The sequence below is a fragment of the Scyliorhinus torazame genome, chromosome 7 (assembly GCF_047496885.1).
Source record: "Scyliorhinus torazame isolate Kashiwa2021f chromosome 7, sScyTor2.1, whole genome shotgun sequence".
Classification (NCBI taxonomy): Eukaryota; Metazoa; Chordata; class Chondrichthyes; order Carcharhiniformes; family Scyliorhinidae; genus Scyliorhinus; species Scyliorhinus torazame.
Window position 1 is genome coordinate 175,583,960 of NC_092713.1, and position 64,338 is coordinate 175,648,297.

Below are 64,338 nucleotides of genomic sequence, written 5' to 3' on the forward strand. Positions count from 1 at the left end.
AAGGCAGAGAGTATCAATGGAATGGTGCTTTTCTGATTGGAGGGCTGTGACTAGTGGTGTTCCGCAGGGATCAGCGCTGGGATCTTTGCTGTTCGTAGTATATATAAATGATTTGGAGGAAAATGTAACTGGTCTGATTTGTAAATTTGCAGACGACACAAAGGTTGGTGGAATTGCGGATAGCGATGAGGACTGTCAGAGGATACAGCAGGATTTAGATCGTTTGGAGTGTTGGGCGGAGAGATGGCAGATGGAGTTTAATCCGGACAAATGTGAGGTAATGAATTTTGGAAGGTCTAATGCAGGTAGGGAATATACAGTGAATGGTAGAATCCTCAAGAGTATTGAACGTCAGAGAGATCTAGGTGTACAGGTCCACAGGTCACTGAAAGGGGCAACACAGGTGGAGAAGGTAGTCAAGAAGGCATATGGCATGCTTCTCTTCATTGGTCGGGGCATTGAGTATAAAAATTGGCCAGTCATATTGCAGCTGTATAGAACCTCAGTTAGGCCACACTTGGAGTATAATGTTCAATTCTGGTCGCCACACCACCAGAAGGATTTGGAGTCTTTAGAGAGGGTGCAGAAGAGATTTACCAGGATGTTGCCTGGTATGGAGGGCATTAGCTATGAGGAGAGGTTGAATAAACTTGGTTTGTTCTTACTGGAATGACAGAGGTTGAGTGGCGACCTGATGGAGATCTCCAAAATTATGAGACGCATAGACAGAGTGGATAGTCAGAGGCTTTTTCCCAGGGTAGAGGGGTCAATTACTAGGGGGCATAGGTTTAAGGTGCGAGGGGCAAGGTTTAGAAGAGGTGTACGAGGCAAGTTTTTTTACACAGAGGGTAGTTGGTGCCTGGAATTCGCTGTTGAAGGGGATGGTGGAAGCAGGTTGATAGCGACGTTCAAGGGGCATCTCGACAAATACATGAATAGGATGGGAATAGAGGGATACGGACCCCGGAAGTGCAGAAGATTTTAGTTTAGGCGGGCAGCTTGGTTGCCACAGGCTTGGAGGGCCGAAGGGGCTGTTCCTCTGCTGTGCTTTTCTTTGTTCTTTGTTCAATTGTTCTACACTCTTGGTACCATGTTATGTTCTTTGTTGTGGCCATCGTACTGATGCACACAGAACATCTAGTTCTTTGACTAATAAGATAGTTTTATTAACAAGCTGAATGAACTATGATACAAATGGGAACAATATAAATTAATTCAGTGAATTCTCCTGGAGCTACTTCTGGTGCGATTGTCCTCTAGTACGACTTACTACCAACTGTTGGATATCTCGAGTCACATGGTAGATATCTATCAACACCAGCTGGTTGGAGGTCGCATCAATCTCTATTTACATTGATAGATAACCATATACAAAACTGTGCACAGGCATTTAACTACAGTTCCAACTCACTGAAACAATCAGGAGCCTGTACACAATATATTGATCAAAATCACTGTGGGCTGGTACACTTTCTCCATCAATAGGTTTATAATTTCCAGTTCACAGGAAGTAGAACATTTTCCTAATGAAGAAAGACTTGCATTTGTATATCCACTTTCTCAAACTCAAGGCATCTGTAAGTACTTTACAGCCAATGACGAGATTTTTGATGTGTCAGTCAGTGTTGTCATGTGTGACTGGATCCTAAAACTTTCTGACTCAGAGTCGAAAGTGCGAACTAATCCATGGCTGACAAATAACTTGCAATATTTCTGTTGTCAGAGGCTTTTCCCCAGGGTAGAGGGGTCAATTACTAGGGGGCATAGGTTTAAGGTGAGAGGGGCAAGGTTTAGAGTAGCTGTACGAGGCAAGTTTTTTACACAGAGGGTAGTGGGTGTCTGGAACTCGCTACCGGAGGAGGTGGTGGAAGCAGGGACGATAGTGACATTTAAGGGGCATCTTGACAAATACATGAATAGGATGGGAATAGAGGGATACGGACCCAGGAAGTGTAGAAGATTGTAGTTTAGTCGGGCAGCATGGTCGGCATGGGCTTGGAGGGCCAAAAGGCCTGTTCCTGTGCTGTACATTTCTTTGTTCTTTGTGTTAGATTCAGTTTATAAGGGGTTAAGTCCCAAGGCTGTGTATAGAATGCTTTTCCGTCTGTAAACTGGCAGCCTGAAAGTTTGATTTGATTTAAAGTGCGGACTAGTTTGAGCTGCAGGTGTTAGTGTTGTCTTTGTGTCTGGGTTCCTGAGGTTTATTGAGGTTTATTGATGCCCGTTTCCCTTTGAGGCAGCTCAGAGAGAAGCTAGTGGGATGTTGAAGAACTGTTTCAGGCACTGGTTACCATTAGTCTATAAGACATAGGATCAGACTTAGGCCACTCGGCCCATCGAATCTGCTCTGCCATTCAATCATGGCTGATATTTTTCTCATCCCCATTCTCCTGCCTTCTCCCCATAATTCCTTATTAATCAAGAACCTATCTATCTCTGTCTTAAAGACACTGAGTTATTTGGCCTCCACAGCCTTCTGCGTCAAAGAGTTCCACATATTCAACAGACTCTGACTGAAGAAATTCCTCCTCATCTCTGTTTTAAAGGATCGTCCCTTTAGTCTGAGATTGTGTCCTCTGGTTTTAGTTTTTCTCCATTTGGAAAATAGCTTATGCCTCCATTCCTCCATCCAAAGTGCATAACCTCACATTTTTCCACTTTGTATTCCATCTGCCACTTCTTTGCCCACTCTCCTAGCCTGTCCAAGTCCTTCTGCAGCCCGCCTGCTTCCTCAATACCACCTGTCCCTCTACAGATCTTTGTATCATCTGCAAACTTAGCAACAGGGCCTTCAGTTCCTTCCTCTGATCATTAATGCATGCTGTGAACAGTTGTGGCCCCAGCACCGACCCCTGAGGTACACCACTAATCACTGGCTGCCCGCCTGAAAAAGACCCCTTTATCCACACTCTCTGCCTTCTGCCAGTCAGCCAATCCTCTATCCATGCCAGGATCTTACCCTAAACAACATGGGCTCTTAACCTATTCAACAGTCTCCTATGCAGCACCTTGTCAATGGGTTAGGGTGTTTCTCACCGAGTATGCTGGGTCTCTGTTGATCTATCTGCTCTTTTATTTCCAGCTACCAATTATCTACGGGCCTAAATATGCTTTCACCTCGAGTCCCCACTCAGTTGTGCAGTAAGTTGAATGTTGTCTGGCTCTTGGAGATAAAATTATTTGTCCAGAATTTCATAGAGAATTTACAGTGCAGAAGGACGCTATTCGGCCCATCAAGTCTGCACCAGCCCTTGGAAAGAGCACACTAGGCAAGCCCATACCCCCACCCTCCCCATAACCCAGTACCCCACCCAACCTTTTTGAACACTAAGGGCAATTTAGCATGCCAATCCACCTAACCTGCACATCCTTGGACTGTAGGAGGAAACCGGAGCACCCGGAGGAAACCTATGCAGACACGGAGAGAACGTGCAGACTCCGCACAGCTAGTGACCCATGCCGGGAATCGAACCTCGGAAACTGGAGCTGTGAAGCAACTGTGCTAACCACTATGCTACCATGCTGCCCTAATGTGGGAAACCCACATTGACTGCGTGATTTGAGAACAAGGTCCACCACCTCAAAAACGAGAGTAACCAGAGATGGGCAGTAAATAAGTACCTTGCCAGTGACACAAACATTTAAAGTGTTTAAATGGCAGAGAAATGAGAAGTGTTCCCTCTGTCCTCTGGGGCCAATCCCAGACCCGCTTTATATTTTTGCTTTTACTTGTGTCATTTTTACATGATTTTGCTCATCCTGTCCCTATCATTTCTCTTCCAAAAGCACACACTTCCTTGTCGAGGAATTCTCCCTCAGGGGACCCGAATAGGTGTCTTAGTGTGACGACTATGGGATTTTCACAGTAACTTCATTGCAGTGTTAATGTAAGCCTACTTGTGGCACTAATAAAGATCATTATTATTGTTATTGTCAAAGGCCTTTGGGAAATCTAAATAAATCACGTCCACTGGTTTTCCTTTGTCTAACTTCATTGTTACCTCCTCAAAGAACTCCAACAGATTTGTCAGACATGACATTCTCTTGAATGAGCCGTGCTTACTCAGTCCTATTTTATCATGCGCTTCCAAGTATTCCGCAATCTCATCTTTAACAATGGACTCTAAAATTTTACCAATGACCGAAGTCAGGCTAACCACCCCATAATTTCCCGCCTTTTGCCTCCCTCCCTTCTTTTAAAAAAAATAAATTTAGAGTAGCCAATTATTTTTTTATTTTCCAAGGGGCTAAATTGCATGGCCAATCCACCTAACCAGCACATCTTTGGGTTGTGGGGCGAAACCCACGCAGACATGGGGAGAATGTGCAAACTCCACACGGACAGTGACCCAGAGCCGGGATTTGAACCCGGGTCCTCAGCACCAGATTCCCAGTGCTAACCATTGCGGCACGTGTCGCCCTCTCCCACCCTTCTTAAACAGCGGTGTTACATTAGCCACTTTCCAGTCCTCTGGGACCCTTCCTGCCTTTAATGATTCTTGAAAGATCACCACCAATGCCCCCACAATCTCCTCAGCTATCTCTTTTAGAACCCTGGAGTTAGTCCATTCACTCCAGATGATTTATCCACTTTCAGACCTTTCAGTTTCTCCAGAACCTTCTCCTTGGTGATGGTCACTGCACTCACCTCTGCCCCTTGATTCTCCTGGAGCTCTGGCATCCCACTGGTGTCTTCCACTGTGAAGACTGATGCAAAGTAACTATTCAGTTCGTCTGCCATTTCTGTTTCCTATTATCGCTTCAGCAGCCACATTTTCCAGTGGTCCAATGTCTATTTTTGCCTCTCTTTTACCTTTTATATATATATTTCTATAATTTAAAAAAACTCTTCCTATCTTTTTTTATATTACTCGCTAGCTTGCATTCATATTTCATCTTCTCCCCCCTTATTTCTTTTTTAGTTGTTCTCTGCTCGCTTTTAAAGGCTTCCCAATCCTCTGGCTTCCCACTAATCCTCGCCATTTTGTATGCTTTTTCTTCTGCTTTTATGCTGTCCTTGACCTCCCTCATCAGCCATGGTTGCCTTGTCCTCCCCTTAGCATGTTTCCTATTCCTTGGGATAAATTTCTGTTGTGCCTCCCGAATAACCCCCCAAAACTCCTGCCATTGCTGTCCCACTGTCTTCCCTGCTAAGCTCCTTTTCCAATTAACTCTGGCCAGCTCCTCCCTCATGTCTTTGTAGTTAGCCTTATTTAATTGTAAGACCGTTACATCTGATTCCTGCTTCTCCCTCTCATCTGCAGGGTAAATTCTGTCATATTGTGGTCACTGCCCCCTAAGGATTCCTTCACCTTAAGATCCCTAATCAAGTCTGCCTCGTTACACATCACCAAATCCAGAATTGCCTGTTCCCTAACAGGCTATGTCACAAGCTGCTCCAAACAACCATCTCTTAGACATTCCACAAATTCCTTTTCTTGGGATCCACTACCAACCTGATTTTTCCAGTCCACCTGCATATTAAAATATTGTGATTATTGTAATATTGCCTTTTTCACATGCCTTTTCTTTCTCCTGCTTTATTTTCTGCCCCACATCCTGACTAATGCTCGTGGGCCTGTACATAACTCCCATTAGGGTCTTTTTAACCGTTGCAATTCCTCAACTCTACCCAGAGATTCTATGCCTTCTGATCAAATATCGCTCCTTGCTATCAATTTTTCATTCCTTACTAACAATTCAACCCCGCCCCCTTTGCCCATCTGCCTGTCCTTTTGATAGGACACATATCCTTGTTTATTTAGATCCCAGCCCTGATCCCCTTGCCGCCACATCTCTGTGATGCCCACAACATTGTACCGGCCAATTTCAATGTGTGCAACAAACTCAATTACTTTTTTCCGTATACTGCACGCATTTAGGTACAACACCCTCAGTCCTGCATTGACCATATCCCTTCTCACATTTGTCACCGTTTTTGCTCTGCCAGAGGGTGATGTTCTTTTATTTTTGTTCTCTATTTCCCCTTCAGTGTTACACATTCTAAGCTCACGCTCTGGTTCCCACCCCACTGCCATACTAGTTTAAATCCTCCCGAATGATTCTAGCAAAACTCCCAGCCAGGATATTTGTGCCCCTCCAGTTTAGATGCAACCCGTCCTTCTTGTACAGGTCACACCTGCCCCGGAAGAGATCGGAATGGTCCAGAAATCTGAAAACCACCCTCCTACACCACCAGTTTAGCCACGTGTTTAGCAGCATTATCCTCCTATTTCCACCTCACTGGCATGTGGCATAGGAGTAATCCTGAGATTATAACCCTAGCGGTTCTGCTTTTTAGCTTACTGCCTAACTCCCTGAACTCCTTCAGCAGGACCTCATCACTCTTCCTTCTGATGTCATTACCTTGGAGTCCGAGGAGATAGGAGAGGTGCTAAATGAATATTTTTCGTCAGTATTCACACAGGAAAAAGACAATGTTGTCGAGGAGAATACTGAGATTCAGGCTACTAGACTAGAAGGGCTTGAGGTTCATAAAGAGGTGTTAACAATTCTGGAAAGGGTGAAAATAGATAAGTCCCCTGGGCCGGATGGGATTTATCCTAGGATTCTTTGGGAAGCCAGGGAGGAGATTGCTGAGCCTTTGGCTTTGATCTTTAAGTCATCTTTCTCAACAGGAATAGTGCCAGAAGACTGGAGGATAGCAAATGTTGTCCCCTTGTTCAAGAAGGGGAGTAGAGACAACCCCGGTAACTATGAGCCTTACTTCTGTTGTGGGTTTATAAAAGATAGGGTGTATAATCATCTGGAAAGGAATAATTTGATTAGACATAGTCAACACGGTTTCGTGAAGGGTAGGTCGTGCCTCACAAACCTTATTGAGTTCTTTGAGAAGGTGACCAAACAGGTGGATGAGGGTAAAGCAGTTGATGTGGTGTATATGGATTTCAGTAAAGCGTTTGATAAAGTTCCCCACGGTAGGCTACTGCAGAAAATACGGAAGCATGGGATTCAGGGAGATTTAGCAGTTTGGATCAGAAATTGGCTAGCTGGAAGAAGACAATGTTGTCGAGGAGAATACTGAGATTCAGGCTACTAGACTAGAAGGGCTAGAAGGGTTTTTCGAGGAGGTCACTAAGATGATTGATGCAGGTAGGGCAGTGGATGTTGTCTATATGGACTTCAGTAAGGCCTTTGACAAGGTCCCTCATGGTAGACTAGTACAAAAGGTGAAGTCACACGGGATCAGGCGTGAGCTGGCAAGGTGGATACAGAACTGGCTAGGCCATAGAAGGCAGAGAGTAGCAATGGAAGGATGCTTTTCTCATTGGAGGGCTGTGACCAGTGGTGTTCCACAGGGATCAGTGCTGGGACCTTTGCTCTTTGTAGTATAAATGATTTGGAGGAAAATGTAACTGGTCTGATTAGTAAGTTTGCAGACGACACAAAGGTTGGTGGAATTGCGGATAGCGATGAGGACTGTCGGAGGATACAGCAGGATTTAGATTGTTTGGAGACTTGGGCGGAGAGATGGCAGATGGAGTTTAATCCGGACAAATGTGAGGTGATGCATTTTGGAAGGTCTAATGCAGGTAGGGAATATACAGTGAATGGTAGAACCCTCAAGAGTATTGAAAGTCAAAGAGATCTAGGAGTACAGGTCCACAGGTCATTGAAAGGGGCAACACAGGTGGAGAAGGTAGTCAAGAAGGCATACGGCATGCTTGCCTTCATTGGCCGGGGCATTGAGTATAAGAATTTGCAAGTCATGTTGCAGCTGTATAGAACCTTAGTTAGGCCACACTTGGAGTATAGTGTTCAATTCTGGTCGCCACGCTACCAGAAGGATGTGGAGGCTTTAGAGAGGGTGCAGAAGAGATTTACCAGAATGTTGCCTGGTATGGAGGGCATTAGCTATGAGGAGCGGTTGAATAAACTCGGTTTGTTCTCACTGGAACGAAGGAGGTTGAGGGGAGACCTGATAGAGGTCAACAAAATTATGAGGGGCATAGACAGAGTGGATAGTCAGAGGCTTTTCCCCAGGGAAGAGGGGTCAATTACTAGGGGGCATAGGTTTAAGGTGAGAGGGGCAAGGTTTAGAGTAGATGTACGAGGCAAGTTTTTTACGCAGAGGGTAGTGGGTGCCTGGAACTCGCTACCGGAGGAGGTGGTGGAAGCAGGGACGATAGTGACATTTAAGGGGCGTCTTGACAAATACATGAATAGGATGGGAATAGAGGGATACGGACCCAGGAAGTGTAGAAGATTGTAGTTTAGTCGGGCAGCATGGTCGGCACGGGCTTGGAGGGCCGAAGGGCCTGTTCCTGTGCTGTACATTTCTTTGTTCTTTGTTCATAAAGAGGAGGTGTTAACAATTCTGGAAAGGGTGAAAATAGATAAGTCCCCTGGGCCGGATGGGATTTATCCTAGGATTCTTTGGGAAGCCAGGGAGGAGATTGCTGAGCCTTTGGCTTTGATCTTTAAGTCATCTTTCTCAACAGGAATAGTGCCAGAAGACTGGTGGTGGTGGTTGATGGGAAGTGTTCAGACTGGAGTCCAGTTACCAGTGGTGTACCACAAGGATCTGTTTTGGGGCCACTGCGGTTTGTCATTTTTATAAATGACTTGGAGGAGGGCGTAGAAGGATGTGTGAGTAAATTTGCAGATGACACTAAAGTCGGTGGAGTTGTGGACAGTGCGGAAGGATGGTACAAGTTACAGAGGGATATAGATAAGCTGCAGCGCTGGGCTGAGAGGTGGCAAATGGAGTTTAATGCAGAAAAGTGTGAGGTGATTCATTTTGGAAGGAATAACAGGAAGACAGAGTACTGGGCTAATGGTAAGATTCTTGGCAGTGTGGATGAGCAGAGAGATCTCGGTGTCCATGTACATAGATCCCTGAAAGTTCCACTCAGGTTGAGAGGGCTGTTAAGAAGGCGTACGGTGTGTTAACTTTTATTGGTAGAGGGATTGAGTTTCGGAGCCATGAGGTCATGTTGCATCTGTACAAAACTCTGGTGCGGCCGCATTTAGAGTATTGCGTGCAATTCTGGTCACCGCATTACAGGAAGGATGCGGAAGCATTGGAAAGGGTGCAGAGGAGATTTACCAGAATGTTGCCCGGTATGGAGGGAAGATCTTATGAGGAAAGGCTGAGGGACTTGAGGCTGTTTTCATTAGAGAGGTTAAGAGGTGACTTAATTGAGGCATACAAGATGATCAGAGGATTGGATAGGGTGGACAGTGAGAGCCTTTTTCCTCGGATGGTGATGTCTAGCACAAGGGGACTTAGCTTTAAATTGAGGGGAGATAGATATAAGACAGACGTCAGAGGTAGGTTCTTTACTCAGAGAGTAGTAAGGGTGTGGAATGCCCTGCCTGCAACAGTAGTGGACTCGCCAACACTAAGGGTGTTCAAATGGTCATTGGATAGACATATGGACGATAAGGGAATAGTGTAAATGGGCTTTAGAGTGGTTTCACAGGTCGGCGCAACATCAAGGGCTGAAGGGCCTGTACTGCGCTGTAATGTTCTATGTTCTATTAGTACCTATGTGTACCAAGACCTCTGGCTGTTCACCCTCCCCCTTCACGATTTCCTGCGTTTGTTCCGAGGCATCCTTGACCCTGGCACCAGGGAGGCAACATACCATCCTGAAGTCTCTTTCACGTCCACAGAAGCGCCTATTTATGCCCCTTACTATAGAGTCCCTTATAACTATCGCTCTCCTGCACTTTTCCGTCCTCTGCTGAGCAAGAGTCAGCTTGGTGTTACTGTTCTGGCTGCTGTTGTTTTCCCCTGATAGGCTATCCGCACAACAGAATCAAAACGGTATACCTGTTAGAGAGGGGGACAGCCACAGGGGATTCCTGCACTGACTGCCTGCACCTTGGGTGTGACGTCTCTGTAACTCCTATCTGTGACGCTTTCTGGCGCCTGCATGCTCCTAAGTGCATCCAACTGAACCACGCGGTTATTGAGGAGCTGCCATTGGTTACACCTACTGCAGACGTAGTCGACCGGAACGCTGGAACTGTCACGGATCTGCCACATCTCACAGTTAGAGCACTGCAGCCTGCTGAGTGATATTTATGCACGAGTTAATTAATTCAAATTACTTAAATTGTTACACCTGGGGGAGGGTCACAGTATTCCTCCCATGCACAGTCTCAATCATTCTAGTGTACTGTACGTTGAATAATATCACTCTGAAAGCAGGACAGCCCAGGAGAGGAAGCAGGACAGCGGAAAGCACTGGGGATGTTCTGAGACAGAAACTAGATGAGGTGAATGTTCAGCCTGACATTGGAGCCGACAGGAGGTGGCCTCTGGACAGGGCAGTGCTGTCAGACATCAACTCATGGGACATATGCTCACACAATGAGGCCCAGCTCACACTCGAGTCAAAGTTCAAGCACTGGATCCTTATCTTCTCCACTTGCCCCGCTTACCCACTCTCCTGTGCCCCTCTCTCACCTGTGCATGTGCTGATCCCATCACTGTGTGTCATCGCTGTCTTGGGTGCTGTGGGTCTTCCTCTGGTGTCAAACACATCCGAGGCTACACATCTCACACCAATGTTGTGAGTTTGAAAGCCTTTGAGGATGAAGAATGCTACTCACACACTGAAAATGTCAAACGTTTACCCGGTAAGGAGCAATGTCTTTAAAATGATGTCATCCTATAATATCCACACTCGTTCAGGAATGAATATTCAATGAGTGATGGATGAAGATGCCAGTGAATTACATCCCATAATATCCACACTAATGTTCTATCCTGTGGGGAACCAGGTGTGGAAATGCCATTGTGAGAAGATCCAGCTGAGAGACCTGTTTACTTGGTGCTTTGTGCTGAACTGTTTGATTGGAACAAACCCAATGTGGGAGAAAGGGCCTGGAAGTTGGGATTTTTGATCCAGGGTGATGGAGAGCCCTGGGAGTCGGGCCGGGTGACCCTGGAATGAGTGTGGAAGATGGGTGAGGAGGCGGGATGGGTGAAAGGCCTAACGTAGAGAACCGGCATTGTATCACAATTTTAAAAACAGAGCAACATAAAACCGCCATCACACCTCACACGCTCTCCAATCCCATCCACGCCAACCAATGCTCCCCACTCCCATGGCCACTCATACCCTCTATGTCATCCTATTCATGGCCTCTCGTACACTCCATGCTAACCTATGTATCTAACCACACCCATGGCTTCTCATACTCTCTGCCAACCTCTGTCCCTCACACACTCCTCATGCCTGTTTATAGCCTGTGACAACTTAGGATCAACTCAAACTACCTCATGTCTATTACCTTTACAGCACCCATACCAACTCACCCACTATCCACAATGGGAAGACATCAGGAACCATGCTGAGCTTAAATAAAATGAAATTGCAAGTATAGCAGACTTTATTTCATTAAAACATTCATTCATGAATAAAAACAATTACTGTTTTAAATTGTCTCAATTACATAATCCATTATAACATCTCATTCATTTACATCCCTATAAAAATAAGCACTGAAATTCATAGTCCAACTTCAAAGTATCCACATCTACATGGAGCTGTCAATCAAGTGTAAGGATCCTGCCAAAAACCTTTCTCTGTTCTATGTTTCTTTTTTAATTCCTGTCCTGCTGGCTGCCTTTAATCTTTTTGCTAGCTGCTGCAACATTGAGTCTTTTGCTTAAGCTACAGACTTGAGGCAAACTAAAACACCCCTGGTCTAATGAATCTATAATTTATGCTCTGTGGCAGAGCCTGTGATGTCAGATTGATAGATTTGGCAAGCAGTCAATTGGGAATCTGGAATTCTGAGACATCGCCTGTTCTCACTTGCAATTGGTGGAGCCATTCGGAACATTCCGAAAGAAAGACGAGTCATATGAAGAGCTCAATTCTGTTCTGAGTTCTGTGAGGAAATTCAGCCCGGAAGCAGCTCTCTCTCTCTCTGCCAGGTGATTTAAGAGGCTCCCAGTCAGACCTGTGGAAGGCACTCGTATTTAAAAGACTGCAGTCAGATCTGTGAAGGGAAGGACTGGAGTGATGGGCCGAATGGCCTCCTTCTGCACTGTAAATTCTATGAAAGGCTGCGAGCAGGCTCTCCTCCCAGGTCTGTAACAGTTTAATCCTCTGTCTGAATGGCTGGGGAAAACCTAGTCTGAGGGCACCCTTTAAGATACAGGCAGAATCTCTGCATCATGATCAGACAAACAGAAAAAGGCAGACTGCACATAGGGTCTGCTTAATTTCTCAGGGGTAGAACTCCAGTAATATCTCAAGGAGAGGGAGGCTCCATCTGGTGATCGAAGGATAGAATTGCATCGACTTGAATCTCCTGTATGAGACTTCATCCAGTGGTTGAAGGATGGAACTGCACCAACCTGAAACTCCTGTGTAAATCAATTTTCCAGAGGGTCACAAACCGGCGCCCTCAGAGACCACAACCCCATCAGCGAAGATCCTAAAATCTCTCATATCTCTTAATACCTGCTATTTTTGTAGCTTTCCTACTGCCCCTTACTGTGTGTCGGTCTTGTGTGGTCTGGGTGGAGGGTGGGGCGGGGTTTTAGGATAGGTTAGTCAAGACAATTGTTTCATTATTTCTATTATATGTTCATCGTTGACTCTTGTTATAAATAAAGTTTGTTGATGTGTTGCTTATAAATCTGGTGACTGTAACTCATTGGAGCAGTCAAGGGTTAAAGGTCTCAGGAAAACACACAAATTATTTGTTAATTCACTTATGTTGGGACTCTGAGGTCTGTGGGCCTGGAACTGACCATGCACTCACCCAGGGTGTCGTAATACAAGCCTGATGGCCTGTACCCTAAGGTATTAAGAGAGGTGGCAGCAAGGTGGCGCAGTGAGTTAGCCCTGCTGCCTCATGGCGCCGAGGTCCCAGGTTCGATCCTGGCTCTGGGTCACTGTCCGTGTGGAGTTTGCACATTCTCCCCGTGTTTGCATGGGTTTCGCCCCCACAACCCAAAGATGTGCAGGCTAGGTGGATTGGCCATGCTAAATTGCCCCTTAATTGGAAGAAATTAATTGGGTACTCTAAATTAAAAAAAAGAAGAGAAGTGGCAGCAGAGATAGTGGATGCATTGGTTACGATGTTTTAGAATTCTCTGCACTCTGGAAGGGTCCCGGTGGATTAGAAACACGCTAATGTGGCACCGTATTCAAAAAGGGAGAGAGGCAAAAAGTAGGAAACTATAGACGGGTTAGCATGACCTCTGTGGCTGGGGAGGTTCTGGAATCAATAATTTTTTTTTAAAAATAGCACCAGATGGCGTTGGATCATGGCGGTTCTCTGCAAGCTCTCCCTAACAGATCCCCTTTTTACTTATCTTACAATTGTTCCCTATTATGCATTTTCTTTTATTTCCTTTTCTTTTCATGTACTTAATGATCTGTTGAGCTGCTCGTAGAAAAATCCTTTTCACTGTACTTTGGTACACGTGACAATAAACAAAATCCAATTAAGGAGATGACTGAACATTTGGAAAGACAAAGCTCAATCTACCATTGTCAGCATGATTTTCTGAAGGGTAAATCATGATTGAGAAACTTGCTTGAGTTTGTGAAGATATAACCAGCAAGGTGGATAATGGAAAACTGTGGATATGGTTTATCTAGACTTCCAGCTGGCTTTTAACAGGGTTCCGCATAAAAGACTGATCCAGAAGAGGAGATTGCAGGGGATTAGGAGCGTACTAGATTGGATTTAGGATTGGCCTACTGACAGAAATCAGAGGTTTGGGATAAATGGATCCTCCAGTGGCTGATTAATTGTAACTAACGGGGTGTTGCAGGGGTCAATCCTCAGATTGTTTACAATCTATATAAATGATCTGCAAGCAGGGACAGAGTGTACTGTTTTCATTAGAACGATAGAGGTTGAGGGGTGACTTGATAGAGGTCTACAAGATGATGAGGGGAATGGATTTGTGCTGTACTTTTCTTTGTTCTTTAGTGGGATACGGACCCAGGAAGTGTAGAAGATTTTAGTTTAGACGGGCAGCATGGTCGGCACAGGCTTGGAGGGCCGAAGGGCCTGTTCCTGTGCTGTACTTTTCTTTGTTCTTTGAAAGAGTTGGTGGGCAAGCACTCTTTCCCAGGGTGGAGGGGTCAGTCACCAGGGTGTATAAGTTTAGTCTGTGGGGCAAAGTTTAGAGTAGACGTGCGAGGCAGGTTTTTTTTACACAGAGGGTGGTGAGTGCCTGGAACGCGTTGCCAGGGGAGGTTGTGGAAGCAGATACATTAACGGCGTTCAAAAGGCATCTCGAGAAATACATGGACAGGATGGGTATAGAGATATACGGCACAAGGAAGTGCTGAGGGTTTTGGCCAAGGGTCTAGGGCCTGTTCCCGTGCTGTATTGTTCTTTGTAACATGACAAAATTTGCAGATGATCCTAAAATAGATGGGAAAGCAGGCAGTGAAGAGGGAATAAAGATTTTACAGACGGATATAGATAGGCGAGGGGATTGGACCAAAATTTGGCAGATAGAGGGCGATATTCTCCAACCCCCCGCCGGTTCGGAGAATCGCCCGGGGCTGGCGTGAATCCCGCCCCCGCCGGTTGCCGAAGTCTCCGGCACCGGAGATTCGGCGGGGGCGGGAATCGCGCCGCGCCGGTTGGCGGGCCCCCCCGCGCGATTCTCCGGCTCGGATGGGCCAAAGTCCCGCCGCTAAAATGCCTGTCCCGCCGGCGTAAATTAAACCACCTACCATAACGGCGGGACAAGGTGGCGCGGGCGTGCTCCGGGGTCCTGGGGGGGCGCGCGGAGCGATCTGGCCCCGGGGGGGGGGGGGGTGCCCCCACGGTGGCCTGGCCCGCGATCGGGGCCCACCGATCCGCGGGCGGGCCTGTGTCGTGGGGGCACTCTTTCCCTTCCACCTCCGCCACGGTCTCCACCATGGCGGAGGCAGAAGAGACTCCCTCCACTGCGCATGTGTGGGAAGCTGTCAGCGGCCGCTAACACTCCCGCGCATGCGCCGCCCGGAGATGTCATTTCCGTGCCAGCTGGCGGGGCACCAAAGGCCTTTTCCGCCAGCTGGCGGGGCGGAAATTCGTCCAGCGCCGACCTAGCCCCTCAAGGTTGGGGCTCGGCCCCCAAAGATGCGGAGCATTCCACACCTTTGGGGCGCCATTTTGGGCGCCAGTCGGCGGACATCGCGCCGTTTCCAGAGAATTTCGCCAGAGTTTAATGTGGATAAGTGTGAGGTTATCCACTTTGGCTGAAAAAATAGAAAGGCAAATTATCGAAATGGAAAGCAGATTCAAAATGCATCTGGGCAGAGGGATCTGGGTGTCTCTGCTCATGAATCACAGAAAGTCGGTATGCACGTACACCATGTAATTAGAAAAGCAAATGGAATGTTAGCATTTATTGCAAAAGGACTGGATTATAAAAGTAGAGATATATAGTTGCAATTGTACAGAGTGTTGGTGAGACTACATCTGGAGTATTGTGTCCAGTTTTGGTCTCCTTATTTGAGGATGTGGTGGCTTTAGAGGCAGTTCAGAGGATGTTCACCAGATTGATTCCAGGGATGAAAGGGTTGAAGTATGTGGAATGATTAAAACGTTTGGGCTTATACTCGCTGGAGTTTAAAGGATGAGAGTGGATCTGATTGAGGGAAATAAAATACGAAAAGGGATTGATAAAGTAAATGTAGATCAAATGTCTCCCCTTGTAGGGCAATCTAGGATGAGAAGTCACAGGTATAGGTTGAGAGGCAGTAGATTTAGAACTGAGATGAGGAGGCACTATGTCTCGCAGAGGGTGGTGAATTTGTGGAACTCTCTGCCCCATAGTGCGATGGAGTCGGAGTCATTAAATGGCTTCAAGAAGGAGAAAGATATATTTCTGATAAAAACGGGTTAAAGCTGGGTGGATTTGAGACCAGGAAGAGATCAGCCATGATCTGATTGAATGATGGAGCAGGTTTGAGGGGCTGAATTGCCTACTTCTGCTCCTAATTTCTATGTTCCTAGGCTGTGAAATGTATTTTTGTATTCATTCATGGGATGTGGGCATTGCTGGATAAGCCAGCATTTATCATCCTACCCAAACTGTCCTTGATCTGAGTGGCTTTCAGAGGGCAGTTCAGTGTCAACCACATTGCTGTGGATCTGGAGTCACATGTAGGCAGATTTTGTTCTCTCAATTACATTACACTCCACTGGAGTAGTACCGGATGATTGGAGGGAGGTGAATATTGTTCCCCAGTTCAAGAAAGGGAATAGGGAAATCGCTGGGAATTACAGATCAGTCAGTCTTACGTGTATGATGAGCAAAATACTGGAAAGGATTCTGAGAGATAGCATTTATGATTATTTAGAAAAACATAGTTTGATTAAAGATAGTCAGCATGGCTTTGTGAGGGGAAGGCCATGCCTCACAAGCCTCATTGAATTCTTTGAGGATGTGACGAGACACAATGATGAAGGTTGGGCAGTGGATGTGGTGTATATGGATTTTAGTAAGACATTTGATAAGTTTCCCCATGGTAGGCTCATTCAGAAAGTCAGGGTGCATGGGATAGAGGGAAATTTGGCTGTCTGGATACAGAATTGGCTGGCCGAAAGAAGACAGCGAGTGGCAGTGGATGGGAAGTATTCCGCCTGGAGGTTGGTGACCAGTGGTGTCCTGCAGGGATCTGTTCTGGGACGTCTGCTCTTTGTGGTTTTTATAAATGAATCGGATGAGGAAGTGGAAGGGTGGGTTAGTATGTTTGCTGATCATACGAAGGTTGGTGGAGTTGTAGATAGTTTTTAGGGCTGCTGTAGGTTACAAAGGACATTGACAGGATGCTGAGCTGGGCTGAGAAGCGGCAGATGGAGTTCAACCTCGATAAATGTGATTTTTTGGAAGGTCGAATTTGAATGCTGAAGAGGGTTAAAGGCAGGATTCTTGGAAGTGGAGGAACAGAAGGATCTTGGGGTCGACATGCATAGATCCCTCAAAGTTGCCACCCAGGTTGATAGGGTTGTTAAGGTGTATGGTGTGTTGGCTTTCATTCACAGGGGGATTGAGTTTAAGAGCCGTGAGGTTTTGCTGCAGCTTTATGCCTTGAGCACAACACCCTCCGTGTTCAAGTGAAGGCAAGCATCCAGCAGAGGGCAGCAGAGCGGAGCCGCTGATTGGCTGTTGCGGGGAAAATTTGCATCAGTGCATTGCGGTCACTGTATCCAGAAGGTGGTTTGTGGATGAACTGTTGTCAAGTGACAGTTAAAACCCAAACACGTCTTCAGTGTTTCCCTCCCTACCTCCTCCTCTAACCAAAAAAAACCAATCACTGTAAGGATCCCAGCCGAGTAAAGATCAAGAGGTAGACTCGAGGTCAGGTAGAAGTAGAAAGAAGTTGAACCGTGACGTCACAGCCAGCAGGTAAGTGATTGGCTGGTGACTGGTAAGTAGTTTTTCTTTCCCCCCCGAGGTGTGTTGATAAGGTAAGGTTTTTCTATTTCTATTTTTTTTGTTATCGGGTGATTGGTAACAATGTCTTTTTTTCCCTTTTTCATTTATCTATTATTTGATATTATCGTTGGACTAAGCTTAAGATTATCTCAGACGCGTGTTATGCTCCTCTTGCTCAATGTGGGAGCTCAGGGACGTGGCTGATGTCCCTGGCTCCTTCATGTGCGGGAAGTGTGTCCAGCTGCAGCTCTTGTTAGACCGCATGACGGCTCTGGAGCTGCGGATGGACTCACTTTGGAGCATCCGCGATGCTGAGGAGGTCGTGGATAGCACGTTTAGCGAATTGGTCACACCACAGATTAGGATTGCTGAGGGAGAAAGGGAATGAGTGACCAAAAGGCAGAGAAAAAGCAGGAAGGCAGTGCAGGTGTCCCCTGCGGTCATCTCCCTCCAAAACAGGTATACCGTTTTGGATACTGTTGGGGGAGATGGCTCACCAGGGGAAGGCAGCAGTAGCCAGGTTCATGGCACTGTGGCTGGCTCTGCTGTACAGAAGGGTGGGAAAAAGAGTGGAAGGGGTGTAGTCATAGGGGATTCAATTGCAAGGGGAGTAGATAAGCGGTTCTGTGGTCGGAAACAAGACTCCCGAATGGTATGTTGCCTCCCAGGTGCACAGGTCAGGGATGTCTCAAATCGGCTGCAGAACATTCTGAAGGGGGAGGGTAAACAGCCAGTTGTCGTGGTGCATATAGGCACCAATGATATTAGGTAAAAAATGGGATGAGGTCCTACAATTTGGTGCTTTTTGAGTGCTATAGTAAGAGTTTGGTGACCGAGGGAGTATAAGGCTTCATTTTTACCTAAAGTTTAGTCTTTCTTTTATTTAGTTAATTAACTTAAAAGTTGCTGTTTGGTTTAGAAGAAGGTGAATTTTCAATAAGCTTTAAACAGGCTTCTACTTGTAGGCACTTGCAGCTGGAGCTTGTTAATTAGTTAATTGGATTAGGCCAGTTTTCAGAGGCTAGATTCACAGTATAAAAGTGATCCCCGACAGTGCAGACTTTGTTTGCACTGAGTGCTGAATTTGGTGCATTTGAGTGCTATAGTAAGAGTTTGGTGACTGAGGGAGTGCTGAATTTGGTGCATTTTGAGTGCTATAGTAAGAGTTTGGTGACCGAGGGAGTGCTGAATTTGGTGAATTTTGAGTGCTATAGTAAGAGTTTGGTGACTGAGGGAGTGCTGAATTTGGTGAATTTTGAGTGCTATAGTAAGAGTTTGGTGACTGAGGGAGTGCTGAATTTGGTGCATTTTGAGTGCTATAGTAAGAGTTTGGTGACCGAGGGAGTTAGGTGAGGAGGGAGTAAGGTGCTCCTTTCATTTTGTTTCCGACATTTCCGCAAAGAGTGCGAAGAGAGCCAGGAGTTTACAGAAAGTGTAGCTGACTGGGAGCAGAGTCGGAGGGCGGAGATCTAGTTAGTCCACAGGACAGCTATATTCTGTCAGGTAAGAAGGGATGGAGGCTAGGCCAGTTGCATGCTCCTCCTGTATGATGTGGGTGGTGAGGGATACCACCGGTGTCCCCGCTGACTATACCTGCGGGAAGTGCACCCAACTTCAGCTCCTCAAAGACCGTGTTAGGGAACTGGAGCTGAAGCTGGATGAACTTTGGATCATCCGGGAGGCAGAGGGGATGATTGAGAAGAGTTACAAGGAGGTAACCACACCCAAGGTACAGGACAAGAATAGCTGGGTTACAGTCAGGGGGAAAAAAACAAACAGGCAGACAGTGCAGGGATCACTCGTGGCCGTTCCCCTTCAAAACAAGTATACCGTTTTGGATGCTGTTGGGGGGGATGACCTATCGGGGGAAGGCCCTAGCGGCCAGGTCTCTGGCACTGAGTCTGGCTCTGGGGCTCAGAAGGGAAGGGGGGAGAATAGAAAAGCAATAGTTGTAGGAGATTCAATGGTTAGGGGAATAGATAGAAGATTCTGTGGTCGCGAGCGAGACTCCCGGAATGTATGTTGCCTCCCGGGTGCCAGGGCCAGGGATGTCTCGGATCGTGTCTTCAGGATCCTTAAGGGGGAGGGGGAGCAGCCAGAAGTCGTGGTGCACATTGGTACCAACGACATAGGTAGGAAAAGGGGTGTGGAGGTAATAAACAAGTTTAGGGAGTTAGGCTGGAAGTTAAAAGCCAGGACAGACAGAGTTGTCATCTCTGGTTTGTTGCCGGTGCCACGTGATAGCGAGGCTAGGAATAGGGAGAGAGTGCAGTTGAACACGTGGCTGCAGGAATGGTGTAGGAGGGAGGGCTTCAGGTATTTGGATAATTGGAGCGCATTCTGGGGAAGGTGGGACCTGTACAAGCAGGACGGGTTGCATCTGAACCAGAGGGGCACCAATATCCTGGGAGGGAGGTTTGCTAGTACTCTTCGGGAGGGTTTAAACTAATTTGGCAGGGGAATGGGAACCGGATTTGTAGTCCAGCAACTAAGGTAGCCGATATTCAGGACGCCAAAGCATGTAGTGAGGCAGTGGGGAAGGGAACACTGACAAAGGAGAGTACTTGCAGGCACGGAGATGGGTTGAAGTGTGTATACTTCAACGCAAGAAGCATCAGGAATAAGGTGGGTGAACTTACGGCATGGATCGGTACTTGGGACTACGATGTGGTGGCCATCACGGAAACTTGGATAGAAGAGGGGCAGAAATGGTTGTTGGAGGTCCCTGGTTATAGATGTTTCAATAAGATTAGGGAGGGTGGTAAAAGAGGTGGGGGGGTGGCATTATTAATTAGAGATAGTATAACAGCTGCAGAAAGGCAGTTCGAGGAGTATCACCCTATTGAGGTAGTATGGGTTGAAGTCAGAAATAGGAAAGGAGCAGTCACCTTGTTAGGAGTTTTCTATAGGCCCCCCAATAGTAGCAGAGATGCGGAGGAACAGATTGGGAAACAGATTTTGGAAAGGTGCAGAAGTCATAGGGTAGTAGTCATGGGCGACTTTAACTTCCCAAATATTGAGTGGAAACTCTTTAGATCAAATAGTTTGGATGGGGTGGTGTTTGTGCAGTGTGTCCAGGAAGCTTTTCTAACGCAGTATGTAGATTGTCCGACCAGAGGAGGGGCAATATTGGATTTAGTACTGGGTAATGAGCCAGGGCAAGTGATAGATTTGTTAGTGGGGGAGCATTTTGGAGATAGTGACCACAATTCTGTGACTTTCACTTTAGTAATGGAGAGGGATAGGTACGTGCAACAGGGCAAGGTTTACAATTGGGGGAAGGGTAAATACGATGTTGTCAGACAAGAATTGAAGTGCATAAGTTGGGGACATAGGCTGGCAGGGAAGGACACAAGTGAAATGTGGAACTTGTTCAAGGAACAGGTGCTACGTGTCCTTGATATGTATGTCCCTGTCAGGCAGGGAAGAGATGGTCGAGTGAGGGGACCATGGTTGACAAGAGAGGTTGAATGTCTTGTTAAGAGGAAAAAGGAGACTTATGTAAGGCTGAGGAAACAAGGTTCAGACAGGGCATTGGAGGGATACAAGATAGCCAGGAGGGAACTGAAGAAAGGGATTAGGAGAGCTAAGAGGGCATGAACAATCTTTGGCGGCTAGGATCAAGGAAAACCCCAAGGCCTTTTACACATATGTGAGAAATATGAGAATGACTAGAGCGAGGGTAGGTCCGATCAAGGACAGTAGCGGGAGATTGTGTATTGAGTCTGAAGAGATAGGAGAGGTCTTGAACGAGTACTTTTCTTCTGTATTTACAAATGAGAGGGGCGATATTGTTGGAGAGGACAGTGTGAATCAGATTGGTAAGCTCGAGGAAATACTTGTTAGGAAGGAAGATGTGTTGGGCATTTTGAAAAACTTGAGGATAGACAAGTCCCCCGGGCCTGACGGCATATATCCAAGGATTCTATGGGAAGCAAGAGATGAAATTGCAGAGCTGTTGGCAATGATCTTTTCGTCCTCACTGTCAACAGGGGTGGTACCAGGGGATTGGAGAGTGGCGAATGTCGTGCCCCTGTTCAAAAAAGGGACTAGGGATAACCCTGGGAATTACAGGCCAGTTAGTCTTACTTCGGTGGTAGGCAAAGTAATGGAAAGGGTACTGAAGGATAGGATTTCTGAGCATCTGGAAAGACACTGCTTGATTAGGGATAGTCAGCACGGATTTGTGAGGGGTACGTCTTGCCTTACAAGTCTTATTGAATTCTTTGAGGAGGTGACCAAGCATGTGGATGAAGGTAAAGCAGTGGATGTAGTGTACATGGATTTTAGTAAGGCATTTGATAAGGATCCCCATGGTAGGCTTATGCAGAAAGTAAGGAGGCATGGGATAGTGGGAAATTTGGCCAGTTGGATAACGAACTGGCTAACCGATAGAAGTCAGAGAGTGGTGGTGGATGGTAAATATTCAGCCTGGATCCCAGTTACCAGTGGCGTACCGCAGGGATCAGTTCTGGGTCCTCTGCTGTTTGTGATTTTCATTAATGACTTGGATGAGGGAGTTGAAGGGTGGGTCAGTAAATTTGCAGACGATACGAAGATTGGTGGAGTTGTGGATAGTGAGGAGGGCTGTTGTCGGCTGCAAAGAGACATAGGATGCAGAGCTGGGCTGAGAAGTGGCAGATGGAGTTTAACCCTGAAAAGTGTGAGGTTGTCCATTTTGGAAGGACAAATATGAATGCGGAATACAGGGTTAACGGTAGAGTTCTTGGCAATGTGGAGGAGCAGAGAGATCTTGGGGTCTATGTTCATACATCTTTGAAAGTTGCCACTCAAGTGGATAGAGCTGTGAAGAAGGCCTATGGTGTGCTCGCGTTCATTAACAGAGGGATTGAATTTAAGAGCCGTGAGGTGATGATGCAGCTGTACAAAACTTTGGTAAGGCCACATTTGGAGTACTGTGTACAGTTCTGATCACCTCATTTTAGGAAGGATGTGGAAGCTTTGGAAAAGGTGCAAAGGAGATTTACCAGGATGTTGCCTGGAATGGAGAGTAGGTCTTACGAGGAAAGGTTGAGGGTGCTAGGCCTTTTCTCATTAGAACGGAGAAGGATGAGGGGCGACTTGATAGAGGTTTATAAGATGATCAGGGGAATAGATAGAGTAGACAGTCAGAGACTTTTTCCCCGGGTGGAACAAACCATTACAAGGGGGGTTACCCATTATAAGGTGAAAGGTGGAAGATATAGGAGGGATATCAGAGGTAGGCTCTTTACCCAGAGAGTAGTGGGGGCATGGAATGCACAGCCTGTGGAAGTAGTTGAGTCGGAAACATTAGGGACCTTCAAGCAGCTATTGGATAGGTACATGGATTACGGTAAAATGATATAGTGTAGATTTATTTGTTCTTAAGGGCAGCACGGTAGCATTGTGGATAGCACAATGCTTCACAGCTCCAGGGTCCCAGGTTCGATTCCGGCTTGGGTCACTGTCTGTGCGGAGTCTGCACGTCCTCCCCGTGTCTGCGTGGGTTTCCTCCGGGTGCTCCGGTTTCCTCCCACAGTCCAAAGATGTGCAGGTTAGGTGAATTGACCAATGATAAATTGCCCTTAATGTCCAAAATTGCCCTTGGTGTTGGGTGGAGGTGTTGAGTTTGGGTAGGGTGCTCTTTCCAGGAGCCGGTGCAGACTCAAAGGGCCGAATGGTCTCCTTCTGCACTGTAAATTCAATGATAATCTATGATTAATCTAGGACAAAGGTTCGGCACAACATCGTGGGCCGAAGGGCCTGTTCTGTGCTGTATTTTCTATCTATCTATCTACAAGCAGAATTTAGGGAGTTAGGAGTCAAGTTAAAAAGTCGGACCTCAGAGGTAGTAATCTCAGGATTGCTACCAGTGCCACGTGGTAGTCAGAGTAGAAATGAAAGAATAGGCAGGATGAATGCATGGCTTGAGAGATGGTGCAGGAGGGAGGGGTTCAGATTTTTGGGACATTGGGACCGGTTCTGGGGGAGGTGGGACTACTACAAATTGGACGGTCTACACCTGGGCCGGACTGGAACCAATGGCCTTGGGGGTGCTTTTGCTAACGCTGTTGGGGAGGGTTTAAACTAATGTGGCAGGGGGGTGGGAACCAAATGAGGTTAGTGGACAGTAAAAAGGTAGTAACTAAAGCGTGTAAGGAACCCCGATCATGAAATTAGCGTGAGTAAAGGGGTAGAGTAGGCAGGGAGCAGATGATGAACGCAAAGGGACTGGTGGTCTGAGGTGCCTTTGTTTTAATGCAAGAAGTGTAGTAGGTAAGGCAGATGAACTTAGGGCTTGGATTAATACCTGGGAGTATGATGTTATTGCTATTACAGAGACTTGGTTGAGGGAAGGGCATGATTGGCAACTAAATATCCCAGGATATCAATGCTTCAGGCGGGATAGAGAGGGAGGTAAAAGGGGTGGAGGAGTTGCATTACTGGTCAGAGAGGATATCACAGCTGTGCTGAAGGAGGGCACTATGGAGGACTCGAGCAGTGAGGCGATATGGGCAGAGCTCAGAAATAGGAAGGGTGCGGTAACAATGTTGGGGCTGTACTGCAGACCTCCCAACAGAGAGTGCGAGATAGAGGTACAAATATGTAAACAGATTATGGAAAGATGTAGGAGCAACAGGGTGGTGGTGATAGATTTTAATTTTCCCAACATTTACTGGGATACACTTAGTGTCAGAGGTCTAGATGGAGCAGAATTTGTAAGGAGCATAGAATTTACAGTGCAGAAGGAGGCCATTAGGCCCATCGAGTCTGCACCGGCTCTTGGAAAGAGCACCCTACCCAAGGTCAACACCTCCACCCTGTCCCCATAACCCAGTAACCCCACCCAACACTAAGGACAATTTTGGACACTAAGGGCAATTTATCATGGCCAATCCACCTAACCTGCACATCTTTGGACTGTGGGAGGAAACCGGAGCACCCGGAGGAAACCCACGCACACACGGGGAGGATGTGCAGACCCCGCACAGACAGTGACCCAAGCCGGAATCGAACCTGGGACCCTGGAGCTGTGAAACAATTGTGCTATCCACAAGGCTACCGTGCTGCCCTAACCATCCAGGAGGGTTTTCTAGAGCAGTATGTAAATAGTACAACTCGGGAAGGGGCCATACTGGACCTGGTGTTGGGAATGAGCCCGGCCAGCTGGTTGAAATTTCAGTCGGGGATCACTTTGGGAATAGTGATCACGATTCCATAAGTTTTAGAATACTCATGGACAAAGACAAGAGTGGTCCTAAAGGAAGAGTGCTAAATTGGGGGAAGGCCAACTATACCAAAATTCGGCAGGAGCTGGGGAATGTGGATTGGGAGCAGCTGTTTGAAGGTAAATCCACATTTGATATGTGGGAGGCTTTTAAAAAGAGGTTGATTAGAGTGCAGGACAGACATGTCCCTGTGAAAATGAGGGATAGAAATGGCAAGATTAGGGAACCATGGATGACAGGTGAAATTGTGAGACTAGCTAAGAGGAAAAAGGAAGCATACATCAGGTCTAGGCGACTGAAGACAGATGAAGCTTTGGAAGAATATCGGGAATGTAGGACCAATCTGAAATGAGGAATCAAGAGGGCTAAAAGGGGTCATGAAATATCTTTAGCAAACAGGGTTAATGAAAATCCCAAAGCCTTTTATTCATATATAAGGAGCAGGAGGGAAACTAGAGAAAGGGTTGGCCCACTCAAGGACAAAGGAGGAAAGTTATGCGCGGAGTCAGAGAAAATGGGTGAGATTCATAACGAGTACTTTGCATCGGTATTCACCGAGGAGAGGGACATGACGGATGTTGAGGTTAGGGATAGCTGTTTGATTACTCTAGGTCAAGTCGGCATAAGGAGGGGGGATGTGTTGGGTATTCTAAAAGGCATTAAGGTGGACAAGTCCCCAGGTCCGGATGGGATCTATCCCAGGTTACTGAGGGAAGTGAGAGGGGAAATAGCTGGGGCCTTAACAGATATCTTTGCAGCATCCTTGAACATGGGTGAGGTACTGGAGGACTGGAGAATTGCTCATGTTGTCCCCTTGTTTAAGAAGGGTAGCAGGGATAATCCAGGTAATTATAGACCAGTGAGTCTGACGTCAGTGGTAGGGAAGCTGCTGGAGAAGATACTGAGGGATAGGATCTATTCCCATTTGGAAGAAAATGGGCTTCTCAGTGATAGGCAACATGGTTTTGTGCAGGGAAGGTCACGTCTCGCCAACTTAATAGAATTCTTTGAGGAAGTGACAAAGTTGATTGATGAGGAAAGGACTGTCGATGTCTTATACATGGACTTCAGTAAGGCATTTGATAAAGTATCCCATGGCAGGTTGATGGAAAAAGTGAAGTCCATGTCTCAAAATGGAGAAGGGTGACTAGTGGTGTTCCACAGAGATCCGTGCTCGGACCACTGTTGTTTGTGATATACATAAATGATCTGGAGGAAGGTATAGGTGGTCTGATTAGCAAGTTTGCAGATGACACTAAGATTGGTGGAGTAGCAGATAGTGAAAGGGACTGTCAGAGAATACAGCAGAATATAGATAGATTGGAGAGTTGGGCGGGGAAATGGCAGATGGAGTTAAATCCGGGCAAGTGCGAGGTGATGCATTTTGGAAGATCCAATTCAAGAGCGAACTATACGGTAAATGAAAAAGCCCTGGGAAAAATTGATGTACAGAGATCTGGGTGTTCCGGTCCATTGTACCCTGAAGGTGGCTGCGCAGGTCGATAGAGTGGTCAAGAAGTCATACGGCATGTTTTCCTTCATCGGAAGGGGTATTGAGTACAAGGGATGGCAGGTCATGTTACAGTTGTATAAGACTGGTTCGGCCACATTTGGAATACTGCGTACAGTTTTGGTCGCCACATTACCAAAAGGATGTGGGTGCTTTGGAGAAGGTGCAGAGGAGGTTCACCAGGATGTTGCCTGGTATGGAGGGCGCTTGCAATGAAGAGAGGTTGTGTAGATTAGGATTATTTTCATTAGAAAGACGGAGGTTGAGGGGGGACCTCATTGAGGTCTACAAAATCATGAGAGGTATAGACAGGGTGGCTAGCAAGAAGCTTTTTTCCCCAGAGTGGGGGACTCAATTACTAGGGGTCATGAGTTCAAGGTGAGAGGGGAAAAGTTTAAGGGAGATATGCATGGAAAGTTCTTTTACGCAGAGGGTGGTGGGTGCCTGGAAAGCATTGCCGGCGAAGGTGGTAGAGGCGGGCACGATAGCGTCATTTTAAGATGTATCTAGACAGATACATGAATGGGCAGGGAGCAGAGGGATACAGATCTTTAGAAAACAGGCGACAGTTTTAGATAGAGGATCTGGATCGGCGCAGGCTTGGAGGACAGAAGGGCCTGTTCCTGTGCTGTAATTTTTCTTTGTTCCTTGTTCTTATAAAACCCTGGTTAGACCAACTTGGAATATTGTGTCCTGCTCTGGTCGCCTCATTCTAGGGAGGATGTGGACTTTGGAGCGGGTGCAGAGATTTACCAGGATGCTGTCTGGACTGAAGGGCATGTCCAATGAAGAAAGGTTGACGGAGCTAAGGCTTTTCTCACTGGAGCGAAGAAGGTAGAGAGGTGACATAATAGAGGTGTACAAGGTGATGAGAGGCATGGACAGAGTGGATAGCCAGAGACATTTCCCCGGGCAGAAATGGCTGTCACGAGGGGACATAATTTGAAGGTGATTGGAGGAAGGTATAGGGGAGATGTCAGAGGCAGGTTCTTTACACAGAGAATGGTGAGTGTGTGGAATGCACTGCCACCGGAGGTGGTGGAGTCAGAGTCATTAGGGACATTTAAGCGACTCTTGGACAGGCACATGGGCAGCAGTAAATTGAAGGGGTGCAGGTTAGGTTGATCTTAGATTAGGATAAATGGTCGGCACAACATCATGGGCCGAAGGGCCTGTACTGTTCTGTGTTCTATTAGTGAACAAGCTGGGGTTTTACGACAATTGACAATGGTTTCACGGTCATCATTAGGCTTTTAATTAAAATTTTACCATCTGGCATGGTGGGATTCGAACCTGGATCCACAGTGACAGTACCACCACTTCACCGCCTCCCAATAATGGATGGTGATAATGTGAGATTTGTCATGCAACACTGATCCAGTCTTGTGTCAACAGCATGAAAGGCAATCATTTTAAAACTCCAATCAGTTTCTTCAAAGAGTCAAAGTTCAAGTGTTAAATTTCTTTTGAGCCTAACAACTTTCTGACAGTTTATCTTGACATTTTTGGCAATTTTTGAAGAATAAAGGGATTAAGGGTTATGGTGTTCGGGCCGGAAAGTGGAGCTGAGTCCACAAACGATCAGCCATGATCTCATTGAATGGCGGAGCAGGCTCGAGGGGCCAGATGGCCTACTCCTGCTCCTAGTTCTTATGTTCTTGACAGTTCCAATGAGCTCTCAGTTCCAATGGATTAATGCACTTTATACACACATTCACCCCTACTTTTTGTATTCCTAGAGAACATTTTACTTTTCCCGGAGTGCAACTTACCTGCCGCAAAGATGTGTGGCAACCATATCCAAAGGAGTACCTTTCTACTCCACAAGGGTACCCAATTTATCTATCCAAATGAATCAATGGATTTCAGTCCAGCACCTACTGGGTCAAATCTTTCAGACACCTCTCAGCCAAAACCACATAAGTGGAGGCAGCTGCTGATTTCTCTGGACAGCTGCCTCAGTGACATGCAAACCCTGACCCTGTCCATTCCTGGCCTCATGAAAATGGGCAGTGCTGTTATTGTGGGGGACGGACTTCCACATTCGGGGCTCTTCGGTCATTGGCCTCATGGTGGAGGCTTTCTGTCATGGCAAAAACCCAGACCAAAAAGACAGAAAGGTATTCTTCATGATAGAGGAGGCAGAATAATGTGATAGAGGAGGCAGTGAATCATAGAATTTACAGTGCAGAAGGAGGCCTTTCGGCCCATCGGATTTGCACCGACCCTCGGAAAGAGCACCTCATTTAAGCCCACACCTCCACCCCATCCCCGTAACCCCACCTAACCGTTTGGACACTAAGGGCAATTTAGCACAGCCTATCCACCTAACCTGCACATCTTTGGGCTGTGGGAGGAAACCAAAGCACCCGGAGGAAACCCACGCACACACGGGCAGAAAGTGCAAACTCCACACAGTCACCCGAGGCTGAAATTGAACCTGGGATGTGAGGCAGCAGTGCTAACCACTGTGCCACCGTCCAACACCAGTGTTGGAGGCAGGGACCCTAATTTCTTGTGCACCTTCCCCGTCCCCGTGACAGGATCTCCCCAGTGTTAAAGGCACGTCCAGCAGCCGATGCCTCAGCATTGGGCTGCTGCTGGCCAGAAGGTGCAGGCGCTTCAATCTGACACAGAATCTGTCTCATTCCATTCAAAGTTTCATTGCTTCTTCTCAGAAGCTGACAAAGAACCTCATTCTGCTGCTGAAGAATCTCATTCTGCTGCTGAAGAATCTCATTGTTTCTTTGTAGATGCTGGTCTCGAATCTCATTCTGCTGTCTCAGAACATTATTGTGCCACTGTAGAATCACATTGTTTCTTTGTAGATGATGCTGAAGAATCTCATTGTTTCTTTGTAGATGCTGCTGAAGAATCTCATTGTGTCTTTGCAGATTGTGGCTAACATCCATCTTAAATTCAGTCAAAGTTTGATGAAGCAAGTTAGAAGTGGCCTGACGACTGTCTGTACTTTTAACCTTTTGCTGATGTAAGCGCTCAAGAAGTTTCAAATCATCTTCATTTTCTTCACCAGCAGCATGGGCCTGATGCATTCCATGTGCTCTTCTAGATTGCGGAGCTTCTACTCCCAAAGCTGCAGGTTCCTCACCTCCAGAGGCTTCGGAGTGCTTTCCCTCCACCACAGCAGCCAGAGCATCACAGGCCTCTTCCTTCACACAAGCCACAATATTTAACTTGAACTCATCAACATTTGCCTTCAAATCAGACATCTTCCCCTCCTGACATTCGTCTCCCTCCTCCACTGCAGCTGCCATTCCACATTGCTGTGAGGTATTCACCTCTATCCCTTCCTCATCACCTGTTTCAGAAATCTTGAACACTGCTGCCAGCTCTCCTCCTTCACCATCTGATGTGCCCATGGACACCTGTGTATCTGTCACAGGCGGAAAATCACAATTATTATCACAGAGAAGAATCACAGAACAAGTGCAGAAAAGGCCCTTCGGCCATCGAATCTCCACCGCCGCATGAAAGACGCCTGATCTGCCAATCCTAATCCCATTTGCCAGCACTTGGCCAATAGCCTCGAATATTAAGACGTGTCAAATGCTCATCCAGGTACATTTTAAAGGATGTGAGGCAACCCACCTCTATCACCCCCCAGGCAATACGTTCCATCCTGTCACCATCCTCTGAGTAAAAATGTTTTTCCTCAGTTAAGGTGTTCGGGCCGGAAAATGGAGCTGAGTCCACAAAAGATCAGCCATGATCTCATTGAATGGCGGAGCAGGCTCGAGGGGCCAGATGGCCTACTCCTGCTCCTATTTCTTATGTTCTTATAAATCCCCCTGAACCTCCTGCCCCTCACCTTGAACTTGTTTCCCTTCGTAACTGACCTTGCAACTGAAGGGAACAGCTGCTCCCTATACACCATGTCCATGCCCTTCATAATTTTGTACACCTCGATCAGGTCGCAACTCAGTTTTCTCTGCTCCAGCGAAAACAATCCAAGCCTATCCAACCTCTCTTCATAACTTAAATGTTCCATCCCAGGCACCATCCTGGTGAAACGCCTCTGCATTCCTCCAGTGCAATCACACTCTTCCTACATAAAAGCAAATTACTGCGGATGCTGGAATCTGAAATGAAAGAAAAAATGCTGGAAAATCTCAGCAGGTCTGGCAGCACCTGTAGGGTGAGAAAAGAGCCAACGTTTCGAGTCCGATGACTCTTTGTCAAAGCTAACAGACAGAGAAAGTGGGAAATATTTATACTGTGGAGTGAGAACGAAAGATGAGTCATAGCCCCAGAAACCCAGGGAAACCGGGTGCTAATGGCCACAGAAACCAAGGGGAATGAATGCGAATGGCAGTCCCCAGAGAGAACAATAGATGTGAAAGGCCAAACAGCAGAGAAACTAACAGCTGAGGTTGAACTGTAGATGTGGGGGGATGGGAAGGGGGAAGCAAAGAGGAGAAAGGTTAAGGAAAGGTGGATAAGATTGGGAGGGGGTTAAATATATATTAAGACAGATAAAATGAAATGGGATGAAAACAAATGGGTCGAGATGGGGTAGAGCTGATCATCTGAAGTTGTTGAATTCGATGTTGAGACCGGAAGGCTGTAGCGTGTCTAACCGGAAAATGAGATGTTGTTCCTCCAGTTTGCGTTGAGCTTCACTGGAGCATTGCAACAGGCCAACATGTGGGCATGGGAGCAGGGTCTTTTGTTAAAATTGCAAGCAACGGGTCCTGAATGCGCACAGACCGAAGATGCTCAGCAAAGCGATCACCCAGTCTGTGTTTGGTCGCTCCGATATAGAGGAGACCACATTGGGAGCAGCGAATGCTGGAGAATTTGCGGTTCTCCAGTCCTCTGGCACCTCTCTGTGGCCAGAGAAGAATTAAAAATTTGGATCAGGAACCTGCAATCTCCTCCCTCGCCTCCCACAGCTACATAGAACATAGAAAAATATAGCACAGAACAGGCCCTTCGGCCCACAATGTTGTCCCGAACAAATTAATCTACACCCCATCATTCTACCGTAATCCACGTACCTATCCAATAGCCACTTGAAGGTCCCTAATGTTTTCAACTCAACTACTTCCACAGGCAGTGCATTCCATGCCCCCACTACCTCTGACATCCCCCCTATATCTTCCACCATTCACCTTAAATTTATGTCCCCTTGCAATGGTTTGTTCCACCTGGGGAAAAAGTCGCTGACTGTATACTCTTATCTATTCCCCTGATCATCTTATAAACCTCTATCAAGTCGCCCGTCATCCTTCTCCGTTCTAATGAGAAAAGGCCTAGCACCCTCAACCTTTCCTCGTAAGACCTACTCTCCATTCCAGATAACATCCTGGTAAATCTCCTTTGTACCTTTTCCAAAGCTTCCACATCCTTCCTAAAATGAGGCGACCAGAACTGCACACAGTACTCCAAATGTGGCCGTACCAAGGTTTAGTACAGCTGCATCATCACCTCACGGCTCTTAAATTCAATCCCTCTGCTAACGAACGCTAGCACACCATAGGCCTTCTTCACAGCTCTATCCACTTGAGTGGCAACTCTCTGCTCCTCCACATTGCCAAGAACCCTACCGTTAACCCTGTATTCTGCATTCATATTTGTCCTTCAAAAATGGACAACCTCACACTTTTCAGGGTTAAACTCCATCTGCCACTTCTCAGCCCAGCTCTGCATCCTATCTATGTCTCTTTGCAGCCGACAACAGCCCTCCTCACTATCCACAACTCCACCAATCTTCGTATTGTCTGCAAATTTACTGACCCACCCTTCAACTCCCTCATCCAAGTTATTAATGAAAATCACAAACAGCAGAGGACCCAGAACTGATCCCTGCGGTACGCCACTGGTAACTGGGCTCCAGGCCGATTATTTGCCATCCACCACCACTCTCTGACTTCTATCGGTTGGCCAGTTCATTATCCAACTGGCCAAATTTCCCACTATCCCATGCCTCCTGACTTTCTGCATAAGCCTACCATGGGGAACCTTATCAAATGCCTTACTAAAATTCATGTACACTACATCCACTGCTTTGGATGAATGTCGGATCATTCGGGAGGCAGAGGTGGTCATAGATAGAAGCTTCAGGGATGTAGTTACTCCGAAGAATGAAGATATATGGGTGACGGTGAGAGGGGCTGGGAGGAAGCAGTCAGTACAGGGATCCCCTGTGGTCGTTCCCCTTAGTGACAAGTATACCGCTTTAGATACTGGTGGGGGAGGGGAATTACCAGGGGTAAGCCATAGGGTACAGGTCTCTGGCACAGAGTCTGTCCCTGTTGCTCAGAAGGGAAGCGGGGAGAGGAGTAGAGCATTAGTCATTGGAGACTCCATTATTAGGGGGATAGATAGGAGATTCTGTGGGAACGAGAGACTCGCGGTTGGTGTGTTGCCTCCCAGGTGCCAGGGACCTTGATGTCTCGGATCGTGTTTTCGGGATCCTTAAGGGGGAGGGGGAGCAGCCCCAAGTCGTGATCCACATAGGCACCAACGACATAGGTAGGAAAAGGGATAGGGATGTAAGGCAGGAATTCAGGGAGCTAGGGTGGAACCTTAGAGCTAGAACAGTTATTATCTCTGGGCTGTTACTCATGCCACGTAGTAGCGAGACGAGGAATAGGGAGAGAGAGGAGTTGAACACGTGGCTACAGGGATGGTGCAAGAGGGAGGGTTTCAGATGCCTGGATAATTGGGGCTCATTCTGGGGTAGGTGGGACCTCTACAAACGGGATGGTCGACACCTGGACCAGAGGGGTACCAATATTCTCGGGGGGAAATTTGCGAATGCTCTTCGGGAGGGTTTAAACTAATTCAGCAGGGGGTTGGGAATCTGAATTGTAGCTCCAGTATACAGGAGGTTGAGAGTAGTGAGGTCATGAGTAAGGTTTCAAGGTTGCAGGAGTGTACTGGCAGGCAGGAAGGTGGTTTAAAGTGTGTCTTCTTCAATGCCAGGAGCATCCGGAATAAGGTGGGTGAACTTGCTGCATGGGTTGGTACCTGGGACTTCGATGTTGTGGCCATTTCGGAGACATGGATAGAGCAGGGACAGGAATGGTTGTTGCAGGAACTGGGGTTTAGATATTTCAGTAAGCTCAGGGAAGGTGGTAAAAGATTGGGGGAAAGGTGGCATTGTTAGTCAAGGACAGTATTACGGTGGCAGGAAGGACGTTTGATGAGGACTCGTCTACTGAGGTAGTATGGACTAAGGTTAGATACAGGAAAGGAGAGGTCACCCTATTGGGAGTTTTCTATAGGCCTCCTAAAAGTTCCAGAGATGTAGAGGAGAGGATTGCAAAGATGATTCTGGATAGGAGCAAAAGTAACAGGAGTTGTTATGGGGGACTTTAACTTTCCAAATATTGACTGGTAACACTATGGTTCGAGTACTTTATAGAATCATAGAAGTTTACAGCATGGAAACAGGCCCTTCGGCCCAACCAGTCCATGCCGCCCAGTTTTTACCATTAAGCTAGTCCCAGTTGCCCGCACTTGGCCCATAACCCTCTATACCCATCTTACCCATGTAACTATCTAAATGCTTTTTAAAAGACACAATTGTACCCGCCTCTACTACTACCTCTGGCAGCACATTCCAGACACTCACTACCCTCTGAGTGAAGAAATTGCCCCTCTGGGCCCTTCTGAATCTCTCCCCTCTCACCTTAAACCTATGCCCTCTAGTTTTAGACTCCCCTACCTTTGGGAAAAGATGTTGACTATCTACCTTGTCTATGCCCCTCATTATTTTATAGACCTCTATAAGATCACCTCTAAGCCTCCTACGCTCCAGGGAAAAAAGTCCCAGTCTATCCAGGCTCTCCTTATAACTCAAACCATCAAGTCCCGGTAACATCCTAGTAAATCTTTTTAGATGGGTCCGTTTTTGTCCAATGTGTGTAGGAGGGCTTCCTGACACAGTATATAGATAGGTCAACAAGAGGCGAGGCCACATTGGATTTGGTACTGGGTAATGAACCAGGACAGGTGTTAGATTTGAAGGTAGGTGAGCACTTTGGTGAAAGTGACCACAATTCGGTTACGTTTACTTTAGCGATGGAAAAGGATAGGTATATACCGCAGGGCAAGAGTTAAAGCTGGGGGAAAGGCAATTATGATGCGATGAGGCAAGACTTACGATGCATAGGATGGGGAAGGAAACGGCATGGGATGGGCACAATTGAAATGTGGAGCTTGTACAAGGAACAGCAACTGCGTGTCCTTGATAAGTATGTCCCTGTCAGGCAGGGAGGATGTGGTCGAGCGTGAGAACCATGGTTTACTAAAGTAGTTGAATCACTTGTCAAGAGGAAGAAGGAGGCTCATGTAAAGATGAGACATGAAGGTTCAGTTAGGGCGCTCGAGAGTTACAAGTTAGCTAGTAAGGACCTAAAGAAGAGCCAGGAGGGGACATGAGAAGTCTTTGGCAGGTAGGATCAAGGATAATCCTAAAGCTTTCTCTAGATATGTCATGAATAAACGAATGACTAGGGTAAAAGTAGGGCCACATTGGACAAAAGGACAGTAGTGGGAAGTCACTACTTCCGTGGAGTCCGAGGAGATAGGAGAGGTGCTAAATGAATATTGTTCGTCCGTATTCACACAGGAAAAAGACAATGTTGTCGAGGAGAATACTGAGATTCAGGCTACTAGACTAGAAGGGCTTGAGGTTCATAAGGAGGAGGTGTTAGCAATTCTGGAAAGTGTGAAAATAGATAAGTCCCCTGGGCCGGATGGGATTTATCCTAGGATTCTCTGGGAAGCTAGGGAGAAGATTGCTGAGCCTTTGATCTTTAAGTCATCTTTGTCTACAGGAATAGTGCCAGAAGACTGGAGGATAGCAAATGTTTTCCCCTTGTTCAAGAAGGGGAGTAGAGACAACCCCGGTAACTATAGACCAGTGAGCCTTACTTCTGTTGTGGACAAAGTCTTGGAAAGGTTTATAAGAGATAGGATTTATAATCATCTAGAAAGGAATAATTTGATTAGGGATAGTCAACACGATTTTGTGAAGGGTAGGTCGTGCCTCACAAACCTTATTGAGTTCTTTGAGAACGTGACCAAACAGGTGGATGAGGGTAAAGCAGTTGACGTGGTGTATATGGATTTCAGTAAAGCGTTTGATAAGGTTCCCCACGGTAGGCTACTGCAGAAAATACGGAGGCATGGGATTCAGGGTGATTTAGCAATTTGGATCAGAAATTGGCTAGCTGGATGAAGACAAAGGGCGGTGGTTGATGGGAAATGTTCAGATTGGAGTCCAGTGGTGTACCACAAGGATCTGTTTTGGGGCCACTGCTGTTTGTCATTTTTATAAATTACCTGGAGGAGGGCGTAGAAGGATTTGTGAGTAAATTTGCAGATGACACTAAAGTCGGTGGAGTTGTGGACAGTGCGGAAGGATGTTGCAGATTACAGAGGGACATAGATAAGCTGCAGAGCTGGGCTGAGAGGTGGCAAATGGAGTTTAATGCAGAAAAGTGTGAGATGATTCATTTTGGAAGGAATAACAGGAAGACAGAGTACTGGGCTAATGGTAAGATTCTTGGCAGTGTGGATGAGCAGAGAGATCGCGGTGTCCATGTACATAGATCCCTGAAAGTTGCCACCCAGGTTGAGAGGGTTGTTAAGAAGGTGTACGGTGTGTTAGCTTTTATTGGTAGAGGGATTGAGTTTCGGAGCCATGAGGTCACGTTGCAGCTGTACAAAACTCTGGTGCGGCCGCATTTGGAGTATTGCGTGCAATTCTGGTCGCCGCATTATAGGAAGGATGTGGAAGCATTGGAAAGGGTGCAGAGGAGATTTACCAGAATGTTGCGAGGTATGGAGGGAAGGTCTTATGAGGAAAGACTGAGGGACTTGAGGCTGTTTTCGTTAGTGAGAAGAAGGTTAAGAGGTGACTTAATTGAGGCATACAAGATGATCAGAGGATTAGATAGGGTGGACAGTGAGAGCCTTTTTCCTCGGATGGTGATGTCTAGCACGAGGGGACATACCTTTAAATTGAGGGGAGATAGATATAAGACAGATGTCAGAGGTAGATTCTTTACTCAGAGAGTAGTAAGGGCGTGGAATGCCCTGCCTGCAACAGTAGTGGACTCGCCAACACTAAGGGCATTCAAATGGTCATTGGATAGACATATGGACGATAAGGGAATAGTGTAGATGGGTTTTAGAGTGGTTTCACAGGTCGGCGCAACATCGAGGGCCGATGGGCCTGTACTGCGCTGTAATGTTCTATGTAATGCATTTTGGTAGGCCTAACATACTGTAAATGGCAAAACTCTTAGGAATATAGTAAGTCAGACAGATCTGGGTATGCATGTCCACAGATCTTTGAAGGTGGCAACACAAGTGGACAAGGTCATCAAGAAAGCATATGGAATGCTTGCCTTAATTGGACGGGACATCGAGTATAAAAACTGGCAAGTCATGCTACAGTTGTACAGAACCTTGGTGAGGTGTCACTTGGAATATTGCGCACAATTCTGGTTGCCACACTACTAGAAGGATGTGGAGGCTTTGGAGAGGGTGGAGGAGGTTTACTCGGATGTTACCTAGTCTGGAGGGTGTTAGCTATGGGGAGAGGCTGAATAGATTTGGACTGTTTTCATTCGAAAGACGGCGGTTGAGGTGTGACCTGTTAGAAGTCCACAAGATTATGAGGGGCATGGATAGAGTGGATGGGCTGGCACTCTTTCCCAGGCTGGAGGGGTCAGTCGCCAGGGGGCATAGGTTCAAGGTCCGTGGGGCAAAGTTTAGAGGAGATGTGCGAGGCAGGTTTTTTACGCAGAGGGTGGCGAGTGCCTGGAAGGCATTGGCAGGGTAGGTTGTGGAAGCAGATACATTAACGGTGTTCAAAAGGCATCTTGACAAACACATAGATAGGATGGGTAAAGAGGGATACAGCACAAGGAAGTGCTGAGGGTTTTGGCAAAGGTTGGTATCATGACTGGTCCAGGCTTGGAGGGCCGAAGGGCCTGTTCCTGTGCTGCATTGTTCTTTGTCTTACTCTCCTTATCTTTTGACATGTAAATTAACTCTCGTCTTGATGGTCCAAACACTCATCCCCACTGTCTCACTAATAGAAGATAGAGAGTTGGGATATGAGGGGCATTTTCAGGATGGCAACCTTTAAGTAGTGGAGTGCCACAGGAATCAGTGTTGGGGTGATAATTATTTGCAATATATATTCATGACTTGGATGAGGGAAATGAATGCACAATTGCCAAGTTTGCAGATGACACAAAAATAGATGGGAAGGCAAATGTTAAGTATGACACAAAAATTCTGCAGAGGGATACAGACAGGTTAAGTGAGTGGGCAAAAAGGCGGCACGTGGTTAGCACTGGGACTATGCGCTGAGGACCCGGGTTCGAATCCCGGCCCTGGGTCGCTGTCTGTGTGTGGAGTTTGCACATTCTCCCTGTGTCTGCGTGGGTTTCACCCCCACAACCCAAAGATGTGCAGGTTAGGTGGATTGGCCACGCTAAATTGCCCCTTAATTGGAAAAAAATAATTTTAAAAAAGTGAGCAGGCAAAACCTTGGCAGATGGATTATGATGTAGGAAAGTGAGAAGTAATGCACTTTGGCAGGAAGAATAAAGGAGCTGAATATTATTAAAATAGAGAAAGACTGCAGAAAGCTGCAGCACAGAGGGATTTGGAGGGTCCTCGTGTATAAATCACAAAAGCTAGCATGCAAGTTCAGCAGGTAATTGGGAAGGCAAATGGAATATTGACCATTATTTTAAAGTGAATGGAGTACAAAAATAAGGAAGCCATGCTAAAACTATACAAGGCATGAGTTAGACCACACCTATAATATTGTGAAAGTTTTGGTCCCCTTATCTAAGGAAAGATTGGAGGCAATCCAAAGAAGGTTCATTAGGTTGATCCCGGGCATGAAGGGATGAGGAGAGGTTGAGCAAGTTGGGACTCATTGAAGTTTAGACGAATGAGAGGTGACCTTGAGACTTACAGGATTCTCAAGGGGCTTGACAGTACAGATACTGAGAGGATGTTTCCACTTGTGGGAAAGTCTAGGACCAGAAGGGATAATCTGAGTAAGGGGTCGTCCATTTAAGACAGCGATGAGGAGGAATTTCTTCTCAGAGGGTAGTGAGTCGGTGGAACTATTTACTGCAGAGGGTTGTAGATACTGGATTAAGTATGTTCAAGGCTGAGATGGACAAATTTTTAATCAGTAAGGAAATCAAAATTTATGGGGATAAAGCAGGAAAGTGGAGTTGAGGGTTATTGCATCAGATCAGTCATGATCTCATTGAATGGGAAAGCCGACTTGATGGGCCAAATGGCTGACATCCGCTCCTATGTGTTATGGTCTTATATATGATCCACCATTGGTTATCGTGGGTATGGAGAGGTCAAACAGATTCCTCATGAACTCCTCCTGTTCCGTCAGCTCCTTGATGTACGGAACCTGCCCTCCAGTCAACGGGTGCTCCTGGGCATTCAGGGCTAGCTCTCCCTAAAGGAAGAAATGAAAAAGAAATCATGATCCAGACTTTGCTGTGCTGTCTCTTGACACATTTTCCAAGTGCTGGAGACAGCTTTCAGCCTGCACCCAGGGGGATTTAGATTATAGATAACATTTATGACAAAGTCAAAGCCATAGAGGTTTACAGCAAGAAAACAGGCCCTTTGCCCCAACTTGTCCATGTCGCCTAGTTTTTAACCACTAAGCTAGTCTCAATTGCCCACATTTAGCCCATATCCCTCTGGATAAGAGCGAAAGTAACAGGGTAGTTATTATGGGAGACTTTAACTTTCCAAATATTGACTGGAAAAGATATAGTTCGAGTACAATAGATGGGTCGTTTTTTGTACAGTGTGTGCAGGAGGGTTTCCTGAAACAATATGTTGACAGGCCAACAAGAGGCGAGGCCACGTTGGATTTGGTTTTGGGTAATGAACCAGGCCAGGTGTTGGATTTGGAGGTAGGAGAGCACTTTGGGGACAGTGACCACAATTCGGTGACGTTTACGTTAATGATGGAAAGGGATAAGTATACACCGCAGGGCAAGAGTTATAGCTGGGGGAAGGGCAATTATGATGCCATTAGACGTGACTTGGGGGGGGATAAGGTGGAGAAGTAGGCAGCAAGTGTTGGGCACACTGGATAAGTGGGGCTTGTTCAAGGATCAGCTACTGCGTGTTCTTGATAAGTATGTACCGGTCAGGCAGGGAGGAAGGCGTCGAGCGAGGGAACCGTGGTTTACCAAGGAAGTGGAATCTCTTGTTAAGAGGAAGAAGGAGGCCTATGTGAAGATGAGGTGTGAAGTTTTGGTTGGGGCGATGGATAGTTACAAGGTAGCGAGGAAGGATCTAAATAGAGAGCTAAGACGAGCAAGGAGGGGACATGAGAAGTATTTGGCAGGAAGGATCAAGGAAAACCCAAAAGCTTTCTATAGGTATGTCAGGAATAAGCGAATGACTAGGGAAAGAGTAGGACCAGTCAAGGACAGGGATGGGAAATTGTGTGTGGAGTCTGAAGAGATAGGCGAGATACTAAATGAATATTTTTCGTCAGTATTCACTCAGGAAAAAGATAACGTTGTGGAGGAGAATGCTGAGCCCCAGGCTAATAGAATAGATGGCATTGAGGTACGTAGGGAAGAGGTGTTGGCAATTCTGGACAGGCTGAAAATAGATAAGTCCCCGGGACCTGATGGGATTTATCCTAGGATTCTCTGGGAGGCCAGGGAAGAGATTGCTGGACCTTTGGCTTTGATTTTTATGTCATCATTGGCTACAGGAATAATGCCAGAGGACTGGAGGACAGCAAATGTGGTCCCTTTGTTCAAAAAGGGGAGCAGAGACAACCCCGGCAACTATAGACCGGTGAGCCTCACGTCTGTAGTGGGTAAAGTCTTGGATGGGAGGGTGGTGGTTGATGGGAAATGTTCAGAATGGAGTACAGTCACAAGTGGAGTACCACAAGGATCTGTTCTGGGGCCGTTGCTGTTTGTCATTTTTATCAATGACCTAGAGGAAGGCGCAGAAGGGTGGGTGAGTAAATTTGCAGACGATACTAAAGTCGGTGGTGTTGTCGATAGTGTGGAAGGATGTAGCAGGTTACAGAGGGATATAGATAAGCTGCAGAGCTGGGCTGAGAGGTGGCAAATGGAGTTTAATGTAGAGAAGTGTGAGGTGATTCACTTTGGAAGGAATAACAGGAATGCGGAATATTTGGCTAATGGTAAAGTTCTTGAAAGTGTGGATGAGCAGAGGGACCTAGGTGTCCATGTACATAGATCCCTGAAAGTTGCCACCCAGGTTGATAGGGTTGTGAAGAAGGCCTATGGAGTGTTGGCCTTTATTGGTAGAGGGATTGAGTTCCGGAGTCGGGAGTTTATGTTGCAGCTGTACAGAACTCTGGTATGGCCGCATTTGGAGTATTGCGTACAGTTCTGGTCACCGCATTATAGGAAGGACGTGGAGGCTTTGGAGCGGGTGCAGAGGAGATTTACCAGGATGTTGCCTGGTATGGAGGGAAAATCTTATGAGGAAAGGCTGATGGACTTGAGGTTGTTTTCGTTGGAGAGAAGAAGGTTAAGAGGAGACTTAATAGAGGCATACAAAATGATCAGGGGGTTGGATAGGGTGGACAGTGAGAGCCTTCTCCCGCGGATGGAAATGGCTGGCACGAGGGGACATAACTTTAAACTGAGGGGTAAAAGATATAGGATAGAGGTCAGAGGTAGGTTCTTTACGCAAAGAGTAGTGAGGCCGTGGAATGCCCTACCTGCTACAGTAGTGAACTCGCCAACATTGAGGGCATTTAAAAGTTTATTGGATAAACATATGGATGATAATGGCATTGTGTAGGTTAGATGGCTTTTGTTTCGGTGCAACATCGTGGGCCGAAGGGCCTGTACTGCGCTGTATTGTTCTATGTTCTATGTTCTATACCCATCTTTCTCATATAACTGTCAAAATGCTTTTTAAAAGACAAAATTGTACCCGCTTTTCAACATTCCCAACATTAACTTGGACAGTCATTGTGTGAAGGGCTTAGATGGAGCAGAGTATCTCTGCTCGGGAACCCACAATTTCCTGCCCAGCCTCCCACAACATCCTGGGATACATTTCATCAGGTCCTGGGGATTTATCTACCTTGATGTGCTTTAAGACTTCCAGCACCTCCTTCCCTGTAATATTTACACTCCTCAAGACATCACTATTTATTTCCCCAAGTTCCCGAACACCCATGCCTTTCTCAACAGTAAATACTGATGAGAAATATTTATTTAGGATCGCACTCATCTCTTGTGGATCCGCACATAGATGACCTTGTAGATCCTTAAAAGGCCCTACATTCTCCCTAGTTACTCTTTTGCCCTTTATGTATTTGTAGAATCTCTTTGGATTCTCCTTTGCCTTATCTGCCAAAGTAATCTCGTGTCTCCTTTTTGCCCTCCTGATTTCTCTCTTAACTCTACTCCGACAACCTCTATACTCTTCAAGGGGTCCACTTGATCCCAGCTGCTGATGCATGTCATATGCTTCCTTCTTTTGGACCAGGGCCTCAATATTCCAAGTCATCCAGGATTCCCTACTTCTACTATCCTTGCCCTTCACTCTAAAAGTAATGTGCTTACCCTGAACCCTAGTTAACTGATTTTTGAAAGCCTCACACTTACCAGCCGTCCCTTTGCCTCCCAACAGACGACCCCCCCCCCCCCAAACAATGTTTGCAAGTTCCTTCGGCCTTGCCTCAATTTAGAATTTTAACTTTTGGGCCAGACCTATCATTCCCCATAGCCATCTTAAAACAAATGGAATTATGGTCAATGATCCCAAAGTGATCCCTCACTAACATTTCTGTCACCTGCCCTTCCTTATTTCCCAAGAGGAGGTTAAGTTTTGCCCCCCCCCCTCTAGTCGGGCCATCCACATACTGAATGAGAAATTCCTCCCGAATACACTCAACAAAATTTGTTCCATCCAAGCACCGAATACTATGGTTATCCCAGTCAATGTTGGGAAAGTTAAAGTCCCCAACTATTACCACCCTATATTTCTTGCAGCTATCTGTAATCTTCTTCCATATTTGCTCCTCAATTTCCTGTTGACTATTTGAGGGCCATCTCCAAGACAACTGCATTTTACAAAACCTCATAAAATTAGTGAAGAAACATTTGTGATTTCTATCCTTTCAACTCAAAAACTATGATTTAAAGTTCAAAAATTAACATATATATGCATTTAATATTCAGATATTGCTCTCTTGTCCATCGTCAGGAAACTTGTGCACAAGCAGCAGCTTCTATACATATTGATATCTTCTTTTGATGATGTCTGCCGATCCGGTCAAAGGTTAATTTGACCTTTTTAAAACAACTGGACTGATGGTGAAGAGGTTGGAGGCAGGCAGTGCTTTGGAAGGACAGCTCCCCTGTGAGTACTGGAGGGTAAACAACTTTCACAACTTTCAGTGTAAGCTGCAGTGTGAATGCGCTGGTATCTGTGGAGGTCGATGACTGTGAGAATGAATTGTCGCACATCTCGCATATGAATGACTTGTCTCCTTTGTGAATGCGTTGCATTGTGCAGAGGGAAGCAATGATTTGTCACATAGCGTACATGTGAAGCTGGTGTATGCAGAAGCCAGTGAGTCCAAGAATAATTAGCCTCATACCTTGCATGGGTAGGGTTTCTTTCCTGTTTGAACGCGTTGGTGCTGATGAAGGGTAGATGTGCACGAGAATGCTTTGTCGCACACCTCGTACATGAAGGGTTTCTCCCCTTTGTGAATGCGTTCGTGTCCACGAAGATGCGATAACTGCGAGAATGATTTGTCACACACCTTGCACCTAAAGGGCTTCTCTCCCGTGTGAATGCGTTGATGTGCACGGAGGTTCGATAACTTAGAGAATGATTTGTCACACACCTTGCACCTGAAGGGCTTCTCTCCTGTGTGAATGCGTTGGTGTTCACGGAGGGTCGATGACACTGAGAATGATTTGTCACACACCTTGCACCTGAAGGGCTTCTCTCCTGTGTGAATGCGCTGGTGTACACGAAGCATCGATGACTGTGAGAATGATTTGTCACACACCTCACATGTGAATGGTTGCTTTATGGAAAAGAAGAATTGAAAATGAAACAGAAATCATGATCCAGACTTTGCTGTGTTGTCTTGTGACACATTTTCTGAGCGCTGGAGATAGTTTTCAGCCTGCATCCAAGGGGGCTTTATTAGAGATAATGGGCTGGATTCTCCGATTTGGAGACTATGTCCCCACGCCGCCGTGAAAACGGTGACGTTTTATGCCAGGAAAACTGGCGCAAAACGGCCACTGATTCCCCGTTTTGCTGGGGGCTAGCAGGGAGGCAGCGTAGAGCACCCGGCTCTAGCTGCCGATATGGCCTGGAGAATTGCTGGGACTGTGCCTGCGCATGCGCACGGTGGTGGCCTGCAGCAGCCGCGCCGTGCTTCATGGCGGTTGCCTCTTGCGGACTCAGCCCGCGAAATAGTCCCCCCTTTTGGCCGGCTCACGCACCCTGGACTGCCCCACCACAGTGCCCCCAGCCCCGAATATGTCCACCCTTGCCTGCGGATCGGCCCTCCCCCAGCTGTGGCGACGCTGGACGGAGTCCGTAGTCGCTGCGTTGAGTTCCCGACAGGTGAGACCATGAGAGACCCACACCATCGGGAACACAGCTGGTCGGGAACAGAGCATCGCAGGGCGGGCCTCAGTCAACATACGGACGCCGTGGATACGGTGTACACGCTTTTCAGGGGTGGAGCATCGCGAAAGCGGCGCTGCCCCCGATTTCGGCGTTGCCCCCGATTTCGGCGTCATCGGGGATTCTCTGCCCTGTCGCCGAATGCGATTTCGGCATTGGGGATCGGAGAATCCAGCCCAATGTTTATGACAAAGTCAGAGCCATCTCCAAGGCATTTTACAAAACCTCATAAAATTACTAAAAAAACTTGTGATCTTTCTGTACTCTCGACTCAATAACTAAGAGTTAAGGTTTCAAAAATTAACATATAGATATTTAATATTTAGATATTGCCCTCTTGTCCATCGTATTGAAACTTGTGCATAAGCAGGAGCTTCTGTACATATGATGCCATCTTTTGATTATCTGGTCAAAGGTTAAATTGACCTTCTAGAAACGATTGGTGGGAGTGGTTGGAGACAGAGACTGCTCAGACAGATAGTACTTTGGAAGGACAGCTCCCCTGTGTGAGGACTGAAGGGTAAACAACATAGTGTAAGGGAGCAGGTGAGCCACAGTGTGAATGTGCTGGTGTCTGTGGGGGTCTGATGACTATGAGAATGATTTGTAACACATTTCGCCCGTAATGGTTTCTCACCAGTGTGTGCAGAAGGCTGATTGGTCTGAGAATGATTTGTTACAACCAACACATGTGAATGGTTTGTCTCCTATGTGAATGTATTGCTGTGCAAAGAGGAAATGAGACACTGGGAACGATTTATCACATTCAATACATGTGAAGATGTCGGTGTACACAAGCTAATGAATCCAAGAATCATTTGTCACATACCTTACATAGGAAGGGTTTCTCCCCTGTGTGAATGCGTTGATGTTTACGGAGGGTCGATGCCTGCGAGAATGATTTGTCGCACACCCCGCATGTGAATTTCTCCCCTGTGTGAACTTGCTGGTGTTGACGGAGGTTCGATGCTTGTGAGAAGGACTTCTCACAAACATCACACCTGAAGGGTTTCTCCCCTGTGTGAATCACTTGGTGCCTCAGGAGCTTTGTAGAATTCACAAAACCTTTATCACAAACATCACACCTGAATCGTTTTTCTTCCATGTGTCTGCACTCTTGGTAACAGTAGTTGTAACAAATGCACCTCAGAAGATCTTATGTACCTGTATAGGTCCCGACACACACTTCAGACTGGAACAGCTCTCATCTGTAGGAATTAGTCAGTGGTTCATGAGGTTTGATGAGTGATTGAAGCTCTCACCTCACTTGGAGTCTACACACACTTACACCCAGCCTCACCCTAACCGACCAGCGACATGTGAAGTTTCAGAAAGGTTGGTTCTGATGGAAGGTTCCGTACCACTGCCCAGTTTCAGATCTGATTATATGTCAAAATCTCTCCTGACCCAACTGATTTCCAGATGATGGTTTCACTGCCCAACCTTCTCTGTTGAGCAATGCTGTGGAGGGACTGGATGTCTTCTCACAGTTGTGCAGTTGTTCCTTGGGTGATGGTCAGGATCTATCTGTGATGTCTATCCAATCTCTCTGTATTCTCTGGTATAGTGCAGTGCAATATTTCTGTAAAACAGGAAACGGAAACATGATTTCCTCCAACTCCCTCTCCTACAGGGGCTGTTTAGCACAGGGCTAAATCGCTGGCTTTGAAAGCAGCCTAAGGCAGGCCAGCAGCACGGTTCGATTCCCGTAACAGCCTCCCCGACCAGGCGCCGGAATGTGGCAACTAGGGGCTTTTCACAGTAACTTCATTTGAAGCCTACTTGTGACAATAAGTGATTTTCATTTTCCATTGCTGAAGGGGCTGACTCCTCAGTTAGAGACTGTTCCACAGTGACTGCCAGTCTGCTATTCCTGCTATCAGATACAAGTCCTTTCTTTTTCCCCACTTGACTGTCACACATCCTGTTTCCAGCAGTAGAATGACGAGGAGCAAACAACATGGCTATTTACTTTCCTCCGTCCATTCCTCATCTTCCCAGAAACTGAAAAAGATTCTGGCTGAGGGTAAAATGGGCTATACATTCATGATGAGCTCATGTTTTGTGTTCAAAGTCTAGTTTTACCCTTAGAGTGTATGTTTAACATAAAAGCACTCAGTAGAAATGTTAATTCAATGGAAATTTGAAATTTCTCACCTTGTTTTCCCAAATTATTTGAAAAGACATAGGGCAGGATATTTAAAAAAAAATTTAGAGTACCCAATTAATTTTTTTCAATTAAGGGGTAATTTAGCTTGGCCAATCCACCAACCCTGCACATCTTTGGGTTGCGGGGGTGAAACCCACGCAAACACGGGGAGAATGTGCAAACTCCACACGGACAGTGACCCAGAGCTGGGATCGAACCTGGGACCTCGGCGCTGTGAGGCAGCAATGCTAACCACTGCACCACCGTGCTGCCCTATACGGCAGGAAATTGGTGGCATGGTGGCACAATGGGTAGCACTTCTGCCTCACAGCGCTGGTGACCAGGGTCTTGGGTGACTGTATGGTGTTTGCACATTCTCCCCATGTTTGTGTGGGTTCCCTCCTGGTTCTCCTTCTATGGTCTACAGCTGTCCAGTTTAGGTGGATTGGCAATGCTAAATTTTCCCTTGGTGACTTAGGGCAGGGGTTGGACCTGGGTGGACTGCCCTTTTGGATGGTCGGTGCAGACTCGATGGGCCGAATGACTTCCTTCTGCACTGTAGGGATTCTATAATTCTGTGGATTCTATGAAGTGTTGGAAGCTGAGGAAAATGTTGCTTCAGTGCAGCTGATTGAAGGGTTCTGGTTTATCCTGGGAAATTAGACAGACTGCACTCACTCAGACTGCATATCCCAAATTCAGAAAGACACAGCACCGGGCAAAACTATCAAATCCAAGCCCAGGCTTTTGGGAAAGGCCCAGGCCTTCAGGTAAAATGTTTAAAGAAGACATTAAAAGACATTTGAATAAACGTGTCTCTGCCCCTGCCAGATAATTACACCTCACCTTCTCATATTCAGTAATGACCCATCAACAAAACTCAGCCTGTAAATCAGAAGGGAAAAGCTCCCAATAAACACTCAATATCCAACACAGTCAATCGAACAGTTCAGCACAAAGCACCGGGATCCCGGCGTGATGGAGTGGTGGCAACCACTCCGGCTTCGGGCCGCCCCAAAGGCCGGAGCTGGGGCGAAATTCTCCGGTATCGGCGCGATGTCCTCCGACCGGCGCCCAAAACGGCGCAAATCAGTCGGGCATCACGCCGCCCCAAAGGTGCGGAATGCTCCGCATCTTTGGGGGCCGAGCCCCAACCTTAAGGGGCTAGGCCCGCGCCGGACGAACTTCCGCCCCGCCAGCTGGCGGAAAAGGCCTTTGGTGCCCCGCTAGCTGGCGCGGAAATTACATCTCCGGGCGGCGCATGCGCGGGAGCACTAGCGGCCGCTGACGGCATTCCCGCGCATGCACAGTGGAGGGAGTCTCTTCCACCTCCGCCATGGTGGAGACCGTGGCGAAGGTGGAAGGAAAAGAGTGCCCCCACGGCACAGGCCTGCCCGCGGATCGGTGGGCCCCGATCGCGGGCCAGGCCACCGTGGGGGCACCCCACGGGGCCAGATCGCCCTGCACCCCCCCCAGGACCCGCCCGCACCGCCGGTAAGGTAGGTGTTTTAATCTACGCCGGCGGGACAGCCGTTTTAGCAGTGGGACTTCGGCCCATCCGGGCCAGAGAATCGCGGGGGGGGGGGGGGGGGGGCTGCCAACCAGCGCGCCGCGATTCCCGCCCCCGCCGAATCTCCAGTGCCAGAGAATTCGGCAACCGGCGGGGGCGGGATTCACACCAGCCCCCGGCGATTCTCCGACCCGGCAGGGGGGTCAGAGAATCTCGCCCGTGTTTCCGCTCCACCGGCTGGCGGGAAAGGCCTTTGGCGCCACGCCAGCTGGGGCCGAAAGGTCTTTGCCGGGCGTCGCAGTTCCGCGCATGCGCGGGAGCACCAGCTGACGTCATCCCCACACATGCGCAGGGGAGGGGGTTTTCACTATGGCGGAGGCAGAAAAAAAAGAGTGCCCCCACGGCGCACCCCCCCCCCCAGGACCCCGGAGCCCGCCCGCGCCCCGCCCTTCAAAAGGTGGTTTAATCCACGCCGGTGGGACAGGCATTCCACCGACTTCGGCCCGGATCTGGCGCGGTGCGATTCCCGTCCCCGCCGAATCTCTGGTGGCAGAGACTTCGGGACACGGCGGGGCCAGGATTCACACCAGCCCCCGGCAATTCTCCGACCCGTCCTGGGGGGGGGGGGGGGGGTTGGGGGGGGGGGGGGGGGGGGCGTCGGGGCGGGGGGGGGGGGGGGGGTGTCGGAGAATCCCGCCCCAGCTGGATAATTATAAATTCTGCTCCTTCACTCACCGTCTCCTGACTTGGTTTTCAGTCCCGACAGGAAATGAAGCAGCTGTGGGAGAGGAAGAGGAGAGAATGGGCAGAGTGGGTGGGCCTCTCTGATTGACGTCTCTCACAGACAATCCAAATATTTCTGGAATAACTGGAGTTTCCTGAAGCTTGGGAAACTGATGGTGAAACGGAGGTGACTTTGAGCAGCAGATCAGGTGGGGATTTAAACTTGGCATTGTCCCAGTAAAGCCTCACTTATTGCAGCTGCTGTCTCAGTTCCCCAGGTAAATGTTTAACAGAGATTTCCAGTGTGTGAATAGCATTCTTCATCCTCGGGAGGTTTTCAAACTGACAACATCAGTGTGGGAAGTGTAGCCTCGGATGTGTTTGACAGCAGATCAGAAGAAGACCCACAGCATCCAAGCAGTGATAACGTGCTGTGGTGGGATCAGCCCTTGCACAAGAGAGAGTGACACTGGAGGGAGGGACACAGGAGAGAGGGACACAGGAGAGAGAGGTCTGGAGAGAGTAGATTGGCCCACTGTACGGGGAGTGTCTATATTTCTGGCAGAGTGACTTGGTGACTCAGGGAGTGTGCTGGGGCTCATTGTGTGAGTACATGCCTCTGGTTCGATATCTTACAGCCCTACCCTGTCAAGAGGTCACCCTCTGTGGAGGTTCAGCTTCCCTCAGCTCCAATTTCTGAGACTCATTTAGCCCTTCCTGTTATTCTCCCAGGATGTCCTGGTCCATTTTCCTCTCCCAAGATGTCCCAATCCATTCTCCTCTCCAGGATATAAGCAAATTACTGCGGATGCTGGAATCTGAAACCAAAAAGAAAATGCTGGAAAATCTCAGCAGGTCTGGCAGCATCTGTAGGACACTAAGGGTCATCTGGACTCGAAACGTTAGCTCTTTTCTCTCCCTACAGATGCTGCCAGACATGCTGAGATTTTCCAGCATTTTCATTTTGGTTTCACCTCTCCAGGATATCCAGGTCTCTTCACTTCTCCTAGGATGTCCTGATTCATTCTCCTCTCCTGGGATGTCACAGCCCAAGGGAGTTGGTCTCTGAATGCCCAAAACCCCTGAGCGTAAGTTGAAGAATCATCTCAAACAAGCACAATCAGCAGATACTCACCACTCATTATTCCCATCTTGGGCCGTGGTCATTTCTGTGGCTGGTACCAGCTTTCTGGGTGATGTTTAATAAACCAGCTTTAAATATCGCAACATTCAATTGACACTTTATATCTAACTTACATTTTAAATTCTTGATACGGCCAATTTCAGTCAGATTACACAGGACAGTATAGGCCCTTCGGCCACGATGTTGTGCCGACCATTAATCCTAAACTAAGATCCTTGACTTCCTCACCAACAGACTGCAACCAGTCAGACTAGGCACCAGCACCTCCTCCACAATAGTCCTCAACACCGGAGCCCCGCAAGGATGTGTGCTCAGTCCTCTACTGTACTCTCTATACACACATGACTGTGTGGCAAGATTTAACTCCAACTCAACCTATAAGTTTGCGGATGATACGACTGGTGGGCCGTATCTCAAACAATGACAAATCAGACTACAGGAGGGAGATAAATCACTTGGTTGCATCTCAATGTTCTCTCTCTCAATGTTGGAAAGACCAAGGAACTGATCATCGACTTCAGGAAGCGTAGCTCGAAACACACTCCAGTCTGCATCAATGGCTCCGAAGTGTAGATGGTCGATAGCTTTAAGTTCCTGGGGGTCACCATCACCAACAGTCTGCCCTGGTCCACTCACGTTGATGCAACAGTCAAGAAAGCCCAACAACGTCTCTACTTCCTATGAAAGCTAAAGAAATTTGGCATGTCTGCATCGACTCTCAGAAACTTCTACAGATGAGCATCCTATCCGGCTGCATCACAGCTGGTATGGCAACTGCTCGGTCCAAGATCGCAAGAAACTGCAGAGTGTGGTGAATTCAGCCCAATGCATCACACAAGCTTGCCATCCCCACATTGATTCTGTATGCACATCCCGCTACCTCAGGAAGGCAGACAGCATTATCAGAGACCCTTCCCACCCAGGCATTGCCTTCTTCCAGACCCTTCCATCAGGCAGAAGGTACAGAAGTCTGAAGACTCGCACATCCGGACATAGGAACAGCTTCTCCCCCCAGTTACAAAACACCTCAACGACTCCCCCTCGGACTGATCTGTTCTCTGTAAGAACATTATTCAAAACAGAGTGAGAGGAGAGACAGCCGGGAGAGTGAAAACAGCGCGAGATGAGAGACAGCCGGGAGAGCGAAAACAGCGCGAGAGGAGAGACAGCCAGGACATTGAAAACACCGCGAGAGGAGAGACAGCTGGAACATTAAAACAGCGCGAGAGGAGAGACAGCCGGGAGAGTGAAAACAGCGTGAGAGGAGGGACAGCCGGGAGACGCAGTGGTTGCTTGTTTAAGTGAAAAGTGGGAGAGAAGTCGGTGATTTAAAAGCGGGGGAGAGGAGCCAGAGAGTTAAAAGCGTGGGAGAGGAGCCGGACATTTAAAAGCGGGAGAGGAGCTGGAGATTTAAAAGCGGGAGAGGAGCCGGAGAGTTAAAAACACGGGAGAGGAGCCGGAGATTTAAAAGCGCGGGAGAAGAGCCAGAGATTTAAAAGAACGGGAGAGGAGCTGGAGATTTAAAAGCGTGGGAGAGGAGCTGGAGATTTAAAAGCACAGGAGAGGAGCCGGAGATTTAAAAGCACAGGAGAGGAGCCGGAGATTTAAAAGCGCGGGAGAGGAGCCGGAGATTTAAAAGCGCGGGAGAGGAGCCGGAGATTTAAAAGCGCAGGAGAGGAGCCGGAGATTTAAAAGCGTGGGAGAGGAGCCGGAGATTTAAAAGCGCGGGAGAGGAGCCGGAGATTTAAAAGCGCGGGAGAGGAGCCGGAGATTTAAAAGCGCGGGAGAGGAGCCGGAGATTTAAAAGCGCAGGAGAGGAGCCGGAGATTTAAAAGCGCGGGAGAGGAGCCGGAGATTTAAAAGCGCAGGAGAGGAGCCGGAGATTTAAAAGCGTGGGAGAGGAGCCGGAGATTTAAAAGCGCGGGAGAGGAGCCGGAGATTTAAAAGCGCGGGAGAGGAGCCGGAGATTTAAAAGCGCGGGAGAGGAGCCGGAGATTTAAAAGCACGGGAGAGGAGCTGGAGATTTAAAAGCGCGGGAGAGGAGCCGGAGATTTAAAAGCGCAGGAGAGGAGCCGGAGATTTAAAAGCGCGGGAGAGGAGCCGGAGATTTAAAAGCGCAGGAGAGGAGCCGGAGATTTAAAAGCGCGGGAGAGGAGCTGGAGATTTAAAAGCACAGGAGAGGAGCTGGAGATTTAAAAGCACAGGAGAGGAGCCGGAGATTTAAAAGCGCAGGAGAGGAGCCGGAGATTTAAAAGCGCAGGAGAGGAGCCGGAGATTTAAAAGCGTGGGAGAGGAGCCGGAGATTTAAAAGCGCAGGAGAGGAGCCGGAGATTTAAAAGCGTGGGAGAGGAGCCGGAGATTTAAAAGCGCAGGAGAGGAGCCGGAGATTTAAAAGCGCAGGAGAGGAGCCGGAGATTTAAAAGCGCGGGAGAGGAGCCAGAGATTTAAAAGCAGGAGAGGAGCCAGAGATTTAAAAGCGCAGGAGAGGAGCCGGAGATTTAAAAGCGGGAGAGGAGCCGGAGATTTAAAAGCGGGAGAGGAGCCAGAGATTTAAAAGCAGGAGAGGAGCCAGAGATTTAAAAGCGCGGGAGAGAAGACGGAGATTTAAAAGCGCTGGAGAGGAGCCGGCGATTTAAAAGCAGGAGAGGAGCCAGAGATTTAAAAGCGCGGGAGAGAAGACGGAGATTTAAAAGCGCTGGAGAGGAGCCGGCGATTTAAAAGCAGGAGAGGAGCCGGAGATTTAAAAGCGCGGGAAAGGAGACGGAGATTTAAAAGCGGGAGAGGAGCCGGAGATTTAAAAGCGGGAGAGGGCCGGTGCAGACCTGATGGGCCGAATGGTCTCCTTCTGCACTATATGTTCGATGTTCCACATGTTTGTCGTAAAACCCTGGAATCATGCTTCTGGCCAGAAAACGTGACTCCGGTTAATAACCATACACAAACAGTGAAATATATCAAGTGCTTTAAAGCAACAATGACCAAAATGAATTACTTAAGCGTCCTTGTGGTTCTGTTGTCAATTTCCAGAATGTCTGTAATTAAAAACTCCAGGCAAGGTTAATTCTGCAGAAAGATGAACCTTAATAAACGTAGCCCAAAATAATGATAACAGAAATATCCAAACATCCACATAAAACAAACGAAACACACAGATTCTCTCAGCTCATGAATTTGAATCAGTTAATCCTCAGCCTTCGCTAGTGGCTACACACTCTTAAAGGGATAGAGTACTTGCAAGCTCACAATCCTCTTGTTTAAAATAATAAGTAAGATCCTCCATTATCTTCAGTATAAACCTTAAATTATTTATTTGATTCATTTATAATTTTTGTTCCATTTAAGCCAATTTCCAACAACTGATTTCACAGGCATCACCTATTCTTTGTTAAATTCAAATCCCAAAAGTATTCTCACCCAAAATCTGCAAAATCTTTATTGTCTAGCTGGGGGCAATTATGACAACGCAATAAAATCCTCATATTTGTTCCAAATTCCTCTCGAGTATGCTTAAAATTTCCACTTTTAACTAGTGTCATTCAGTTCGCATAAATCCACGACTAAACCTTGAATCAAGTAATTTAGACCCATACATAATATAGACACACAAGTCTTGGGGCAATATAAAAGCAAATCAATTGCCTGCTGACACAGTTAATTTTTCTGCTCCAATTAATTTCTATATCCTTTTGTTTTTTCCTTTAAACCGATTTCAATTTTGTTATTTAACCAAGTTTGAAAGAAATCTAAGAAAGTTAATTTTTTACTTGTTTTGAAAAGTTCAAATTGGACAGCTGCCGTATTGCAAATTTATATCTGGGGCGAGATTCTCCGACCCCCCGCCGGGTCGGAGAATCGCCGGGGGCTGGCGTGAATCCCGCCCCCGCCGGTTGCCGAATTCTCCGGCACCGGATATTTGGCGGGGGTGGGAATCGCGCCACGCCGGTTGGCGCCCCCCCCCCACGATTCTCCGGCCCGGATGGGCCGAAGTCCCGCCGCTAAAACGCCTATCCCGCCGGCGTAGATTAAACCACCTACCTTACCGGCGAGACAAGGCGGCGCGGGCGGGCTCCGGGGTCCTGGGGGAGGCGGGGGGCGATCTGGCCCAGGGGGGTGCCCCCACGGTGGCCTGGCCCGCGATCAGGGCCCACCGATCCGCGGGCGGGCCTGTGCCGTGGGGGCACTCTTTCCCTTCCGCCTTCGCCACGGTCTCCATCATGGCGGAGGCGGAAGAGACTCCCTCCACTGCACATGCACGGGAATGCCGTCAGCGGCCGCTAATGCTCCGAGATGCGGAGCATTCCGCACCTTTGGGGCGGTGCGATGCCCGACTGATTTGCGCCGTTTTGGGCGCCAGTCGGCGGACATCGCGCCGATACAGGAGAATTTCGCCCCTGATCTTGACTCAGAATTGAATTCAAGAATTGTTCAACACAAGTTTGTGTGTCATTTACAATTTAATTAATTCTTTATGTAATCAATTGTGTTATAACATTTGTCTCTCCTACGTGACTGCTTGGAGACAGTGGACTGGTCCATATTTAAGAACTAAGCAACCAACCTAAATGAGTATGCCACCACCGTCACAGACTTCATCAGCAAATGTGTGGATGACTGCATGCCAAAGAAAGCAGTACGTATGTTCCCCAACCGGAAACCATGGCTTATTCGGGAGACTGACTCCCTACTGACCTATACAAAAAATCCAGGTACGACCTCCGCAAAGCCATCCGGGATGCCAAGAGAAAATATCAGACCAAGCTCGAGTCACATATTAGCGTTACAAACTCTCGTAGGTTGTGGCAAGGCCTAAACAACGTAACGGACTACAAAGCGAAGCTGAGCAGTATCTCCGGTAGCAGCGCACCCCTCCCAATAAACTCAATGCATTCTATGCTCGGTTAGAGCAGGAAACCATCAACCCGCTGTCGAGTGCCCCAGCAGCCCAAAACACACCCGTACCCACCGTCACAGCTTCCAAAGTCAGATCGGCCTTCCTGAAAGTGAACCCTCGGAAGGCGAGGGTTCACTTTCTGGCAGATGTGTTCGCGGACACCTTCAACTTGTCCCTCTTCTGCCCCAAGATCCCCACCTGTGGTGTTCCGCAAGGACCAGCTGCTGTTTGTAATATATATACATTTTTTATTTTTAAAAATAAATTTAGAGTACCCAATTATTTTTTTTCCAATTAAGGGGCAATTTAGCGTGGCCAATCCACCTACCCTGCACATCTTTTTGGATTGTGGGGGTGAAACCCACATGGAGACGGGGGAATGTGCATACTCCACATGGACAGTGACCAAGGGTGGGGATTTGAACCCGGGTCCTCAGCGACGTAGTCCCATTGCTAACCACTGCGCCACCATGCTGTCCTTGTAATATATACAAATGACTTGGAAGGAAACAGAGCTGGTCTGATAGCAAATTTGTGGATGATACTAAGATCGCTGGAGTTATGAATAGTGATGAAGATTGCCAGAGAACACAGCAGAATACAGATAGGCTGCAAAATAGGGTGGAGAAATGGCAGATGGAATTTAACCCAGACAAATGCGAGGTGATGCATTTTGGTAGATGCAATTCATGTGGGAGCTATAAAATAAATGGCAGAACTATCAGGAGCATAGACACACAGAGAGATTTGGGAGTGCAGGTCCACAGATCCTTAAAGGTGGCAGCACAGGTGGAAATGGTGGTAAAGAAAGCATATGGCATGCTTGCCTTCATCAGATGGGGCATCGAGTATAAAAGTTCTCAATGATGTTCCAGTTATATAGAACGTTGATTAGGCCACATTTGGAATAGTGTCCAATTCTGGTCACCGTACTACCAGAAGGACGTGAAGGCTTTGGAGAAAGTACAGAAAAGTTTAACCACGATGGAGGTTGAGGGGCGACCTGATAGAAGTCTACAAAACTATGAGGGGCATAGACAGAGTGGATAGTCAGAGGCTTTTCCCTAGGGTAGAGGGGTCAATTACTAGGGAGCATAGGTTTAAGGTGCGAGGGGTAAGGTTTAGAGGAGATGTACGAGGCACGTTTTTTACACAGAGGGTAGTGGGTGCCTGGAACTCGCTGCCGGAGGAGGTGGTGGAAGCAGGGATGAAAGTGACATTGAAGGGACATCTTGACAAGTACATGAATAGGATGGGAATAGAGGGATACGGACCCAGGAAGTGTAGAAGATTTTAATTTAGTCGGGCAGCATGGTCAGCACGGGCTTGGAGGGCCAGTTCCTGTGCTGTACTTTTCTTTGTTCTTTGTTCAGGATGTTGCCTGGTATTAGCTATGAGGAAGATTGAATAAACTGGGATTGTTGTCCCTAGAGAGACGGAGGCTGAGGGGCGTCCTGATAGAAGTTTATACAATTATTAGGGGGAAAGATGGGGTGAACAGTTGGAGGCTTTTCCCCAGGGTGGAATTGACAATTATAAGAGGGCACAAGTTCAAGGTGAGGGGGGAAAGGTTAAGTGGAGATGTGCGGGGAGGTGTTTTACACAGAGGGTGGTGGTGTGCTGGAATGCACTGCCAAGTGAAATGGTTGAGGCAGATACGTTAGCGACCTTTAAGACTTATCTAGATAGACACATGAACAGACGGGGTATAGAAGGATGCAGATGGTTGGTCTAGATAGGACACGTAATCAGTGCAGGCTTGGAGGGCTGAAGGGCTTGTTCTTGTGCTGTACTGTTCTTTGTTCTCTTTGTTCTTTGTTTACACAAAAACAGAAGATCAGAACATGTATTTACAAGAATTTTACAATCGCTATAGTTTTAACTATTATACATAGGGGGCTGGATTCTCCGAGCTTCCGCGCCAAAATCGCGGGGACGGAGAATAGGCGTTTGCACGGAATTTTGACCGGTGCCGCTGAAGCGATTCTCCTGAATCCCTCGGGAATACTCGTGCACGATCTACGCGGCATGGGTAGGCCGCCATAGACAGATTCTCCATGCGCAACTGGTCGAGTTCCCGACGGCGTGGTTCTAACCATGTATCGGCCGTCGGGAACCTCGGGTGGAGTCCGCGGCCGCCCTGGTGGGGGCTGGGGAATTGTTCACCTGAGGGTGGCCTCGTGGATGGCTGGGGGAGCGTTCTGGTGGCACAGATCCGCAGGCACGCGCGATCTTGGGGGGGCCTACATTTTCCATGACGGTCCGCGGCGGTGCGAGTCCGCCATGTTGCATGGGAGAATGCTGCAGGCCGCCATGTGCGCATGCGCGGACTCCCGACTGGAAGTGCGGGGCCCCATTTTCTTAAGGAAAGTCCAGAATGAAACGTTTGGACGCTGTTGTGGGGACATAACCCCATTTTTGGAGAATCCAGCCCAGGGTGTATCATATGAACCCACGTACCTGTCATACAAAGTTCAAAAGTTGAGGTCACAAGGTGATCAAGCCAGAGACAGAAAGAAGTGGCTTACACAAAAAGAAAAAATGTTGTTGAGCACTGGCTGGACCAAGCCATGGCCCGAAGTACACCACTGGGTCATGTGGGGGCCAGTAGCAGGCTTCACTCCCCTGGGGGTCAGCCTCCACGCTGGGGGGGGGTCCCTGTATGGGAGCCCCTGGTGGTCATCTGTCGCTGTTGTGCGGCCTGCCCCCCACCCTGGTTAGAATCATAGAATTTACAGTGCAGAAGGAGGCCATTTGGCCCATCGAGTGTGCACCGGCCCTTGGAAAGAGCATCCTACACAAGCCCACATTTCCACCCTATCCCTATCCCCGTAACCCCACTCAACGTTTTTTGGGCACTAAGGGCAATTTATCATGGCCAATCCACCTGACCTGCACATCTTTGGACTGTGGGAGGAAACCGGAAAACCCGGAGGAAACACACACAGAGACGGGGAGGACATGCAGACTCTGCACAGTGACCCAAGCCAGGAATTGAACCTGGCACCCAAGAGCTGTGAAGAAACTGTGCTAACCACTGTGCTACCATGCCGCCCTAAAATTGACTCTGGTGGGATTTGCACCCACAACCTTTGAACGTCTCATCACGACAATGACTAGAAGTCCAACACGCTATCCGTTGTGCCACAGAGCCAGATCTGGTTGCCTCCAGGCACTCAGCCGTGCTGGAGGGGGATGAGGTCACATCCGCTGGGTATGTTCTTTCTTTTGTTCCCCGTTGTACCTTGGGGTTCTTCCCTTTGCTGCTTGCCCATTTTCCCTTGGTGCTTTTATCCCTCACCTGTCTCTCCCACACTCCCCTTCCTGACCTCCCCTATGCCCTCCCTTCCTCTTCCTCTTCCCCTTGTCTTCCTTATTTCATGACTTGTCCTGTGCGCCACCCCCCCCCCCCCCCCCACCCCCCACCCCACTTTACTGGCCGCTAGTTATGAACAGGTTTTGGAATAAGCTGGTGAACAACATTCATGTTTTATGGAAGCCTTCCTCCGATCCTCCGATGGCTTACTTTATTTTCTCTAGCCTGAGACATTCTACCAGGTCAGACAATCATCATCTCCTTGCGGAGGAAGTATTTAATTTGTATGTGCCAGAGCTTCTGTCCTTTCGGTAGCTCCAGTTCTTCCGTTAGTTCGTCGAGAGTGATTTCTGGGAGGTAAGTTTCTCCTTTAAAAACACTTACCTTCACAGGAGCAGGCCAGTCGATTTCAGCGGGAGCGGTGCGCAAGTGATTTCTGGGAGACCTTCACAGGAGCAGGCTAGTCAATTTTAGCGGGAGCAGTGCGCAAGTGATTTCTGGGAGGTAAGTTTCTCCTTTAAAAACACTTGCCTTCACAGGAGCAGGCCAGTCGATTTCAGCGGGAGCGGTGCGCAAGTGATTTCTGGGAGACCTTCACAGGAGCAGGCTAGTCAATTTCAGCGGGAGCAGTGCGCAAGTGATTTCTGGGAGACCTTCACAGGAGCAGGCTAGTCAATTTCAGCGGGAGCAGTGCGCAAGTGATTTCGGGGAGATAAGGTTCTCCTTTAAAAAAAAACTTATTTTCTGTTTTATTTTTTTTCGACCCGCGGACTTCTGGGAAGACCCCCCCCCCACCACCACCAATAAATTCTGGTGGAGAGGAAACCCGAGACACGACACGTGTAGTGTCTCCCACCCGCCCTCCTCCTCTAACCTAAGAATAAGATGTGGAGATGCCGGCGTTGGACTGGGGTGAGCACAGTAAGAAGTCTTACAACACCAGGTTAAAGTCCAACAGGTTTGTTTCGATGTTACTAGCTTTCAGAGCGCTGCTCCTTCCTCAGGTGTTGTAAGACGTCTTACTAAGAATAAGACCCATTGGTGTGAGGTAAGTGCCATATTATATTATTATTATTAGCATTATTATATTATATTATTAGCACTGCGCAGGTCAAGGAGACACAGCCGGAGTGAGAGAGATACAGACAGTGAGAATTTGCTAGTTTGGTGCAGTAAGGTAACCAGGGAAGGTAAGTGGTTAATCTAATTGTGCTGTTTTTCAGTTAAAAGTGCAGGGTAGTGTCTGATTGGTTGAAGCTGCCCCCACCATAAACTTAAATTAAACTAATTAATTAATTAGTGATGGCTGGTCAGGTGATGTGCTTGAGCTGCTTGATGTGGGAGCTGGCAGATCCCATTGCGAGCTGCAGCGACCACATCTGCAGTAAGTGTTGGCTGCTCGAAGAGCTCCGGCTCAGAGTTGATGAGCTGGAGTCTGAGCTTCAAACACTGAGGCACATCCGGGAGGGGGAGACCTACCTGGACACTGTGTTTCAGGAGGCAGTCACACCTGTCAGAGTAAGTCGTTTAAATCCTGCTAGTGGCCAGGGGCAGCAGGGTGTGACTGCAAGTCAGGCAGGTAAAGGGAACCAGCAGTCAGGAACTCAGGAGCCTCAGCACTTGACTCTGTCCAACAGGTATGAGGCACTTGCTCCCTGTGTGGATGGCGAACAGGGTTGCAGGAAGGATGAGTCAGCTGACCAAGGCACCATGGTTCAGCAGGCCATTCAAGGGGAGGGAGTAAATAGACAAGTTGTAGTTGTAGGGGATTCTATTATCAGGGGGATAGATAGTATCCTTTGTGAGCAGGATAAAGAGTCCCGCATGGTATGTTGCCTGCCCGGTGCTAGGGTGCGGGACATCTCTGACCGGCTTGAAAGGATACTGGAGAGGGAGGGGGAGGATCCAGTTGTTGTGGTCCATGTTGGTACCAACAACATAGGCAAGTCTAGGAAAGAGGACCTGTTTAGAGATTATAAAGAGCTAGGATTCAAATTAAAAAAACAGGTCCTCAAGGGTCATAATCTCCGGATTACTGCCCGAGCCACGTGCAAATTGGCATAGGGAGGCAAGAATAAGGGAAGTTAACACGTGGCTGAAAGAGTGGTGTGGGAATGAGGGGTTCCTTTTAATGGGACACTGGCATCAGTTTTGGGACAGGGGGGACCTATACCGTTGGGGTGGTCTCCACCTGAACCGAGCTGGGACCAGTGTCCTGGCGAAAAGAGTAAATAGGGTGGTCAATAGCACTTTAAACTAAAGATTGGGGGGGAAGGGAAAGTCAGGGAACCAAGAGGTGAAGTAATCAGTGGGAAGCGTAGCTGCTTAGGAATACAAAAAAGCACGAAAAGACAGAACTCAGGAGAGGTTACAATAGTCCCCATCCCACAAAACATGACACAGTGTATGGAAAGGCTCAGTAAACCAAGGTCCACCACACTAAGAAAACAAAAAGGGACAGTCAATAGAGAATTAAAGGTGCTATATTTAAATGCGCGCAGTGTACGGAACAAGGTAGATGAGCTTGTGGCCCAGATTGTGACTGGCAGGTATGATGTGGTAGGCATCACAGAGACATGGTTGCAGGGGATTCATGACTGGCATTTAAACATCCAGCGATTCACAACCTATCGAAAAGACAGAGAGGTGGGCAGAGGGGGCGGGGTTGCCTTGTTAATTAGGAATGAAATTAAATCAATAGCACTAAATGACATGGGGTCGGATGATGTGGAGTCTGTGTGGGTAGAGTTGAGGAACCACAAAGGCAAAAAAACCATAATGGGAGTTATGTACAGGCCTCCTAACAGTGGTCAGGACCAGGGGCACAAGATGCACCACGAAATAGAAAGTGCATGTCAGAAAGGCAAGGTCACAGTGATCATGGGGGACTTTAATATGCAGGTGGACTGGGTAAATAATACTGCCAGTGGACCCAAGGAAAGGGAATTCATTGAATGTTTACAGGAGGGCTTTTTGGAACAGCTTGTGATGGAGCCCACGAGGGAACAGGCCATTCTGGACTTAGTGTTATGTAATGAGCCAGACTTGATTAAAGATCTTAAAGTAAGGGAGCACTTAGGAGGCAGTGATCATAATATGGTCGAATTCAATCTCCAATTTGAAAGAAAGAAGGTAGAATCAGATGTAAAGGTGTTACAGTTAAATAAAGGTAACTACAGGGGCATGAGGGAGGAACTGACGAAAATCGACTGGGAGCAGAGTCTAGTGGGAAAGACAGTAGAACAGCAATGGCAGGAGTTTCTGGGTGTAATTGAGGACACAGTACAGAGGTTCATCCCAAAGAAAAGAAAGGTTATCAGAGGGGGGATTAGGCAGCCATGGCTGACAAAGGAAGTTAGGGAATGCATCAAAGCAAAAGAGAAAGCCTATAATGTGGCAAAGAGTAGTGGGAAGTCAGAAGATTGGGAAGGCTACAAAAACAAACAGAGGACAACAAAGAGAGAAATAAGGAAAGAGAGGATCAAATTTGAAGATAGGCTAGCCAGTAACATTAGGAATGATAGTAAAAGTTTCTTTAAATACATTAAAAACAAACGGGGGGCAAAAGTTGACATTGGGCCACTCCAAAATGACGCTGGTAATTTTGTGATGGGAGACATGGAAATAGCCGAGGAACTGAATAAGTACTTTGCATCAGTCTTCACAGTAGAAGACATGAGTAATATCCCAACAATTCCGGAGAGTCAGAGGACAGAGTTGAATATGGTAGCCATCACAAAGGAGAAAGTGCTAGAGAAACTAAGAGGTCTAAAAATTGACAAATCTCCGGGCCCAGATGGGCTACATCCTAGAGTTCTAAAGGAGATAGCTGAAGAAATAGTGGAGGCGTTGGTGATGATGTTTCAACAGTCACTGGAGTCAGGGAAGGTACCAGAGGATTGGAAAATCGCTGTTGTAACCCCACTGTTCAAGAAGGGAACAAGGAAAAAGATGGAAACTTATAGGCCAATTAGCCTGACATCGGTTGTTGGCAAGATTCTAGAATCCATTGTTAAGGATGAGATTTCTAAATTCTTGGAAGTGCAGGGTCGGATTAGGACAAGTCAGCATGGATGTAGTGGGGGGAGGTCGTGCCTGACAAACCTGTTAGAGTTCTTTGAAGAGATAACAAATAGGTTAGACCAAGGAGAGCCAATGGATGTTATCTATCTTGACTTCCAAAAGGCCTTTGATAAGGTGCTTCACGGGAGACTGCTGAGTAAAATAAGGGCCCATGGTATTCGAGGCAAGGTACTAACATGGATTGACGATTGGCTGTCAGGCATAAGGCAGAGAGTTGGGATAAAAGGTTCTTTTTCGGAATGGCAACCGGTGACGAGTGGTGTCCCGCAGGGTTCAGTGTTGGGACCACAGCTGTTCTCTTTATATATTAACGATCTAGATAACGGGACTGAGGGCATTCTGGCTAAGTTTGCCGATGATACGAAGATAGGTGGAGGGGCAGGTAGTATGGAGGAGGTGGGGAGGCTTCAGAAAGATTTAGACAGTTTAGGCGAGTGGTCCAAGAAATGGCTGATGAAATTCAACGTGGGCAAGTGCGAGGTCTTGCACTTTGGAAAAAAGAATAGAGGCGTGGACAATTTTCTAAACGGTGACAAAATTCATAATGCTGAAGTGCAAAGGGACTTGGGAGTCCTAGTCCAGGATTCTCTAAAGGTAAACTTGCAGGTTGAGTCCGTAATTAAGAAAGCAAATGCAATGTTGTCATTCATCTCAAGAGGCTTGGAATATAAAAGCAGGGATGTACTTCTGAAGCTTTATAAAGCATTAGTTAGGCCCCATTTAGAATACTGTGAGCAATTTTGGGCCCCACACCTCAGGAAGGACATACTGGCACTAGAGCGGGTCCAGCGGAGATTCACACGGATGATCCCAGGAATGGTAGGCCTAACATACGATGAACGTCTGAGGATCCTGGGATTATATTCATTGGAGTTTAGGAGGTTGAGGGGAGATCTAATAGAAACTTACAAGATAATGAATGGCTTAGATAGGGTGGATGTAGGGAAGTTGTTTCCATTAGCAGCGGAGACTAGGACCCGGGGGCACAGCCTTAGAATAAAAGGGAGTCACTTTAGAACAGAGATGAGGAGAAATTTCTTCAGCCAGAGAGTGGTGGGTATGTGGAATTCATTGCCACAGAGGGCGGTGGAGGCCGGGATGTTGAGTGTCTTTAAGACAGAAGTTGATAAATTCTTGATTTCTCGAGGAATTAAGGGCTATGGAGAGAGAGCGGGTAAATGGAGTTGAAATCAGCCATGATTGAATGGTGGAGTGGACTCGATGGGCCGAATGGCCTTACTTCCACTCCTATGTCTTATGGTCTTATAGAGTCACGTGTCTGTCCCCCATGTAAAAGCTCCTGACCGTTAGCATCCCCTCCATTCTGTCTCCACTTCTTAAAGGTGGAATCAAACCCGGGTCCCTGCCGATGTGAGGCAGCAGTGCTGACCACTGTAAAAAGAGCACCCCACTCAAGCCCATGCCTCCACCCCATCCCCGCAACCCAGTAACCCTACCTAACCTTTTGGACACAAAGGGGCAATTGATCACGGCCAATCCATCCAACCTGCACATCTTTTGACTGTGGGAGGAAAGCAGAGGATGCCCACGGATACATGGGGAGAAAGTGCAAACTGCACACAGACAGTCACCCGAAGCTGGATTTGAACCCGGGGCCCTGGAGCCGTGATGCAGCAGTGCTAACCACTGTGCCGCCCTGCAACCCCGTTCTTGTACAGGGCCGATTTTGCCTGGTTAAATTCGACCTTACGTTTTGCCAAGTCCACTCCAATATCCTAATAGGACACAGAATCCTGGTCTTCCCAGCTACTCGCCTTGGTCTGTCTCACCCACCTCAGGATCCTGGTATCGATGTAGTTTCGCGATGATCGGTTAATCCCGCCACGTCTTGGGTTTCAACCAGAGCGGCCTGTGTGCTGTGTCGATCTGTCGGTGGCTGGGGAAGCTGTCTTTCCCGATTAGTTTGTCCAGCAGTTAGCCCATCAGGTGCCTACCCTCGATCCTCTATGGCAGGCCCATAATTCGAATGTTCTGGTGTCGGGACCTATTATCTTGGTCCTCAACTTTCCCCTTCAAGCTCCCCTGGGCCGCAACCATCCTTTTGACCTCTGCCTCCAGGGCGACGATCCTGTCGTTCTGGTCTGACAACGCCTTTTCCGGCTCCTGGATCGTTTTCTCTTGCACTCCCACCTTCTTCCTCATAGGAATCATAGAGTTTACATTGCAGAAGAAGGCCATTCTGCCCATCGAGTCTACAACGGCCCCTGAAAGAGTAACCTACCCAAGCCAACACCTCCACCCTATCGCCGTAACCAGAAATCTCACCTTTTGTTTGGACACTATGGGGTATTTTAGTGGACCAATCCACCTAACCCGCACAGCTTTGGACTGTGGGAGGAAACCGGAGCACCCGGAGGAAACCCATGCAGACACGGGGGGAAATTGCAGACTCCGCACAGTCACCCAAGCCGGGAATTGAACCCGGGTCCCTGGCACTGTGAAGCAACAGTGCTAACCACCTTGTTACCGTGCCGTCCCAATCCATTGATCGCTTTTTGCATGGACCATCGCCTCTGTAACCTCCACTTTGATTTTTACCTTCATTTCTTCTCTCATTGAGGCCAGTTTCTTCATAAGGAATGCCTTCCATCCATCTCCAGATGGTGGTGGGGTGGGGGAGGCTGATGCTCGGGTCGTCGGCCTCCATCCCTCTTGGGTGGCTGAAGCCTTCTTGCCTCGTGT

General features: G+C 47.6%; 1 protein-coding gene across 3 annotated transcripts; it reads right to left on the minus strand.

Annotated features, from left to right (window-relative positions):
• Positions 1 to 27,341: 27,341 nt before the first annotated feature.
• On the minus strand, positions 27,342 to 48,403 carry LOC140426721 (uncharacterized). 3 transcript variants are annotated; one of them, XM_072511819.1, is made up of 5 exons: positions 48,214 to 48,403; positions 44,649 to 45,401; positions 43,020 to 43,205; positions 38,465 to 38,594; positions 27,342 to 29,504 (listed from the first exon to the last, which is right to left on the minus strand). In XM_072511819.1, the coding sequence occupies exons 2-5, from the start codon at positions 44,922 to 44,924 to the stop codon at positions 28,618 to 28,620; spliced, it is 1,479 nt and encodes a 492-aa protein (XP_072367920.1). In that variant the 5' UTR covers positions 44,925 to 45,401; positions 48,214 to 48,403; the 3' UTR covers positions 27,342 to 28,617. The 3 variants fall into 3 exon arrangements, with proteins under 3 accessions (XP_072367920.1, XP_072367918.1, XP_072367919.1); XM_072511817.1 differs by having other exon boundaries at positions 42,768 to 43,205; positions 48,214 to 48,401; XM_072511818.1 differs by lacking the exon at positions 48,214 to 48,403 and adding an exon at positions 46,815 to 47,058 and having other exon boundaries at positions 42,768 to 43,205.
• Between the last annotated feature and the right edge of the window lie 15,935 nt (positions 48,404 to 64,338).

What these genes read in the sequence shown, in the direction of transcription:
- LOC140426721 (XM_072511817.1), bottom strand. Translation starts at nt 44,924, where the DNA reads ATGGAAGAAAAACGATTCAGGTGTGATGTTTGTGATAAAGGTTTTGTG. An exon ending in AGAAACCCTTCCTATGTAAG is followed by an intron (nt 43,206 to 44,648) that starts GTATGTGACAAA and finishes TTTTCCATAAAG; the next exon opens with CAACCATTCACATGTGAGGT. An exon ending in AGAAACCCTACCCATGCAAG is followed by an intron (nt 38,595 to 42,767) that starts GTATGAGGCTAA and finishes TTCTTCCTTTAG; the next exon opens with GGAGAGCTAGCCCTGAATGC.